General features: G+C 38.2%; 1 protein-coding gene across 2 annotated transcripts; it reads right to left on the bottom strand.

Annotated features, from left to right (window-relative positions):
- Positions 1-21985: 21985 nt before the first annotated feature.
- Positions 21986-46570, bottom strand: VSTM2A (V-set and transmembrane domain containing 2A). Of its 2 annotated transcripts, none has more exons than XM_033862712.2 (5): positions 46237-46570; positions 44261-44427; positions 43147-43197; positions 40037-40373; positions 21986-24488 (listed from the first exon to the last, which is right to left on the bottom strand). In XM_033862712.2, exons 1-5 carry the CDS (start codon positions 46310-46312, stop codon positions 24412-24414), a joined length of 708 nt encoding a protein of 235 aa, XP_033718603.1. In that variant the 5' UTR covers positions 46313-46570; the 3' UTR covers positions 21986-24411. The 2 variants fall into 2 exon arrangements, with proteins under 2 accessions (XP_033718603.1, XP_033718602.1); XM_033862711.2 differs by having other exon boundaries at positions 21986-24366.
- Positions 46571-72089: the final 25519 nt, after the last annotated feature.

The raw sequence follows: 72089 nt of genomic DNA, 5'->3' as shown, positions 1-72089 counted from the left end.
ATAAATAGCTAGTGGGAAGCAGCTGCATAGCATAGGGAGATCAGCTCGGTGCTTTGTGACCACCTAGAAGGATGGGATAGGGAGGGTGGAAGGGAGACGCAAGAGAGAGGGGATATGGGGATATATGTATACATATAGCTTATTCACTATGTTATACAGCAGAAACTAACACAGCATTGTAAAGCAATTATACTCCAATAAAGATGTTAATGTTGATCAAAAAAAAAAGAAAAAAAAAAGACTACAATACTGAATGTTAGCAAGGATGGCGAGCAATGGGAATTCTCAGCCATGCTGCTCTGGATGTACAGCCACTTTATGAAGTAAATTGGACTTTTCTTGTAAAATAAAATATATACCTTCCAAAAAAATAAAGTTAATCCCCCACCTCAAGGTGTTTTTGCCAATGTAGAATCTCTTCAAGAAAAATTCTTTAGAAGTCGGGTACCTCTAGGGAATTGTTAAGGAGATGCCATTTTTCATAAATAAAAATTACCTTTATTTATGTAAATGGAGGAGATGAGTAGGCATCGGTTCCTTCTCTGCCTATAAAATTTGTTTACTCCCATTTGACTACTTATCTCAGGAAAAAGCCATTTCATGGTCAGCAAAGTTGTCTCTTGTTTGATCAATGCAATTTCATTTTTGTTGTTTTGTTTAATAAGAATTTAAATCACACAGTAGGATGCAGATGGCGGTTTCTAATTGGATTGCTCAGAAGGAGGTGTCCTTACAGTGTGACTAGCTTTAGGTGGACAGAGTGGGGTCTCTGATGGCAGTCATCTGGCCCTACTATTTATTTACACATTACCACATACGAGATGTATGGCACCTTCAGAGGAAACTAAAATCAAAGTAAATAATAAACGTTAAAACTGGAAGTGACAAAAAGAAAATAAACCGAACATGAAAACATAAAATAGTGCCAAGAATGAGGCAAAATTGAATGAACTGGGTCAGCCATAAGCTTTTCAGCAGACAAAGCAAAAGGAAAATCTGTTAATTACATAATTCAGTTTCCTGAAAGTTAACTAAATTTTCAAAAGATGTACAACGAGTGTTGTATGAGTTCTGATGAGGACGTCCCCGTAGGGATAATCACTGCATGCAGTTAAAATTATCCTTGACAGAATCATTTATATAAGCTCTATTAATATGTTTATAGCTTCTTTATTTTTCATACTGACACGCATTAAATGTATATGCTATTGCGCTAAAGTGAATTAGAATGAGCAAGAAATCTTGTGGCAGGTGTGACACAGTCCAAATATGCAGCTCCCAGATTTTCTCTGACTTAGAGATGGAGGGAAAATATCTTCAGAGGAAGTTGGCAGTCCTTCCCCTGAATTGTGGATAATCTCAACAAAGCTTCTGATAAGTACTGGGTAGCCACCAGCTCAAGGTTGTTTGCCCATGATGTGTAGTATGGGTGGACCTAATCCATGTTTCCTAATGGGTTCCAGTCCTCATGATGCCGCAGATAATGGCTTGTGGATAAAGTTGATATTCTCTTTGAAACTTTGAGATTTACAAGGCATCTGCCTGGATGAAAATATGCTTTCATCCATTTCAGTGAGACTGTCTCTTAGAGGTAAACGAAGTGATCAGGAAACCAGAATAACAGCAAAGAGGCTGGCTAATGAGTAAGAGCAGATAAATACAGTTGTGTTAGGAAGCAGGGCTTCAGTCAAGGAGTTTAACACTGGCTTGATTGTCCACACAGGACAGTCGACCCATAGATAAGTTAAATATTTGCTAGGGAAGTGCAAGATTCTAGTATTATTTTGGTGATTGAAGATGTTTTGGGGAGTTCTAAATGGCTCCAAGTTAAAATTGGGTGTCTTTTCTATTCATGCGTTTAAAAATGTCCCAATGTTTCCATCACCTCAGGCTCCATTTCTGGTTTCAGATACATGTTCAAGAGTTGTTGCTGATGCATATTTATAATGTTGGAGTCTTCTAGATCGTGTTCAATTAAACAAATCACCAGTGCATGACAAACTGCTTCCAATCACATAAAATCACTCCTGCCTTGTTAAAATCTCATTTGTTATTGGAACTGTTAAAAACATAAGGTGCCTCTGAGGAAAAATTATTACTACTCATATTGCAACAGGAAATTATGCTCTCCATAAATCAATACCGGCAGTGATGTTCTTATTACAAAGGGATCCACAGGTCAATTGCTAATTTCCAGTTGACAGGATAATTTAGTAAGTCACACTGTGCCCTTATGGTGGCTAGTGATCATTTTCGTCTGTATGTGTCCTTAGGTCTCAAGTGGGTCTCTTGTAGACAGCATATATAGTGGTCTTGTTTTTGTATCCATTCAGCCAGTCTATGTCTTTCCGTTGGAGCATTTAATCTCTTTACATTTAAGGTAATTATCGATATGAATGTTTTTATTGCCATTTTGTTCATTGTTTTGGATTTGTTTCTGAAGTTCATTTTTCTTCCCTTCCTCTTTTGTTCTCCTCTGTTGTGATTTGATGTCTACCTTTAGTGGTGTGTTTGGATTGCTTTTTCTTTTTTGTGTGTGTATCTATTGTAGAGTTTTGGTTTGTGGTTCCCATGAGGTTTTGATATAGCAGACTATATATAAACAAGATTGTTTTAAGTTGCTGCTCTTTTAATTTGAAATGCCTTTCCAATATCCTGCATTTGTACTCTCCTCTTGTCGTGATTGTTGGTGTTGATATCGTATTTGTGTGTGGATGATTTCCGTCCTTTATGTTTGCCTTTATTGGTGAGCTTCCCCATTTGTGTCTGTCTTGATTCTATTTGTGACCTTTCCTTTTCCACCTAGAGATGTTCCTTTAGCATTTGTTGTAAACCTGGTGTGGTGGCGCTGCATTCTCTAGCTTTTGTTTGTCTGTAATGCTTTTGATTTCTCTGTCAAATCTGAATGAGAACCTTGCTGGGTAGAGTATTCTTGGTTGTAGTTTTTTCCCTTTTATCTAAATATATTATGCCACTCCCTTCTGGCCTGCAGAGTTTCTGCTGAAAAATCAGCTGATAATCTTATGGGGATTCCCTTGTATGTTATTTGTTGCTGTTCCCGTGTTGCTTTTAATATTTATTTCTTTAATTTTTTGTCAGTCTGATTATTATTTGTCTCAGCATATTCCTCCTTGGGTTTATATTGTATGGGACTCCATGAACTTTCTGGACTTTAGTGAGAGTTTTCTTTCTCATGTTATGGATTTTTTTTGGCTATAATCTCCTCAAATATTTCCTCAGGCCCTTTCTCTCTCTTTTCTACTTCTGGGACCCCTGTAATGTGAACGTTGGTGTGTTTGATGTTGTTCCAGAGCTCTCGGAGACTGTCCTCATTCCTTTTCATTCTTTTTTCTTTATTCTGTTCCTTGGCAGTGATTTCCACCATTATGTCTTCCATCTCACTTATTCGTTCTTCTGTTTCAGTGATTCTGCTATTGATTCCTTGTGTATTTTTCATTCCAGTATTGCATTGTTCATCTCTTTTTGTTTGTTCTTTAAATCTTCTAGCTCTTTGTTAAACGTCTCTTGTAACTTCTCAATCTGTGCCTCCATTCTTTTTCTGAGATCTTGGAACACCTTTACAATCATTACTCTAAATTCTTTTTCAGGTAGATTGCCTATCTCCTCTTCATTTAGTTGTTCTTCTGGGTTTTTGTCTTATTCCTTCATCTGAAACCTATTTCTCTGTTGTCTCATTTTGTCTAACTTTCTGTGTTTGTGGTCTCTTTTCTCCTGGCTGGAGGATTGTAGCTCCTCTTGCTTATGGTGTCTGTCCTCTGGTGGGTGAGGTTGATTCTGAGGCTTGCACAGGGTTCCTGGTGGGAGGGACTGGTGCTTGCCCACTGGTGGGTGGATCTGGGTGTTGTCCCTCTGGTGGGCGGATCTGGGTCTTGTCCCTCTGGTGGGCAGGGCAGTGTCAAGGGACACGTTTATGGGTGGCTGTGATCTCAGGATGGCTTTAGGCACCCTGTCTGCTGATGGGTGGGTCCATGTTCCTATATTGTTGATTCTTTGGCTGGGGGTATTCCAGCACTGGAGCCTGTAGGTTGTTGGGTAGGGCTGGGTCTTGATGCCAAACTGGCGACCTCTGGTGAAGCTCACACTGATCAATATTCTCTGGGGCCTCTGACACCAGTGTCCTTGCCCCCACCCCCAGTGAGCCACATCCAACCCTCACCTCCCCAGGAGACCCTCCAAGACTCATAGGTAGGTCCAGCCCTGGCCCCTATGGAGTTACTGCTTTGTACAGGGTTCCAGTGTACATGACACCTTGTATGTGCCCTCTAGGATTGGAGTCTCTTGTTTCCCCCAGTCCTTCCTGTGGAACTCCTGCCCTCAAACCCCATTGTCCTTCAAAGCCAAATGCTTTTGGGATTCCTCCTCTCAATGTCAGACCCTCAGGCTGGGGAGCCTGACGTGGAGCTCAGGACTCTTACTTTGTGGGAGAACCTCTGCAATGTGATTATTTTTCAGTTTGTGGATCTCCCATCTGGTGGGTGTGGGATTTGATTGTTGCAAAACACCCTTCCTGCCATCTTGTTGTGGCTTCTTCTTTGTCTTTGAATGTAAAATATCTTTTTTGGTAGGTTCTAGTCTTTTTTTTATTGATGGTTGCTCAGCAGTTATTTGTGATTTTGGTGTTTTCATGAGAGGAGATGAGCGTAAGTCCTTCTACTCTGTTCTCTTTTCTGGAGTCAAGGGACTGCTTTTAGTTTGGGTGCTTGCTGTCTCTTTTCTCAGTGTGTGCTGACTGTTATCCACTTGATATGGGGCATGCAGTTACAGCAACCATTGCCCACTCCTCAGGCAGTGGGGGCAGGTCCTGGAATTTCTAGTGGCTGGAGCTGTCTGTGCCCTTCCGGGTCAGTGAGTGAGGGCAGAGCCTGACATCTGCCCATGGGTCTGGAAGAGGCTTCCAGTGCCTCCCTCTGGAGCCCAAGATGGCAGTGGAGACTCATGCCTGCCCCTTAAGTTCCTGTAGGCAGGGCCCTGTTGCCTGGGAGTGCTCATAGGGAAAGAAGTTCTTATGGTGGTCCTGCCCCTCTCCTCATGTGCCCCCTAGTAATGGTGCCTTGCCCCTCTGGTGGTCCCAGGCTTCTTCCTAGTATACCCTCAGTTACCAAGGCCTGACCTCTTCAGGCTGTTTCCTCACCTAACCCTGGTCCTCTCCCTGGGACTGAGCTTCAGAGTATAAGCTTCAGCAGCTGACCCCCATCCTCACTGACAGAGGAGTATCTCAGGTTGGGGAGCACAGGGTGGAGGTGCTGACCCTTTGTGCATGTTCCTCTCCATTTTTCCTTCCACAAACTGGTTGCTACTCTCCCCTCTCAGGCTCCCAAACTCCCCCTCCATCCAGTCTAATCTCTCTGCTGGTAAGGAGCCTTCCCAAGGTGCGGGAAGGTTTTCTCCTTCACAGCTCCCTCCCTGGGGTGCAGGCCCCACCCAGATTGCTTCTTTTTCCTTTTCCTTTTTTCCTACCCAGTTATGTGGAGGTTTACTTGTCTTTTTGGAAGTCTGAGGTCTTCTGTCAGTGCTCAGTAGCTGTTCTGGGTGAATCGTTCCACCTGTAGATGTATTTTCAATGTTTTTGTTGGTGAAGGTGAACCCCACGTCCTACTCCTTCGCCATCTTGATCCACTGGTCCTTTTGTTTCTTAATCTTTGTATACATGACTTTTCTCCTTTTGCAAAATTTGAACTGAGCTCTGTCAAGGCCTAGGATTTGCTCTCAGTTTACCGGGATTGGTCCCAGCCCTTCTGACATCCACCCTGGTCCTTCGTGAATTCCCATCTCCAGTCTGCAGCTGCTGGACAAGCAAAGACTTTATGTAAATGTCCAGGGATTGATCTAATGTGGTTCTGCTACATTGAGATGATATCATCCTTCACTGCCACCTGGCTTGCTTATTGACACTGAAGAGATGGTGGCAGAGATGAAAACCCATAGTTCCCAGATTGCTAGTGTTAACCTTAAAAAGAAAACAGCCAGTTATTTATAAACAGCAAAATGGGTTTATTTGGGAATAGCAGAGAATTGCAATTTGGGACCTGCAAGCCAAAGGCAAGTCCGAAGAGACAAAGTGAATGGCAAGCTTTTATTAAGTTTTAGGGGGAACCTAGGGAGGGTTGCTTTGAATAAAGTTCACTGGAGGAGAACAAGTGTTCAAGGTTGTGGCAGTTTCTTCTTGGCTTCAGGGGTGGTGAGTGCATTGTTGCTGAGCCAGGGAGGGCCCTTCCTTCCTTTCCTTAAAAGCAGGAGATGAAATTCCCATGTGAAAAATGTTCTCCTTATAGCAGAAGAAAAGTAACATTCTTATCAACACAGACAAGAAGTTGAGATGAGAATTTTACACAAAGGATACTATACACACAGTCCTTCTTATCTTTGTTCTTTCTGTTGGTTTTGCCTGTGTGAGAGCCCCTCTCCAGGGCCTCCTGGCTCCATTGTAAATGAGGTTTTCCCTTATTTATTTTCACTAGGACATCAGAACTCTGTGCATCTTCTCCTGACAGGGTCCTCTGCCTTGGGGAGCAGAGTTCCCCAGCCACCGCATAGCAGCCACTGGTCAGCAGAGGACCTGGCTCATCTGCTCACAACCCAGCTGTTGTATCTAGGAGGGAGGGTGGAACGTTGGAGGGTTGGTCTGTGAGTGCGGCGGACCTTTGAGGGCAATTCTAAATCCAGCTTTGCTGATGTTTTAGTTAATATGAAATCCTCACTAATTCTGGCACTACACGAACTGCCAATCTCAGTCTTTGAAAGTGGAACTTGTTTTCACTCCTCTTCATAGGCCCTATTTGGGAACTTTCTATTGAGACTGCAGTTTAATGTAGGCACAGTTGGTTTTCTTACTCAAAATCCTAAGGCATTGTGCTCTTGAAAAAATGTTTCTAAGAATTCATAAATGCTCAATCTTTTGCAAGTTTGGTACTTCTTTTGATATTTTAAAGGCTATTGGAAATTGGGAAAACGTGAATCAGACATCAGTTTAATCCAAACCTTGATTCAGTCCCTAGTGGGGACCTGTGTGATCATTTAGCTCATCATTTTTTGTGTCATAGTTGGAAAAAGCATTAGGTCCAAACAGCTTTCTTTCTTTTTTTTTTTTTTTTTTGCGGTATGAGGGCCTCTCACTGTTGTGGCCTCTCCCGTTGTGGAGCACAGGCTCCGGACGTGCAGGCTCAGCGGCCATGGCTCACAGGCCCAGCCGTTCAGCGGCATGTGGGATCTTCCCAGACCGGGGCACGAACCCGTGTCCCCTGCATCGGCAGGCAGACTCTCAACCACTGTGCCATCAGGGAAGCCCCAGCTTTCATTTTTTGTCATGGGTAACACAGGTAGTAAGTGGTTAATTCTGGTATTTTGAATCCCAGTGCTCTTCAGCTGTCTTCCATGTGAAGATAATAAAATGACACTTTTAATTTTTTATTAGCACTTCAGAAACTCCTTCACATACGTTATCTTATTTGCTTCTTGCAGCCGCCATGTGAAATAGGCAGGGCAGAACTCATAATTCCCACTGACAGATGAGGAAATTGGAGACCAGGGAGGTTAAGTGGCTCATCACGGTCGTGCTGCTTCTCTGGTGAAAGGCATCATTTTCGTTGAAAGGAGCGTGTACAGGAGAAAAGACACCAGTTTGGGAAGCAGAGTGTCTTAGAGTCCTGTCTTTTCCCAGCTGCACAGTCATAGCCTCGTAATTTAAGTTCCCTGAAGTCTGTGTGTATAAAAGAGAAACCTAAAATGGAATACACCAAATAACGATAACACCTTACATACAAACAAGCTTAAGATAATAAGTAAGATGAGCAGAGAGTGGGGAAGGCAGGCCAACAAACAGGGAAAAGTGACAAGATGTGGGATGAAATTGCTGAAAATGGAGTGAAAAGGCGATTTTATTATGAGTGTTTGTATTTATTTACTTTGTCGCAACACTTCTCTGGGCATGCAATTTATCACAGACCTACAGCATTTTTAGTTGTGAGGAACATGTGAACATTATAGTCCTGGATATTGTAACATGTTCCCAAAGCACCTTCCACTTCTGGAAAAGAATAGGATGGGCAGGTGTCATTTGGGGAGAATACTTTAGAAATAGGTTGAGAAGTGTACCCCTGAGGCTTGAGTGATGTGTTTGTGGATTGCAGTGTATTGGGGTGTGGTGAGTATGATTTTGGCTGGACCAGAGGCTATCTGGGAAGAAGCATTGTGGGGTGGGACTGAGATGGTAGGCTGAATCCAGGTCTCAGAGACTTCCAACTACCTTTTTACATAATTTATGCTCCGCTAGCAAATTAGAGATATTGAAAAGTTTTGAACAAAGTCATACTGTGCATTCATTGGATGCATTCACTGGTTTCCAACTGGATTTAACAAAGTAAGTGACTTTTTAAAATTCCAAACTATGCACGCTATATCATTTGTATATAATTATAATTGTGGGCATGTTCCTTAATTTATTAGATGTTTACAATAAGTATGTAGACATTATAAAAAACATATAAGCTAATGCCTTGTAGCAACAGTGCATGAAGCTATTCAGTCTTTACATTCTCTCCTGTAGATTGTGGAGAGAGCAGCACAGGACCTAGAATGAACAGTAGAATATCAGTATCTATTTCAGAGTCTAATTTTGCTGAAAGTTTAGTGCTGGCATCAGTAATGCTCTCTCTCCTTGTTCTCATACTATGAATGTCATTAATAGTTTGCTTTTAGAGATTTTTGATTGAATTTCTTCCTATAAAGATTGGTCTCCCAAGGCTATCTTTGTTGTTGTCCAATGCCAACAGCATATTCTTATCTTTGCAATTTTATTTCTGTAAATTTATTTCTGAGTGCCCAAACACACATTATTCTCAAGTTCATGAAATTTCTCTTTCCCCCCTCTTACTCCCTGAAAGAGTAAGAGAAGGATGATCAAATTAACATGTAACAGAAAAATGTGTCACTCACATCTACAAGCATATCTAATATCTCTACAGTTAGGTGTAATTTTAGAAGCTGGTACAAATCACTCTCATTCACTACCCCTAAACCATAGGTAATAAAATGCAAGCATGCATCAAACAAACATTTAAATAATGTGCCAATGCTGACCATCCAACCATGCTAGGAACAGGTATGTGTCCAGGCTGAAGAATATGAGAAAATGTACTGTTCTTGCCAATTTAAAAATGAAACGGTGCTCTCATGGAAAAAAAAAAAAAAAGACATTCCTGTCTTAGTATATTAAAATATTTTAGATATGTCAGCCTTATTCATAACTGTAATTGAAGCGATACATACAGAAAACAAATGCTTTAAGAAAAATCTGCATGAGATAGAGGTGGAAATGAGCTCAGTTCCAAGGCAACCAATGGTGTCCCTAACACTTTCTGCATAGTCTCAGAAAGTTGAAGTATAAATTAAATACAGAAGAATCTGACTTATCATTATGATTCCCCAAGGTTCCTGGGCTGTCAAAAGGCTGGTGTTAAAACACTCAGAGCCCCATCAAGCTTAGAGAATGAATTCAGGCATTTGCATTAACGACCTCATCAATTCATCTTCATTTTTTTATCTTTCTTGTCTTTCTTTTCTCCCTCCCTTTTCTCTCTGCTTACATGCAAGCATTGCATTTTTACTCTAGGCAAGAGGATACAGCTATTAATGATACAGATATACAACTCATGGGGGCTTATGACATGTATTACTAGCTTCTGCCTGAAGATCTAAGATTCACATTTTCAAACGTTTGAATTTGAGATGCAGGCAGAATAAAATTTTATAGCAAAGGAATTCCTAACTGCATGCTGTGGAAATACATACAACGTTGTGCTTTAAGGGCTCATTGCTTGCATTATAGTTTTCTTTGCTTAATTATCTTCACCATAAAAGTTTTAGTAGTGTAAGGTTTTAATATATATTTTGCATCTTGGTGTGTGAAGATTTAATTGTTGTTTAGCTTGATTTTTAGTTGAAGATACTGACCTCGTGACTTAGGAACATTGGCATGCAGTTTTAAAGACATACAAATAATTGTGGAATGATTGTTACAATCCTATCACAATCTTTGACCTCAATGAGTATCTTGATTTTTTTTTTTTTGGAAAGACAATAAAATGTGTTGACATATTTTGAAACATCTGAGTCAACTTTTTCTTTTAAATTAAAAGATTGTATTTTTTAGAAAAAAATTTAGGTTTACAGAAAATTCAGCTGGTGGTACAGAGAGATAAGATACACTTTCTCTTTCTCCCACTGTTTCCCATATCATTAACATCTTCCATTAGTGTGGTATATTTATAACAATCGGTGAACTAATACTGATATATTAGTATTAACAGAAGTTTATAGTTTAATAGTAGAGATCACTTTTGCATTGGACAATTAGTTCTGTGGATTTCGACGAATGCACAATGCCATTTAACCAGCACTACGGTATAATACAGAATAGTTTCACTGCAGTAAAAGTCCCCTGTACTTCCATCTCTCCTTCCTCCTGCTAAGTCCCTGGCAACCACTGATCTTTTACTGTCTTCATAGTTTTGCCTTTCTGGAAGGTCACAGAGTTGGAATCATACAGTATGCAGCCTTTTTTGCACTTAGCAATATGCATCTAAGTTTCCTCTACATCTTTCCATGGCTTGATTACAAATTTCTTTCTATCACTGAATTACAGTCCATTCCCTGGATATACAATTCTTTACCCACTCACTTTTTAAAGGACATCTTGGTCACTTCCAGTTTTTGACAGTTATAAACAAAGCTGCTGTAAACATTTATGTGCAGGGTTTTATGGGGACATATGTTTTCAACTCATCTGGGTAATTGCTAGGAGTGCCATTGCTGAATTATGTAGTAAGACTATATTTAGCTATGCAAGAAACTGTCAAACTGTCTTCCAAAATGGCTGAAACCATTTTGTATTCCCACCATCAATGAATGAGAGCTTCTGTTTCTCCCTAACCTCACTAGCATTTGGTATAGTCAGTATTTTGAATTTTATCTGTTCAGTAGGTATGTAATGGTATCTCATTGTTTTAATTTGGAATTCCTCAATGACTTGTGATGTTGAGCACCTTTTCATATGCTTAGTTTCCATCAATATATTTTTCTTTGGTGAGGTGTCTACTCAGATCTTTTGTATATTTTAAGATGGGTTACTTGTTTTCTTATTATTGTTTTAAGAGTCTATTGTTATTTTGGATACAAGTCCTTTGTCAGAAATGTGTTTTACCAGTATTTTCTCCTAGTCTATGACTTATCTTTTTTTTTATATAATTTTATTTATTTTTGGCTGTGTCAGGTCTTTGTTGCTGCATGCAGGCTTTCTCTAGTTGTGGCGAGGTGGGGCTACTCTTCGTATGTGGGCTTCTCATTGCAGTGGCTTCTCTTGTTGCGGAGCACAGGCTCCAGGTGCGTGGGATTCAGTAGTTGCAGCACACGGGACCTAGAGTGCATGGGCTTCAGTAGTTATGGCGTACGGGCTCAGTAGTTGTGGCTTGTAGGCTCTAGAGTGCAGGCTCAGTAGTTATGGTGCACAGGCTCAGTTTCTCCATGGCATGTGGGATCTTCCTGGACCAGGGATCAAACGCATGTCCCCTGAATTGGCAGGCGGATTCTTAACCACTGCACCATCAGGGAAGTCCCTACGACTTATCTTTCCAGTCTTTTGTAAAAAATATCTTTCATAAAAGTTTTTAATTTTAGTAAAATTTGACATCAATTTTTCTTTCAGGTAGTATGCTTTTGGTGTTCTATCTAAAAGTTCTTCACCAAATCTATGGTCATCTATTTTCTTTTTTTTTTTTCTACGAGTTTTATAGTTTTGTGCTTCACATTTAGCTCTTATATTTAGAAACATTTTGAGTTAATTTTTGTGAAAGGTGTAACACCAGTTCCTGTATTTATTGTTTTTCAGGTGTCTGTCCAGTTGTTCCAGTACCATTTATTGAAAAGACTAACTTTTATCCATTAAATTTCCATTGCTTTTTTGTCAAAGATCATTGACTATATTTGTGTGGATCTATTTCTAGGTCCTATATTCTGCTCCATTGATCTATTTGTCTATTCTTTTGCCAGTACCACACTGTCTTGATTATTGTAGCTCTATAGTAAGTCTTGAAGTCAGGCAGTGTCAGTCCTCCAACTTTGTTCTTCTTTAGTATTGCGTTGACTTGAGTCATCCTTTTTATCATTTGTATTGTGCTTTCCTAGATGTAGATTGACCTCCTTATCAGAAAATAAACCTTAGGTTGACACAACAGAAACGGAAATCTGAACCATTCCCTGAAGTGACCTCGTCATCAGAAGTAACAATAGAAGGATATATTTATTTTTCATGTACTGTGTGCCAGGACCTGGGCAAATCACTTTTGTAAACTTTTGTGAAAACAGGTAAGAGGACTGTCTACAAACTGTTTGTTGTCAGACAAGTGCCTTATAGTTTGGCAGTATGGTTATATATTTTCCTGCACACTTTGGGGTCTGTTATGAGCTCAGATTTAAAGCTAAAGGCAGTTTTTCTGACCAAAAGATTGCAAAACTTATATCTTCCAGCAACAAAAATGATGATATTTGAATTACGGTTGAAGAAATAATTTAGGTGAGAAAGAAATATCTTCACAACAAATTCAACATTAAGGATTTTTGTTTTTAAAGTCCTAAAAGCTTCTGGGGAAAAAGCAGTTGACCAATCCGGAGATAAAATTTGGTCTGGCTTTGGACATCCCACAATACCAGATGCCAAAAATCATCTGAGAAATATATACAGAATACTGAGTGGATGGAAAGAGTATGTAATATTTCTTCCATGGTTGCATAGCTTTAAAAAATGTCTTCTCTTGTAATTTCAATTTCCTCCATATCAGTTGTTTTATCCCTTAGAGAAAGACAAATACTGTGTGGTATCTCTTATATGTGGAATCTAAAAAACGGTACAAACGAACTTATTTACAAAACAAAAATAGAGTCACAGATGTAGAAAACAAACTTATGGTTACCAAGGGGGAAAGTGGGGGGGTGGATAAATTGGGAGATGGGAATTGACATATTCACACTACTATATATAAAATAGACAATAAGAACTTACTGTATAGCATAGGTAATGCTACTCAATACTCTGTAATAACCTATATGGGAAAAGAATCTAAAAAAAAGAGTGGAGGTATACATATATATAGTACAACTGATTCATTTTGCTGCATAGCAGAAACTAACATAATATTGTAAATCAACTATACTCCAATAAAAATTAATTTTAATATTTTTTTTCTTTTGTCTAATAGCTATTTGTGTCTTTAGCCAATTTTCCAACAGGGGTGTTACTGCCTTCCTTCCATATTTACGATCTCCTTAAATATTAAGGATATAATCTACTCATCTGCTTCTTTTTTGCCTGTTGTTCTTTCCAAGTTGTTAACTTTTCAAAAGTTATATTACAGAAATGTTATATTTCTATATATTTTATCTATTGATTACTTGACTGTATAATTGTTTTTTCTAATCTTTTATGCTTACATTTTTTTACCAATTATTTCCTTTTTTCCATTTAATTGTCTAATCAACAATTTAATTGTCTAATGTTCATGAATTCAATCATAACTGCTGATTGAATAATTCAACTTTCCCAGCTGCTTGTTCATATCGCCTTTATCATGTATTATTTTTTATATACACTTGAGTACTTTCTGGAACATTCATTGTGTTCCATTTATCTTCCTGTCAATATTTGGACCCAAACCACATTATTTTAATTATCGTGCTTTCATTACCTGGGAGGTTAACTCTGCATTCATTACTCTTGAAATATTTTCTTTGGCTATTTTCCTTCCTTTCTTCTCCAAGATTAAGTTTAAAATAATTTGGCAAAATTCCAATCCCCCCACCTGAAGAAAAACCCCCACCCAAACCCTAGCTAGGATATGTTTGGAAATGCATAGCTTTGGGAAAGATTGTCATCCTTATAAAGAATCATTCTGGAACATGGTATGCTTTCCAGTGATTAATTTTCTTTTGTGCCTTCAGTTTTGTTTTGTTTTTTTTTTCAAGTTTTCTTCATTTAGGATTGGCATCTTTCTTGATATCATTATTCTTATTTAATTCATTATTCTTATTTGTGTATGTTCTCAATGTGAATGCATTTCTTTTCCATTAGGCTTTTCTAACTGGCATAGAGGAAAGTACATGCTGTTTTAGCATACTAACATTTACCTGTTATCGTATTATGGTCAATTACTAGCCCTAAAATATGTCACTTTACCCTCTTATGCTTTTTCAGCAGATAATTATTTACTGCCAATTTATACAGTCTTCTTTCCAGATTTTGTTTCTTATTTTTATATTATCAGAAATAATACAAAATTAGCTGTTCAAGTTTACAAAGTTTTTTAAAAAGAATTTTGAACTTTATCAAATATCATTTATTAACTGTAGAGGTGATTATTATTTTCTAGCCATATTACAATCTTTATTATATTACCCTATTTCATCTTATATTAACACATATGCTTGGCCTCAGTGGCTGCGGTTCCCCACACAAAGTCTGTTCTGGCCAAGTACCTGACTAACTAACTTGCCCATAGTGGAAACCAGTGCTGAGCCCCTGATATGTCACCACTCCCAGGAAGACCTGTTTGGTAGTTGGTTGATTACATTGGATTCTTTCCATCACAGAGAGGATACCACTTGTTCTGTGTGGAATATACAAACATTCTGCACAGGGGTTTTCTTCTTTTGGCACTATCATCCCAATATTACCTTTGATCAAGGAATTATTCCTCAGTAGTGTGCTAGAGGATGCATGCCCATAGAGTTCACCAATGTCACTACACACCTCATCACCCAGAAGCAGCAGCAGTAGACACCGACATGGTCTACTGAGACTCAGTTATACCCTAATTGGTATCAACACCCAGAAAGATAATATATGGTTTGAATCAGCATCTGATACGTGGTACTGATGTTCCCAAAGTCAGCATACATGGGTGCAGGAACCAAGGCTGGGAGTGAAATTGTCTCCTCATACTATTATGCATAATTATCCACTCACAGGAGTTTTGCTTTCCGTCCCTTTCCACCTCTGCTCATTTGGCGAGTTTGGTTCTGGAGGGAGGCATGCCTCCATTAGGTGACAGACCGTGGCTTCCTTGAATTGGAAGTTGAGGTTACCAGTTGTCATTGGAAGCTTTTTATGCCACTGAACCTACTATGGATTACTGTGGACATATATGTTGTATTCTTGGGTAATGTTTAGTGTCTCATCTTTTGTTGTAAGTCTTAACCTTTTATTTTCTTCCACATTTGTTGACTCTATCACCCAGAATTTTGCCTATTTTACTACTTGTTCAAACAAGGTTCTCTTACATCTACTCTTTTAAGGTTTTTCTATTATACTGTTCGTTATTTTTGTGTTTATTATTTCTTCCAATCCTCTGGTTCACTCAAATGGTAATTTTTACCTTCTTGGGCTGAAGATATAATTTATACAATTTCTTACTTGTTTTATAATAAAACATTAAAAAATATCCATTTTTCTCAAAGTCAGATTTATGTTTACAAAGTATTGCTCTTATTATCGCTTTCTTTTATTTTTAGTGACATTGAATATTTTCATGTATATTGGCTATTTATAGTTCTTCTCTTGAAAATTTTCGGTTATCTGCTTTCTAAAAAACTGATTTGTTTTTCTTTTGCTTACTGATTTAAGATTAAAAATTATGGAAAGGATATTGATTTGGGCATATCATATATGTTGAAGTCTTTTTTCCCTTAGTTCTTCTTTTGATTTTGAATTTTTACTGACATAAATTTTGTTTCATACTGCCCTTTAATTTATTCTTTCCTCACTTTATTTTGCTTGAGTTTTTTCCCCAAAGAGTTAAACAATTATTCCAAGATTGCTTACAGAACTCTCTTCTCAGTTGATTAGGAATGTTGTCTTTATCATATACTATCTGATATACTCATATGTAAAACAAGCATATATACAATTTTGATTGTCAAGGATCTGAGTTGGATATTTCACATCAAATTTTGTATGTTCTCTAGATATCTTAAACGAAGAGAATTTTCTGGTTTCAAAATTATCCATAAGTCGAATTTAAACTTCTTCCTTATGGAGAACTAATTCATCATGACACTATAATGTGGGTTGATAGAGGACTGATGGAATAGGGAAACTAAGGGCGTGACATTTTTATGCAATTACTTGTATTTTTCAGGACCTTCTTAGATACTTTCTTCTACTTGATGGTGCTATTGTGGTATCCCGGACTTTATAGATATTGCTAAATCCTGAGAGGTTGCTTAATTGCCTGGTGTACCATCTTTATTTAATCTCTACCAGGGAACAGTGGTAAATGGTTTCCTAAAAGGAAATGAGTGACTTGTCAGAGAAGGCATGGCTTTCTTACAAAAGTCTGTTGATGTTCATAATGATTCTCCTAGAAAGATTTTCAGTAGGCCCCAAAGAGAGTCCTGAAACTAACGAGACACTTTGAACATGGTGGGACCTATAGGGTTATAAGGGTCAATGGGCAAAGCTACTTCCATCATGGCCTGGACCAGGTAAAAGTTCTACTCTTCCTTTGGTTTACACTCAAACTTGGAAAACTTTCAGGTCACTCAGTAAATTAATCAGAGCAGCACACAAAGCTGTAAAATGTGTTGTTTTCAAAATCCATGAAACATGGGACTCTTTCTTAGTGTTAGGAAGGACAAGGTGTGACAAATATTGCCATTCTGGAGAGATTTTTCCAGCACACTTCAGACACTGATTCAATCTTACTTATTCTTGAATTTTGTATGAATGGAATACCACTGTATGTATCCCCTTATGTCTTTAATCAATTAACTATCAATTACGGCTTTAAGATTCACCCATAATGTTTTAAATAGCCTTGGTTGATTTATTTTCTTTGCTGTCCTGTATATCCTTTTAAGAACATGACATTTATTTATATAATCTGCCATTAATGGTTATTTGTGTTCTTCCCAATTATGGATCATTAAAATGCTTCTAAGATCATTCTTATCTGGTAGATACATGTGGGATCGTGGGCTTTCCATTTCCAACTATAAAGGGAAAGTATTCAGTGTCATAATAGAGCATGGTGTTTGCTACAAAAGTTTTGAAAATACCCGTTTCCAGGGTAAGCAAGGACCTTTCTATTCTTAGTGTTCTGAGAGTTTTAAATCATGAACGGATGTTGAGTTTCATCAGATGCCTTTCTTTCATCTACTGAGATAAATGCATCGTTTCTCTTTTGTTTCGTTAATGTGGCAGCAGAAGCTGCTGTGGTCCACATCCAATGAGCCTCAGCACTTCACTGTATTCGAGCTCATTTCTCACTGCCAACACCTGCAGTCCTTTTCTTGAAAATTGCCTCCGAAGGTGCAGACGGCTGTTCTGTCTGTGAGCAAAGCAGGCTTGAAGGGCCTGGAAATGAACCCCCCTACCGTCTTCCTCCCCCACGGACAGCCACCCTCAACTGATTGCTGGCAGGGCTGGTATTTAACTACTCCACCTCTTCTGCGCAGGAGGGTAACTCTGAGGTGCGTCTTACACCGCTTGATTAGTTTCCGCAGTGGTAGCTGGCTTGACACACAGCCTGCCTTCTCTCGTCTTACCTTCTCCTTTACTCGTGGTCCATGAATCCCCAGACAAACCAACTAGACCTGAATCCGTTTCAGGTCTCAGCATCTGCTTCTGGGGACAACAATCCAAGACCACTGTTGGTTTTTCCAACTTTGCATTCCTGAAATAAACCATGTTTATTCCATATGATGTATTATATATTGAATTCATTTTTGTTCTGTGGATGACTTTTGCAGCTACCTTCATGAGTTAGCATCTGTAACGGCCCTTTCTCTCACTGCCATTGTTGGGTTTTCTTGCAAAGTAACGCTTGTCTCATAAAATGAATTGAGAGCAACCCTTATTTTTCCATTTACTGGAATACTTTGTGAAAGACTGAGATTATGACTTCCTTGAATGTTTAAAGGTATGCTCGAAGCTATCATGGCCTTAAATTTTTTATAGAGTTTATCTTCCATCCTGTGGAGTGTATGTATATTATTAAGGCCTCCAGGGTGCTGTTTCTTCCTGACCTCCAGATCTCACCATCATGCTGTCATCACTGTAACAGAGCAACAGGATGTCTGAGGGGCTGGTGAGGATTACTAGTGGATTCTCCAGTCCTGGAGAATCAATGTAACTTTGAGGCAAGACGGTAAAGGAGTATTTTCATCCCTGCCAGGTAAAAAAAAAAAAATCCCTTTAATTTATTCTAATTGCAATAAAGTAGAAAATTACCAAATTATTAACTGGAGCTCTGCTAATTTGTTCTAGTAAGTGCTCAAATTTGGACCAGCAGCTACAATTGCACTCAGCACCTAATTATGCTTATGATAACCCAAACTAAAGACTCAGCTATCCTTTGTACACCAAACTAAAGGGGAAATGCTTCATCCATGACTTTAGTAGTGTAATTCATTACTGTCATTTAAAAAAATTGACTACTCTGTCATGTTTTTTTTATCGACTATTTTGGTAAAGAGGAGAAACTCCAGGGTCCTTTAAAAACTTATAGCCATCACCTTATGGGACAGATACCAATGCAGCGTTTTTCTTCACTGCTAAATGTATACATATCAACTGTGTTTTTAGAAGCTGGGGAAATAATTGCAGGTGGGTATAGTGGTCTCCATAGGCCAACACTGGATTATGATAAATATCCTATTAATCACTAGCCCCCTAAGTCTTGGACTAGTGCACCCCAGGGGCCCCAGGATATAGTATTAGGTCTGCCTGGTAACACAGGAAGGTCTGGATATTCCTCTTTCTTCGATGCACAGTTACTCTCCAAGCATCTTGGTTCCCTTTGGGGGAGGCTGAGAGAAATATTACCAGCGTACGTACAAAGGATTACCGTTGAGGCCAGTGATCGCTTCAGTGAATCTGACTCTGGTGATGGGTTTAGATGAGGATTGTGACTTCAGTGTCGTGGCTCAAAACTCTGTTTTCAAGAAATAAGGATTTTTCTTATAAGGTTTCACACAAATCAAGTGTGACTTCAAGAAGGCTGCCCTTCTAGTTCCTCCTGGAGATCCCACAATTAACTGACTATTCCAAACGGGGTCAGATGTTTCTTATTACCTTTTTGGGGTTGCTTCTTATTATGGTCACCACACATGCCTTTCCTCTAGTGGTTAAATATCACTGCCTCGATGTCCTCCACCACTTCCCTGGTCTCTGGGGACAACCATGGGAGTAGATTTCCATATGCTGGCATGCCACTCTCCAATGTACTTCTCAGCTTTGAAGAAGGAAAAGTCTTCTGGAGGACCTCATCAGCTGTAACTAGGGGCTGGGGATATCTCAAACAGGAAGGGGGTTCAGATAATGATAAACCAGCAAAGAAAAAGATAGGAACCTAAAACAGAACAGGAAGGGCACAGACACATACAACAGCCCTGTTACTCTCCTGCCCCCAACACAAGTCATGCCACTTTAGGAGAGACAAAGAATGCATTATTTTCTCCCTTGGATGGTCTCTAACTGCCTGTTTTTTTGAAGAGCATAGTAAGAGTTCAGAACTCAAATTATTGTTTCATATTATATACTGTCATTTAATTATGCTTGCCATTTGTACCAAATTTTGGAATAAAATACACCTGTGATATGTTTTTTTCTCCAAATTTTGCATTGTAAAATCAATTTAATGTTTTGTGACAAGTGTCAACAAAATAAACGGAACAAAATAGAAAATACTAGAGTGCATTTCATTGCATGCACAAAATAAGGGTAAATATTGTTTTGTGAAACTTTTGTTTCATTCATATACAGTGAAATACAATAAAATATTCAATGATTCTTTGGATTTAACACTTTCAAAGCTCATATGGTAGACAGTTTATACTATGCCTATTTATTTTTAACATCACATTTGATTCCTATCTTGGTTGGAGCATTCAAGAGTACATACATGCTATTTTTCTATGAGCCTTGCCTACCTCAGAATAATTTTATTTCTTTAACAATGAAAATATAACTTAACTAGGTATAAAACTATCTTATTACAGTATTTTCCCCATTATACTCTTTAATCCATTGTCTTCTGGGATTTGTATTATAGAGAAGTCTAAGCTCCTATTTTCACATTATTGGATCACGTTTTTTCTTTTTTCTGGGTACATGTAGATTTCCCCCCCTCCTTCTACTGTTTTAATCACAATGTTTACCAACAAGCGTCTAGAGGCAAGTCTGCTTTCTTTCAATCTGTCTGCACTTTCAATTTATATACTCATGTTTATAGTTCAAATGACGTTTGTAATTATTGTAACTAGCTCAGTGCTACACAAAAAGCAGTCCTGGTAATCTTTCAGTTTTTCCTTTTCCTCCTCAAAATTATCAATTTCAAATTAGCATTAAAATGTTGAGTTCAATTCCCTCATGCTTAATATAGCCCTGCAGCTTCTATGCAAAAGTATAACTTGACTACTTCCCAAGGAAATCTTGCTTACAAGCTAAACTCTACCCAATAAGAAGTGGGCTCCAGGGAGAGCCTGTGTCCTGATGGCAGAACAACAGCTCACACTGGAATTTTCACAGCACTGTTCTGCTCCCCTGCCTTATCTGGCTTTCCCTTGGCTGCTCTGACCCTCACTTCCCACACCCCTGCCCTCCCTCCAGCCCAGGAGCCTGGATGCACTCACACTAGGAGCTTTGCACAAGTAGTTCCCTCTCTCTGGAGCCTCTTTTCCCAGATCCTCTCCTGACTGTCTTCTCATCATTCAACTTTCGCTCAGAGGTTAGCTCCTCAGAGCAGCCTCGCTTGACCACTCCTAGTCAAACTCCTTTATGTCATCTTACTGCGTTTTCTTGGAATTTACCGCCACCTTATATTTTCTTATTTTTGAATGTTTACTGTCTGTCTCTCCCTAGATACAGGAAACAATCTTATCTATTCCATCCCTGAAACCATGAGGTCTATAACACCTCCTGAATAATAGACTTCTCCCCTTACTAATGAAAAGTTCTAAAATTAAAATTATTTGACTGTAATACATATTTTGTAGCTTCATAGTCTTAATTCCAAGATGCAATCATCAGAGTTTATGTATTATCTGAGACAGATTACATTTGCCCTTTCTAATTATTTTTTATCATAGAATTTACCACTAAGTTAAATTAAGTATTTTGTCTTATATATATGATCAATACCAGGACTATTAATTTGAATTGTACCTGTGTATATTTTGTAAAATCATATTTTAAACTCTTAACATTCATTCTAAAAATTCAATGAACGTCATCCCATATCTGTTATTCCATGCTATACATGAGAAATTTAATAATTTCCTGTACTTAAAAATGTATGTTTTCTTTGCCTATATATATATATATATATATATATATATATATAATATTTCCCTAAATATGTCTTTCTCCAAGAACTTTATTATAATTTTGCTCTCCAAGAACAAAATTATAATAAGTAGGACCTTTTAGGTGCTCAGAAGCATCTAAGCATTCTTCTTTTAGGTCAGTAAGTCATAATTTAGTCACTTTCAGAATCAATGAATGTGAAGGACCATCTCCATAAAACAAATACACATATGCAAAAATATGCATATAGTTTCAGTGGGTTTATGAAGTCCACTGAGTTTATTTACTAACTCAGATTAAGAGCTCTTGCCTTAGATAAGTTTTGTTATTTTATCTTCAAGTGATTTCATTTGCATTGTTTCATTTGTAAGCAGTTCGTAAGTCTTTAAGAAATAACTCAAGAATTTGACTTGAATTCATGTAAGCAATTTGAACTTTTTGTGACTCCCTCTTTTAGAAATATTTATCATTTAACCTTGGAAATCAAGGTTGAGAAAGTCAAATAATTTATTTTTCGAGCTTATTTGTTTCTATAGTTACGGTTACACACCAAGTAATAGTCCCAGAGGGACAATATATGGTGAAAAGAACTAGATGTCTCTTTAAGTTGTTATAGCTTCTGTTCCAATATTTAAGATTCCACATTAAATTTTCTAGTTTGGAGAAACAGATTGTATGCCGTGTTCTTTCTCAAAGAAGTTAGCGAGTCAGACTCTTGGTAGCACACTGACAAAGAAATCTCTGTTATTCTGTACCCTGACACAATGAGTGTAATGAGAGTTCTTCCCAATCAACATAATGTCCTTTATTACAAGCGAGCATGGTGGACATCACTGATACACAGATACATGTCCATCTTGCTTTAGAACTGACCAATCTCATGACCTGAACTTTGGGTAAAAGTAAATTACATGGTGGATTTTCCCAGACTGACTGAATTTGCATCAGTATACTTATTTATACGTGAATGTATGCAATCTTTAGAGTCCAGATAGACTTAAGTAATATTTGTCTTATTATTTTATGCAGTTTAGGCATTAAACTTTGAAAGAAAATAATTTTTCTAGGTTAATAAAATAGTGCAATCAAATCTTTTATTTATTTTTCTCATTAGACTGAAATAATAAACCAAAGGAACAAGAAAAATGTCAATAAAATATTTAGCATGAAACATTTTCTCAGAAGATAATGTCAAGGATATTATGAAAATATCACATTGCTTGTAATTGAACTGCAGAAAATCAATGCATTTACCTTTGAAAAGCAGAGGTATTCATTGCCTTCAAGCTTCAGTCTAGGACCTTAGCCTTGGTGCTGACGGTCCTATAGAGATGAACTTCTGGTTTGTTATGAAAGAAAATGGAAGAATCTCTCTGGAAGGAAAACTTAGGTCATTTCCATCTCAACCATATCTACTCCACAGTGTATTCGGAACACATTGCTAGTCCTGCCTATAGTTCTTTGCCAGAGTAGAAAACAGGTTCTAAATTAAGTAGTCTGAATTATCATAAAGCCAAAAATAAGAATGTAATATTTAAAGTTATAATTCACTTAACTAGTGAACACTGAACACATTATCTTCTTTAGTCGGGGATCTGCAGTCATCTTTTGCATATTATATTTAGCCAACAACCAAATTTTAATTTTTAATTAGGAGACATTAAACTATAATTAGCAGCAAATAACAGAATGACAAAGCTACAAAAATTCATAAAGGTCAAAGGAAGCAGCATTTTTTTAGCCACAGGAAGAAGTGTTCTTCTATGAATTTAGGGATTCACGATGACCACTTCACCTACCCCATATTCACTTCCAAGGCAAATTTTCTAGATGCGACATTGCTTTTTGACAATAATGATGATGATAATACAGGAATGGCTGTCAAAACCAGAGAGCTTACATTCTTCAGAGTCAAAAGATCCTCAAACCTCAATAAACACCACATATAAAGGAACATAGCAAATTTCAACACAGCATACACACAGCAAAATTAATTCATTTATCAGAGACCGATACGATTTTGAATATGCATTTTCCAGAAGGAAGCAGAGGGCAACAGAAACCATCTGCAACTGTCAAACCTGTGGAAGTGAAACAATGCATTACAAAATGCCCACAATGTAGGAATAAGTGAAAAACATATGTTTTATCCAAAAAAAAATTGGTTGATGACCCAACATATAGATACTTATTTGTATATATTTATACAGAGAATGGTAAAAATCAGCTTGCATGAGGCTCATAGTCTATCTACTTTGAAGTTATATCGCACATACTATAAGCAATTTACAGAATTTATCATTTGCATATACAAGAATTGCAAAATGAATTAAAATGCACTGAAATATAGAACACTCAAAATGTTTTTATATAAACCTCCCAGGATTGACAGGGATTGGCCATAATCAGCACTTGCCATATTGAACAAGAACTACAATCAAGAAAAAGGAGAAAAACCCAAGAAAAGGGGAAAAATTCAAAAAGAAATTATCTTTTATTATTTCTTATTTAAAACAACGTTTTCATTGTTGACTCGCAGTGTTGAAAATTTTGTTCTTGCCCCCAGACAGGAGTTTTCTTTGATGATAGTTTATGTTCTGTAGCCTTTTGATCTCTGCTTACTTCCTGCAGATAATGGGTCTTTTAGTAGGAAATCAGTGGTATCTGTAGTAAATATTCACTATACCGATGACGGTCAGGCCAACCCCTGAGCAGTCAGTGAGATGATGCTTTGAGTAGCCGAAAGAAAAGGAAAAAAAAATAGATCTTGCTATTAGAAAATGTTCTATCACTTCACATTAATTCTCTTGAAATAAAAGATCAGTGATTTGCCCAAGAAAATGTGATGAACAAAGTGAGATAGCCTCTTCGTTTGTTTCCGAAAGCAGGTGCTCCTTGTGTAGGTAATTAGAGTACAGTGGGTGCAGAGTGGTGCTTGGAGTTTAGGGTCAACTTTGCTGTCCGCTCCGTAGATTTTACAGGCGATTTGCTCTTTGCTTTAAGAAGAGAAAGTGATATTGGAAAAAAGTCAGCACTTTAGACTAAAGCAAAGCACCCTTCACAAAGCCACAGACAAGAAGCAGGACAGAAAGTCCATGGCTTGTAGCTATCCTCGCACCTGCGGAAGAAGTTATAAGATATTCGCTCATCTCGAAGATTTCCAATGCTCCTTATTAGGCTGTTTTAAACACATACATATATATATTTAATTAGCTCGCCAGCTTGGCTCTGGTGCCCATGAATGTCTTGGCATGCACTGCAAATAACAACACATACAAAGTATTTCAGTCCCAGGAAGTGGTCTTGTTTGCTTTGTCTGTTTTCAAGCCATGCCATCCCACAGTTGGGAACACTTAGAGGAACAAATGCAGATACTTTTCCCTCAAGTAATGCTTTGAGGATGATTCCCTATAGTCACTTGGTTGTTCCTATATGGGTGTCTAAAACAAATCCCCTGTTTTACTACTGCAAGCGTAAAACCACAGGAGATAAAACCCAAACCGAGAGCAGCAGCCTTCTCAAGGGCCTGCAGAACGGGTTCTGGAGTGGGTGTGTTGGGGTATCTGCTTTTAGAGGAAGATCTTTCTCAACTTTTTATCCTTAAAATCTGAAGAAAAGTTAGTGCTATCAAGAATTGGAAATTTTTGAAAGCGCTCTGAGACTACATAAGGGAGAGAATGAAATAGTCTTTTTGCATTTTTCTTCACATATTTTATCCAGTAAGCTACAAATGAGGTATTTAATACCTTTATTAGTAAGAAAACAAAAATGTGATGGACCTCAAAGCATTTCTTTTCTTTCTTTTTTTTTTTAATTTAAGAGAGGTTAAAAATGTTTGAAGGGGTGAGGGTAGGAAAATTCAATCTTTTGAATATTTCATCTAAATCATGTTCAGGTCCACATTGGCAATGATAGAAATTGTGGTGAAAACACATGCTCTCAAAAAATCTCTGCAAAGTAAATATTTGGGCTTCTAAAGGGGCTGTTTAGCAGACTCATATTCCTGTTTTCAGTTAGGTTACTTTAGTGTCATCATCGATTTGCCTTCGTTCAGGAGGTGAGTCATGTATTTAACACAGAAACGTAATGACTGAGGACCCAGAGGTTAGTGGTGGGTCTCTGGAGAGTGTTGCTTCACTCAAGCTGGGTGACAAGGTTCAAACTGCAAAAGTACAGTACAGTCCACATGCGGCTCTAAGTACAAAGATCATGCAAGGAAAACATATAAAATCTATGTAGAACCACTAGCATCAGAGCTTTCCAAAATTAAATATATGCCCTTGTTATCTTTTGAAGAGAGACTCTTTGACAGGGATTCAGTCAATTAAAAAAAAAAAGAAAGAAAATGATTACATGGCTCCTTAAATTGCTAACCGCACTTGACACAAAGTATGTCTGGTGTTGAATAAAGGTTTTAAGAATGCTAAAAACAATAAAACCAAGGAAAATGATTTGCTCTTCAAAAACAATATTTTGTGAAATAATGGTTTCCTTTTCAGCATGAACATTGCAGATGGGCTCAAACTTGCTGAAACTGTGAATTATGCAGCTCATTTCTCGACTAATCAACCCTTCACAGGAGATGCCCATCATTCCCGTGAGATTCGAAGGGAACAGCTATGTCATTCTAACCCAACATTTCCTATCACACTGTGTCCAGTATGTGCAAGTTAAAACAAAAGTTACATGAGCAGTATAATTGGAAACAAACCCAATGATATACTGTGAAGAGTAAAGTTAAAAATTTGAATAGCCATCAGATAGGCAATAAACCATTGCAACACACCACTTTTTTTTCCAGATTGTAATCATTCACCCACTCTAGGCACCTGCATTTCCTAGCATATTTTTCATTAAATGAAATTTATTTCTGTCAAGCCAAATATATATATTTTTCCTGCACAGTAAATTCTAAAGCAAATCTGTTTTGTCATCAAATCACTGTTTTGCTCTTCTTTCTAGGTTTTATTTATGTCTGGAATGAAGGGGTATGTGCTCCTTTATCTTTGTAATCCCAAAGACTTTGACAGTGAAATCTGAGAATCTAAAATGCTATAATTTATCCTGTGTAATTTTAACAAATAATCATCATAGTCAATTTCATTCAGATGTACACCATTCTGAATATAATATTACTATTTGTCAAACATGTTATGGTCTGTTCTAGAGAAAATTAAGCAAATGTTTTTTGTAAAATGCAAACTTTGGCCATGCGTCATACTCTAGTCTCATTTTTACAAATAGAAACATTTTACTGTTTTGAAACAAAGAGATTCAGGATTGCAATCAGAAGCCCTGAGTTCCAGTTTCCTCTGTAGCCACTCACTTCTGAAATCCCAAATAAGATATTTATTTCTTTGATGTTTTCTAAAATGAGCATAATAATTGTTTGCATATTATTGTTTTATATATATGTTTTCATGAGTATGCCAGACACTGTGTTTGGTTATCTGTTTTGCCTTATTTGGTTTCCTTTTGCTCTATGCCCAAGCCAAGCAGGATAACCTGTTATCCCCTAAGACGATCATGCATTTAAGCAACTCTTGCCCTCAGATAGCTGCGTTCCGTTGTGTCTGTTCCCACCAACTAGCTGTAAGTTCTCTCTCCTCTGAACTTCCTCTGTATTCTGGTTTTCCCTCTCTTGTGGCCTTAACATGGCTCACATTGACTTGTAATTCATTATATTCGTATCTTACCTCACTGATTACACTATAAGCTCATCAAAGGCAAGGATGCGATTTTAGCAATTTTTTATTATTCTCAAAGTTTAAAACAATGCCTTGAGTTTTTAAACTTTTGTCCCCAACACAAAATACCCTGTGAAGAAGAAAGGGAAATGCTATTATCTAAATTATGGGAAGAAAATGTGTAGATAACATGCCTCGATGAAGAGTAGCCTAATACAACCTAGAGATTTCTCTCTGACTCAGAGTGTGATTTCACGATGTCCTTTGACGTCAACTTAATAATGATGCCTTTCATTTGTTTTTATGCTTAAAGGTTTCCTCGGTGCTCTCTCAGGTGTAATTTCTCATGCCTTTGTAAGGTATGGGGAGGGAGGATTTGCTCCATTTTGCAAATGGAAAAGTCTAAGAAGTCTTCTTAGAAGTTTAATGAGTATAGACACTTAGCTTCCATTTTTCAGCCCTTTTTATACTTCATGCGATAGCGCATCACATCGCCCTCACTGGGATGTGGACATCAGGCATGGCCCAAGACAGTGTCTGTGACAAATGAGTTTGGCCAAGGAGAAATAGGAAAAAAAAAGCCTCAAATATTTTATCTTCAGTATGTATAATTATTATTTCAGAGAATAACAGAAAATTCCATCTATTTATTAAAAGAAAAACAAAACAAAACAAAATAACAACGAATCACAACCACACAGAGTTGAGATCTTGGCATCCTCAGAGATCAGGTAGAGGAGGAGAAGTTTATCACTATTTGCTCAGAGTCACTGCATCCGCCTGCCTTGTTTAACTCAGCACAGCCTTCCAGCCGGGAAAGCCTGCCTGGCCCTCATCTGTCATGCCTGATGGAAGAACTTGGCTCCTTTTTGCACCTTCTATCTACATTGCTATGTCTTTCCTGCATCTACAGCCATGAGGCTGGAAGACACTGGGCATACTGAACAAAGCTGCACCCTCTTCTCCTTCACATCAATCTGCAAAATGGCTACAGTGGACTGGGTACCTGCTATGTCAGGGAATATGCATACATGTTACATGCATACACTGTCTTAGTTCATCCTCTCATCAGCCCAGTATAGTAAACATACATGTTGGGAAAATGTAACTCAGTAGCATGGAATAACTCACCCTAGGTTACACGGTTAATAGGTAGTAAAGCAAAGGTACAGAAATGAAGAAAGAGCAATGCAGTCAGATCGACTCAGAGTCTGGATGTGCTTCTTTCTGAAACTCCCTGAGGTAAGCAACCTTGCTTCACTGTCTCCACACCTGTTAGATCAAGATGTGAAGCTATTATTTAAGTGTACATTTATCTTTTCAGCGAAAATGCACTGGCTATAACACACTTAAGAGAAAAATTAGAAAACTTCTTTTCCCCAAGTCTGAACTGATAAATATTGAATATGAAAACACTATCAGCTTCTCTGTTTTCCTAAACATTAATAAGTAAAGTTTGTTTTCCTCCATATAGTGTGCCAAATGTCTGATGATATAATATTTTGAACTTTTCATATTGTAGTCTTTTAAATCTTGAAGGTTCCTCCAAATTCATTTAAATATTTGAATGAGAGGTGGTTCCACCACTGTTCTTGCATGCCCTCTTCTTTCTATGAACTTCTCTTTTCTAAACTTTTAATGCAAATTTTATAGTCTGGGACCAGGAAAGGTTAAGTTGATGTTCAAAGTGCAACCATTAGCGACAGGAGAGAAAGACAACCAGAGCTCTTGGCCACCAGAAAAGATACGGGATATGGGTATTTAATTCAAAGAAGTAAGTAGAACGTTAAGACAACTAACTAGACAATTTATCCCATCTATATCTTGCCAGCTCTTCAAATATCCTCTTTCTCTTGGCTGGGATTATTTTGTGATGGGTTAATTTCCTCCGTGAGCACAACTCTTGGTTTCGATATACGGAAGAGTCGTAATTCAGGGCACCTGTCTACAGATTTAAGTACAATTCTCATAGGTTTTTCTCTTTTCTTGTTTGAGTATCAGGCAGGGTCAAAAGGAGCAAGAAAAGAAAAAGAACACAATTTCTCTCCTGCTGTGGCTCCCTGGTCTGACTCCAGCATCTTTAGTTTGTAGAAGTGAATATTCGTGATGCTTATCATATGAACAAACCTAAGAATGGAAATTTTCCAATAATAAAAGAAGCAACACTCAAATAATTGTTTTGCCTGTGAAGAGGCTAAGCTTATAAAGAATGGAGTGTCCGCTACAGCTCTAGGGATGGACAGGCCTTTGACTTACCTCTCTTTCATTACACATGCCAGCTTTAAGATATGAAAAGAGCTGTGTGAGAAAATTTGAGCTAGCTTTTAATGCAATTTTTATTCAGGTTTGCACACACTAAATCATGACTTAAGGGGAAAGGTCAAATAATAGGATGATTTTATTCTATAATTTTTTGAAAAGAATATCTTTTTATTAGATTCTTATGGGTCCAAGGCCGATTTCTTCCAGAACCCATTTTTTTAAGAAGAAACAGGCTTCATTTTGACCTGATACATAAATCGCCTGTTTTACTTTGCCCAGGCATGTCGGCAGCAGCTGTTTACATTTCCTTTCCTGCTTTCCTTTAGTCAGCAAATTTACACATCTATTCAGTTCTGAGGCCTCTTACTGTAGCTGAGGGAGCCAAGTGCAGCTGTCCACATACACAGGGTCTAGGTGACAAGGTGCATGGGTGATACCCCATTCACCACAGAATGTCCTAGACTTTCTTGCTTACAGCTAATCCCTGCAGGCTTTCAGGGCTCCTACCTTCTACAGCGACTCAAGAATGGGCAAAAAAATGATGCTGCCTCCTGCCTGCTAAGGCCACAGTGCATCTGTCAAAACAGCACATTTTCATTGTAATTTGACTTATTCAAGTAGGAACTGATCTTGGTGCAGACAGGGTGATGATTAGGACAGCAGCAGCTAATATTTACCTCTGACCATGGTCCCGGCAGGCTGCTATATGATCGTTTTGCTGATTAAGGACGTGAAACTGAGAAGGATTATATAACACACTAAGTTTGCTCGGTGAGTACATGGCGGCCGCTGAGACTCAGAACCAGTTCTGTCTGACACTATAAACTGATTTGCTTCATAATCTCAGCTGGAGAGTCTTCATTCCAGAAAACTCTAAATTTTCTCAATTCTGCCTATTAGAAATATATGGAAATATGAGTGGTTTTGACAAAATGGGAGAACAATGTAAATTCATGGAAAAACAAATAAATTGTTTTCCAAGAATTAAGTTTAATGCTACATATATTTAATCACTGCTTTAACGCATAAATAAGAATGATTCGTTGAGGGCACTCCATTTTACTGGTGTATAAATAAATGCTGCTAAAGTGCTTGAAACTATTTACTCACAGTTTAAATATGCCTTCTGTGGGTATGTTTTCATTATTAATGATCAATCTCTTTATTCATAATGAGAAGGTAGATATTCGTCCACACCTTGTTGGAATGATCACAAATCCACATTAGGGATTGCACACGTGTGTAGCCTTGTTGCGCTGACACTGTTGTTGAAGTATCGAGTTTGTCTGAGGGCTTAAAGAAGCACATTCAACTCAAGAATACCTATGAGGATAAGTGGTGCCAATGTGGGATGGCTTTGCTGAGGGGCTGTGATCCAGAGCACTTATCCCATCACAGGTGAGGACACTGTCCTAAGGAAGCCGATAAGAGGTGCTCTTAGCTTTTACAATTTGCTTTAATTCAAGCCTTGAGAGTGTAACCTATATTTCTATGCAGATAGGATTCTGAATTCATGAAGAAATGCTCTCTCAGACTTTTTCAAAGCAGTCATATGAAATAAAACGTAATAATCATTTATAAATCTCCCAGTGTATTGATTTATAAATGATGGTGCAGTCATCATCTCCCAATGACCGCACCACTGCTCACCACTTTGATCTCCCTCCAAACTGGGGGCTCAGTGAGTCACACAATGGAGAGGAAAATGATTGCATGACATTTTATTTATGAAAGTTATACGTGCTTGCTTTATTTTATCAATATATTTATCAAGATCACACCCATTAAGTTTAGAAAAACAAAAAGAATAATTTGATGGTCAGATTCTCCACCCAGCTCCCAGGAAATAAGATATAACGTTCTTAATTTCAATGCTACTAGCAATTTCTGAGGACATCACTTTCACAGTAGTGCTTTCAATTTTCATATGCACATGTGTACCTGCATGTATGTATATTTTTGTCATGAGCTTCACAATCACACAACACCTTTATTTTACTTTGCCTTTCTTTGGTTATTTGTTGAATATATTTTGTTTGTTAGTTTGTTTTCTCAGGAGCTGTCTGTCATTGGCCTCTTTTTAAATTTGGGAAATTTAAAATAATATTATTTTTTTCTTATAACAAAAGTAATGAATTATCAATGTACAGATGTTATCAATACAAACAAAATAATCAAATAATTAAAAATTGTAAGATATCTTGACTTTTGATGGACATTTTCATATATTTCTTGTCATTTTTATACACACATATCTGAGATTGATTTAAAATTTAGTATTCTTTATTTTTTCACTTTAAAGTTTTGTATCCTATATTTTTTCACATTATATTATATAGTCTTATTTTTTCACTTTAAAGTTTTGTATCCTATATTTTTTGTGTCCTATATTTTTTCACATTATATATTGGTTGTTTTCTAATTTCATTAAACATTTTTGAAAACATGATTCTAGAAGGTGCTTAATACTCATTGTATGATTTCGTCACATTCACTGCGACACTTCTCTACTACTCTTGGCCCTTTGAGTACTTCCGGCTGTGGGCAGACCTCTGTGATACGCATCCCTGTTCTTGGGTCTGGGTCTGCCTCTCTCCTGAGCTCCTTGGAATTTCCTCCTGGGAGCATCATCTCAGGGACAATCTCAAGCCCTGTGACTTATCTTTCCTGCCAATTTTCCTCCAGAAGGGAAGTACCATTCACCTTGCAAGTAATGATACAACAGAATGCCTGAGTCACTGTAAGCTTGACACATGTTGATTTTTAAAACCTTTGCCAAGATTATACGTGTCAGTTTTTTTTAAATGACTAGGGATTTGACTGGGACTGCAGTAAGTCTACAAATACTTTTGAAAAACCTGACATATTTATAATGGTGAGCTTGTTCATCCAAAAACACCATATTTACTCATTTATTCAAACCTAAACTCTTAACAAAGTGTTCTAATGATTTTCATCTTTATACTACTTATTTGCTACTGCCTTAAAAAATAAGATATTTCATACCTTTTTCTTGTTGCTACTGTTGAGGATTATATATTATGCCACAAATATTTTCTGTTTGGTTATTGCTGTCATATGGAGAATTAATTTAATTTTATCTTTACCTTGATTTTATCAATATTATTTGATCACATCTGATATCTCTAAGTCATTTGGAGTGGATCATATAACCACTGCATCTGTAAAATGGACATTTTCCCTTCTTTTCCTGAATATTAGACACAAATATTTCCTTGTCTGTTATATCACTTATTAGTTACACTTGATTTAATCAAACAAATGTTTTAAATTATTTATAGTAAAATATTATTTTCACTTGTATATTTTGTAACTTTAAATCTTCAAAGTCTCAGACCTCTAATTTCATGCTGATCTTCCTATGTCGAATATTTCTTTTCTGCTCAGCTCTTTAATTAATTGACGTTCATTTGGATATGTATCATAAATTGTAATAATATGTTTCTATTTATTAATTGAATAAATCCTCCCTTAGTTATTACATTTTTAATTCATCAGATATTATTTTATCTTACCAATTTTAGAGCTTCCACACTTCTTATTTTCTTTCATCTCTATTCATATTTCTGTTCCTTTATGGCCCTCTTAACTCATGGTTATTTGCTAATATACGTTAATATCTGGTAGGTAAAGGGGAAGAGAACTAATAAGGGCCAAGCTCACTCACGTGCCAGGTTTACTCTGCTAGACATTTAAAATACATCATGTCACTTAATGCTAACACGACCCTTGGGGCACATGTATTACTGCCTCAGTTTTACATAGAAAGAGTCTGAGATTCTGTGTGCAGCTCACTGAACAAATGAGCTGGTAGAGAGTGAATCTAGGAGTCAAATCTGTATCTATCTACCACCACAAACTATGCCATTCTTAGTATAAGGTTCTAAATCCATTTTGTTTTTCTCTCTTTTTAAAGCTTTTAATAATATTCTCACATGTTTATATTTTCAGTTACATTATCTATAACTATTTTGTGATTTAAGAAATTCCAAGGGTCTTTTTGGAAAGCTTGCATTCAATTATGGTAGCAGCCAGTGTGTATAACTTCAGCTTCCTAAGACACATTCTTTATTCAGGTCACACAGTTCAAAGTCCTAAAAATCCTTTGGAATTTTATTATTTTTTACCAATAAAGTTAACCATCTAGTTACAGCCTTAGGCAATACAGCTGGTGGCTAGTATGATATGTAGTTATGTTATGTAGGGGACAATTTATCATCAATTAACATCATTGTGATAGAAGGAAAAGAGGAAGCTCTGAAATTATGAACAATAAAACATAAGTCAGGAATGAAGACCCAGTCTCCTTTCTTTAACTCGGTCACCTACACACAGCCAACCAGGAAAATATTCGCCACAGTAGAGCCAGGTGGTGGAGACCATTTACTCTCATCATTTCATTGCTGCTGCTAATAATAATAGTATGTAAGCACATGCAATAATAGTTGTTAATAGAGCAGCTAGTTGTCACTTATTGGGAGTTGATCGGTGTCATGCTCTCTATGTATGTAATTTCATTTAATCCTCAAAACTCTGTGAGAATCATACTACAGTTTCCATTTAATAAACAAGGACTTGGAAGTACACGCAGCTCTGTGTGATGGCCATGAGGTGTGAACAGTCTCTCTCCTTAACAATTGTGCCCACCCCCTCTACTGGTGAGATGCCCCTGCAGGTCTAAGGAGCATCTTCCAGTGGATTTCTGCTCCTTTGCAGCTGAAATGAATGCACCTGTGTCAGGCTATAGGTGGCAGCAGTGTTCCCTGGGAGAAGGAGACTTTGCCTTTCTTTTCTCTTGGAGGGCTCTTGTTATTTTAACCAACAGAGTGAGGTCTTTCCAGCAACTTCTCAACCCGCTGGTCATCTACCCAGAAAACTGCTCCTCTGGAAGCTTCCTGAAATCTCAAGGATCATGAAATCATTCAAGACAAGACCTTAAAACATTGGCAAATTCTGCTTCATGGCTCCTCGATCACAGAGCTCCTAGTAATCACAAATGACCCTGAAGGAACCCTAAGGTGGCCACGCACTGAAAAACCCCTCCGGCACACAGCGGAGCCTTACTTTTACAGACCCAGCCAGTTACTGAATTTCAATGAGTTAAGTTAAATACAGCTTGCAGGAGAATTTAGCAAGTATAGACTCCTAATCTGCGTAATTCCGGTTCAAACATAGCTCTAGCAGATTCCTTAGCCTGTATTATCCAAAGCATTGCCTCAAATCTATTTTTCACCTTATTCATAGATGCTTGATTTACATAGCAGCCATTTAACTGATAGAATTACAATGATCAAATTAATTTAGCCTGTTTAAACAGCCAAGTTGGATTATTTAAACCAAAATCAACATTGAGGTCTGGATTATACAAGCGGACACTTCTCTCTACCTGGATGCCGTGCACCTGGATGCCGTGCACCATTTCCTCATATTTTAAATCAGGAACATAATTTCCTGCATGACACTCAGCCCCTTATCTCCCTCCCCTCAGTAGCTCTGAAATCTGTTGTAAGACCTTTCTTGCTAACTTCGGCCACTTTTGGAAAGCTGCCATGTTTGTCAGCCACAGAGGAGCTTCCGGAGCCCTTGGCTTCAGCAGCTGTAGCAGCAGCTGCCTCTGAATGCTCAGGTTCACATCATGTTGAAAACACAATCATCATATTTCTGAGTTCAGAGAATCAGTATTCCTGCTGAGCGACTACACGTGGAAACATAACTACACCTTAACCATGGCCAGTTTTCTTATGAGTGCCAGCTGTTGATCACAGGAGTAAAGAAAAGTTTCACAAAAGTCCATCACATTACTGGAAAAAATAATAGCAAAAGACCAGTTTCTAAAAGTGTACTTTGTAGCATCACACACATGCACACACATCTCATAGTAAATAATAAAAAGAAATTTTCTCTCACCCATAAGAACTGTTTAGAGATAATGATTCTCATAATTTACTGCACATAAAAATGCATATTTCTGCTTCTAGACTCAGAAATTTGTCCTGGGATACGAATTTTTAACAAGCTCTCTGGTAAGTCTGGCACAGGACATCTGCACTTTGAGAAACGCTGTTTAGGAGTCTTGATCGTTTTTGCAATAGTGGCAATATTATCTATTTATGCAAATATAATTATAAGAGAAAGAAGATAAAAGCAGAGACATACTGGCCCTCTCTCTCTTTTCCTTTTCTTGCCACACATGAGCACCACGTGTTCTAGGCACTTAGAGGAATGCAAAAGGAAGTGGTGATCTTTGTAGCCAAGAAGCTATCTTTAGGGTGATCACCTACCCTGTTTTGCCTGAGGGTCAGGCCTCCCAGAAAGTGGGACTTCCAGCATAAAAAGGAGAAAAACCCCAGGGAAAAATTACTATAATATAAGACACAGCAGAGGGCTTCAGAGTAAGTGTAAACAAACTGCTGTGGGGACCTGAATGAGGAAACAGGCAATTCTAAGACAATAGGAGGAAGAACATTTCTTTTTTGACAGCTAAGATGATAAATTTGATTTTGAATATTTGAGTTTAGGGGACTGACCTGAATATTGCCGTGAAACAAGCCACCCTAAAACCTAGTGCCTTAAATCAACAATTTATTATTCTCTCTCAGCAGTCTTGGGGGGCAGTCAGCTGGGGCTGAAGTCAAAGGCTGGCTTCAGTCAGCAACGTGTCTCAAGGCAGCTGCACTTCCTACTCGGTGGCTGGCTTTAAGCGGCCACAGCAGAGGCTGGCTGTCCCCTTGCAGGGTACGTCTGGAATTGGTTGGGGTGGCATTACTCCTTCCCATCTCACTGTCACAGTGGTCACAGGCCAGCCCAGCCTGGGGGGGGGGGGCGGAGGACAAGAGGCACCACACGTCAACGGCTGGTGTCAACAACATGCAGGGGCTCTGCTCTGCACGGTGCTCGTGGGACAGACATGGGGAGCATGACGGGGACAGCGGGGTGCTCTCGTCCGGCTCTCCAGAGGGAAATCAGAATCGGAATATCAACTGCTAAGTTTTCTAAGGAAACATTAGCGGTCGAAACCACAGAAACGGATGAGATGAGGGCGTTGAGAACGGGAAAAGAACTACATTTAAGAGAGGAATTTAGGAGGAGAAGCCCACAAAGAGAGGGGAACACTAACAGCCAACAAGCAGGGGCCAGAGGGGAGTTTAGGAGACCAGCGACGGGAGAGCTTCCCCCCTGCCCGCCAGGACTCGGGACACGGGAAGGGGAGACGGGAGGTCCAGGGGTGCGGAGGGAGGGCGGAGCTGTGACCTTCGGGGGGCGGGGCTGGGCTGTAGTCACAGTTTTGTTGGCCTGTTGGCCAGGGTTGGGGGAGAGGACCCACAGAAGGGAACGTAGATGGGGGGAACAAAGGGAGGGAAGTGGGGTGGTGGTGAATGGAGGGGATGTTTGGCTTCTGTAAGGAGTAGATGTTCTCCATGAGACAAGAAGAAACACGTAGAGAACGGTGTAGTTTCTTGAGGTATTTGGGGATCTGTTCTCCGTGCAGGTGGAACTAAACCACTTCATGCTAGAATCAGGAACTGTTACCCTCAGAGCACCTACAGGATACTCTTCAATGTCAGTTATGGGTACAGACAAAGCTGGAGAAAAGAAACAACTAAGGGATGGCAAAAGCCAAGCTCTACCTATTTGCTTTATCGTTTTTCTTCATCGTTTTGGTTCTAATTGTGGATTATCAACTGGAGGTAGAATTAAAAGAACTTAAAGAGAGATATCATAAAGATACAGCCCAATGGGATAGTCACATGCTCACTAGCTTTTGGAAAAATATCTGGGAAAAGTAGCTATATTGAACGATAGTTAAACCTTTTCTTTATCTTGTGATATGTAGATGGTAATAGATTAGTTTTCCATCTTTTTTTCATGTAAATTTCTGCTTTAGGAAAACTAGGTAATTCTATGACAATTTGAACATTATATATGTGTATACATACAGCGTTATTTTCAGCTAATACTTTTCCTTCAGAGAGACACAGAACTTCTCTGACAGAAAAAAGTATGAATTAAGAGTTGAGTATTCAATCTAAATAGTTCAGTCAACTAAGTCAAAAACTATGGTGAAACTAAAAGGCTGACAGACCAGCCTTTGGTAACGGGTTGTATTACAGTGTCATATATACCACAGATGACGCATGCCTCCCTGTATGAAGTGAGAATAACAAAAGGCTAGTATAGCTTTTAGCCTGTAAAGGCAAGATTTTAATTTTTGTGTCTTCATCATGTCTTGCCTTTAACAGAATAAGAAAAGAAAGATGCATGGTTAATGGAATCTACAAATACTTTGTTTCTCACAAATGAAAATATTAAAAAAAATAAACCCTTTGAAGAATGGAAGTATGTCTTCCATTTCTGTGTCATTGTGCCTGGCATATAAGCTCTTGAAAGGATGGAGAGTGAATAAATGAGTGAATAAATGAAGCGTGGGTATTGAAATCAGCTTTATTTGAATATAACCTGAAGAATTATAAAGTGAAATTATAAATCAGGACGTGGGTGTTACAGGAAATATAATATTACATAAATATCCATCCCCAATATGGTATTTTATGCAATAATTGTGCAAGCACAGAAACTTACACATGAATAAAATGGGTGTGGCTGAGCCACCCGAGCTTCTGCACTAGAAGTTAGAAAATGTTAAATGTACCTAAAATATTTTCCAGTATTCACTGGTAGGAAAATATAGAAATGAAAAACGTTGATGTATTTCCGATTAATCTTTGCTAGAGCAGATAATTTTTAGTGGAAATTACTTTGAATGGATACGGGCTTCCATGAGTCAGCATCCCCTGTCTCCTTTCACTCTTCCTCTAGGACAAGCAATGAATGAGGCTGGTAATGGGGTGGAAAATGAGCAGTGATTTTTATTTGAAAATTGTTAGAAGATGTGTAGAGTTTACCACTTAGCACCAATCACAATACTAAGAAAGAGACTAAAGTAAAATGGATCTTCTTAGAGTATGTTATTCAATCCAAAACGTAAAGAGTTTAGAAATAGAACATTTCATTCTATGCTTAGAATCCTTCACTTGGGACAGGTAATCTGTCTGTTTAATTCCACAGAATGGGTTTATGATTTCTGGCTTGGAATAGTCTATGTAGGCTAATAATTTCAATTCCATGATTTGGAGTCCTCACCAATTAGGTTGTAAACTGTCGGCTGGGGGTACTCTGTAATTTTGCATATAGTGTCTAGCTTCTTCTTTTGATGGTATGAAAGGGAGGAGGGCAATGTCTCCAAAGATATAAAATCTTTACCAAATAATGGCTACAAAAATTATAACCATTAGGTGTGTGTGTGTGTGTGTGTCTATGTGTGTGTGTGTGTGTGTGTATATATATATATATATATATATAGGTGTGTATATATATGTGTGTGTGTGAATATATATACACACATTCTAGCTATGGTTTTTTTCTTTACTGTGGGATATAAAAGAGATGATAAAGAGGAAAATAAGGCAAAGTCACACAAATTTGGCTTCAGAGAGGCTAAGCTGTCTATTCATCAGACTGACATAAGTTGCCATGACCAAGGCATGCTGGGATAGCTGCTCAACTACATTTAAAGGCAGGACAAACTCACAGAGACCCTGAGTTGAGCTCAGGACAAATCATCTCCATTAGCACATGAAGCCTAAGGAGGAACCTAGAGCGGCACACATTATTTTAAAAGTGTTGTTTACAAATAAGGATTTAAAGATATATATACATATTTCTCCATATAAATGTAAATATATAAAGATTTAAATATATATTTATATATATATAAATATCACCCTGATAAAATGATGAGATTTTTTAAATGTAATGGCTAAAAAGAATTTGAATGGTAGCAACAGAATTTTCTATTACCAACAGTAGTGTCAATAATTCTTCAATGATAAACTATAAAGGGAAAAGCTTAAAAATGAGAAATGATAGATTTTATGCTCCCTTCATCCTATAATATTACGTCAAGTGTGTTATCAAAATACAGAACAGTCTGGGGTGGTGTTAAGTACTGCCTACCCCAAGGTTAAAACTTCAATGAGTTTCCACGGGCTGAATGAGCGCATAAATTAATGCTATTCAGAGCGGCTTTCACTTGCACAGCTGACTTAGGAAGCGTGTGACTAAGCTTGACTAAGCTTCTAAATTGGCATCGGAGCCACACTGACAGGAGCTGCCTTATCTCTGCACCACTTTCTGCCTTTCGCCCCACCCCCCTCATTTCCTCCCATTATCATCATCACTTTCATCACAGGCAGCTGAAGTTTCTCCTTCAAAATCAGAAGCCCTTGGAGAGTGGTCCTGCTTAAGGCTACGGGTCCCTGAAAATGTGGTGTGTCTCTTTCATTTACATGTTGATTAAGTGAAAGTCTCTTAATTTGGGCTATTATCGATACATAAATCTGCAGAGAAAATAAACATGCATTTATAATGCAACCAAACATTACATGATTTATTGTGCTTATAATGTGTAAACACAGAAGGAAAAGAAGTCCAGCTCTCAGATCCCCTGGACATGAAGCACTGCCAGCGACTAATGGGCAATTCACATCCTCTGGGAAGGCCAGCCTCCCTGGCTCTCATAGCTCATCCTCATTTCAAGTGAACTAGGTCTCCAATTTTAAAACCGTCATATATAAATCTGTCTACTCTGACCATCTTCCTGCGGAGGGTTTGTGAGGGGTAAAATGGGTTTCCATACCTGATTGTGGACTTTGTTTGGGGATTTTGGCTACTGCTTGAGGGCTGGAAGTGGAGAGCACTCGCTGGTTGGCAGAGCTGTGCATGCTGCCGGGAGCGGCCGCTGAGACGTTCTTCCGGGGCTTCACATCCTGCAGCCACATGGGCGAGGCCTCGAAGGCCTGCATCCTCCGAGCATGGCTGTTGGCGTTGACTTTTAGGTAGGCCTGGGCTTTGTGTTCCTGAAGCTCTCCATAATTGGCGTCGGTCACCCTGCATTCATATAAGCCTTCATCCTTTTTCCTCACTTTGGAAATCTGAAGCTTGTGAGAGATGTCATTGCCTTGGACTTTCACTGTCTGAAAAATTGCAAGTAAAAAAATAAAGTGCTACATCAAGAGACTGGGTTCCAGTACCTTGTCCCGAGCTTGCTAACGCTGGAAAATTAAAGGGTCTCATTGGTCTCACAGCCATAGGCTGAAAGCTTTTTATTTTCTCAGCAGTCAAATTGGAAGACCTTATTTATCCTATTTCACTAACACCTGGCTTCACAAGATCATGGAGACATTAGTTCAATCCAGCTGGGCCAGATTCCATTAGCCATGTGGTTCCCATTTCCCAGGCTGTGGGACCAGCCCTGCCATGTTCCCATCATGGGACTGGCCTCTGCCTGGTGAGCTCAGCTGAATGAAGCAGGACCTCATGAGGCTGAGTGTATAGTTTACACAGCCTCTCTCACTTCCTCCCTGCTGACGACTGCTCTTGAGAGATCAAAAAGACACGTTGTTGGTCACGACTGAGTTGAAGTGAGAATGTGCTTTTATCCCCACTTTGGGATGATTACTAAAGGGACTGACAAAATAGACTTGGACAGTAATGTTTTTTTCTCAAATTGTTGGTGCAGTCTGACCTATAGTCATGGGGTGGCATGATTTAGGGAGCAGATTAATGTCACCAGAAATCCTATGGCTCAGAGTACATACCTCCTGCTACCATAGGGTCTGTGTGCTACTGGAACTTGAGATGCCATCAGTTAAACACTGCTTTGATTTTCAAAATAGAAACTGACTCTCGTTTCTACCAACAATTTATAGGCCAGATTAACAGCAAGATTATATAGAAGGTTATGTATAATATATAAAATTCTATAATATTTAATAGATATATATATCTATAAGCATCTTTATCAGAACTAGATTTGATAAACATCATATATAATCCATGATTGACAGAATGATGGACTTCATAAGACATTCAAGATTTAAGGGTTTGGATAATCTCAAAAGATAAGAAGCGAGGAAGGCATAAAGTTATTTCTCTACTGGCCCTTACACTCTCAAATAGCCATAAGTAATTAAGAAAATTTGGGAAGTGTTCATCTGGTTTTTACATACAGAGTTGTATATACAAATAGTTTCCAACATCTGAACCATAAGTATGCATTTATGTGTATGAAAAATTACATATGAATATTACTAATACTGTAAAAATAAAGGGAATCGATAGTTTCAAATATATTTTCAGCTGGGTCTCCGATTAAGGTTGGGGTAGTCAGAGTGCTTATATTATTATTATCCCACTTTACAGTATAGTAAACTGAGGCTTAGGGGGTTTGGGTCAGTGATTTTCAACACTGACTGCCCACTAGAATCATCTGAGGAGGTTTAGAAAATGCTCTCATTTGGATTAATGCAGAAACACTGTGTGCATCTCTGGGGGACAAAGGTCATATCAGTATTTTGTGAAAGCTCTCCTGAGAATTCAAATTAACTGCTGGTTTAGGACATATGTTCAAGGTCACACACCGGGTAAACTGGGAACACACCACTTTCTATCTCAGTTTGTGTCTAGAACTCTTTCCAGTTTACTAGATTATATGAACTCTGGCCATAGCAGTTAGCAGTTGTGTGCCTGGCTGTGCATCTGATTGCATGCTTCCCTAGGTCAAGATGTGTGAGGCTGCTTCACCACTGGTCTTTGGAGGGTTGGGGTATGGGTGAAGGATGAAAGACGAATAGGAAATAAACAATCTATCTAACTGTATGTGTATGTGAAAAATGAAATATTTTAAAAAAAATCATTAATAATGGATCTTACCAATAAAGCTTTTCTAGCACTGTCAGAAAACAAGAGTTTCTGTGATATAAGAATAATTGAATTGAAAGATTCTAAAAAGTCCATGAGTTTATGAATAGAAACTGGAGTTTCTGGTTTCTATCTTATTTTTGTTTGATATTTTCTTCCATGTTGAGATTATACATTTAGATTAGAGAATCTGATTTTATTAGTATAATACATTTTTACACTCTTAGTTATAATAGCCTCAGAATAAATTTCTTTTTAAAATGTGGGTCATTGGATTTTTAGATTCTTTATACATATATTATTTCTAGTAATGGTAACTTGTTTACTAATTATCAACAAGCTGAGCAGTGGTACAGTATAAAATGATTCTAGGTGGCTTCATCTGAGGTGTAGTAAAAAAAAGATTTTCTTTCTAATTTCACTCGCAAGTATGAAAAGTAATAACCAGCAGAGTAGAAATACATCTCTGTATTATCAACAGGTTAACCTCCTCCAATAATGTTTTTATATTGGCTTTTGGTTTTATATTTACATTTATATGATTTTGAACATTGGAATTAGAAATACGTTGCACGCATTATGAATGACGTTGAAGTTGAGCTGTTTTCATTACAACTTCAACACTCTGTTGGATGCTCTAATTTTTTTCAGCCTGGGAAGATTTTCGTACCGTTAGTGTTTTACTTGCTATTGAAGAATAATTACTGGTATAATTTTGAACGGATATTATTAGCATTGCAGCCCTTTAACAGTTATGTAACTGTTAATAAGAGCAAGAATAAAGTCTCACACACTTCTTTGGGTGGCAAAATGATTGCCTAGTAACTGTTCAAATATCTACGTCATTAAGATAAATAATTTTATTGTATGAACTCTGCTTCAGTGTGTATGTATCCAGTGAGGTAAGACACGACACAGACAGCGGGCTCTCGCCCTGCGCATGCAAGTTGCCTGTTTCAGGGGCAGTAAGTTAATAGGCTTTTGAAAACCTGAAATTCCCAAACTGGTGCCCCCGGGCCCGAGGGCAGCCGTCGCGGTGACACTCACGCTGATCTTGGTCCCGTCGCCGTCCGGGTCCCGGTATGGCAGCAGCTCCGTCTGCGGTGGGGAAGGGGGGGTGGACACCGACGCTCAGACCGGGCCCGACCTGAGCCCTCGGCCATGCAAACCTAGCGGGGTCGCGCTGCCCTGGGCCGCCCCGGGGCCGGGCTCGGGGACTCAGGAGCGGGGGTTAGGGGTTCCGGAGGGTGGGGACTGGGGGGCAGGGGCTCGGGGAGCGGGAGAATTAGGGACTCCCGAGAGTGGGGATTCCGGGGCGGGGGACCGCGGAGGCTGGGATTCCGGAGGGTGGGGAATAAGGGGTACCCGGGAACTCGGGGGGATCTGCGTTCGGGTCAGGCCCCCGGGGCGCGCCAGTCTGTGGGACGGCACCCTGCGTCGTCCCCGGCCCGCGTCCCCTGCCTGCGGTCCCTTCTAAAGGCTTTCTCTCGCCCCCGCACGGCCGCCGCCTCTTCTGCAGAACTGTCTGCCCCTCAGTTCAGACCCTCGTTTCCCCGCCCCTCCGCTCCTGCTCAGTTCTCCTCCCCTCCCCGCCCCCTCTCCACTTGGGTCGCCTCGGGTCCCTCCGTCAGTCCCCATCCCCTTCTCCCCTGTCACCCTTTCCTCCCTCTCTCCCCGTCCTCCATCTCCCCCCACCTCCCTCTCTCCCCCTCCACTTCCCCTCCTCTCTCTCTCTCCCCCCTCCCCCCTCTGATTACGGCGGAGGTGAGAGAAACCGACGGGGGTGGAGGGCCGGGGTGATGGAAACATCGACATAATTCCTGTCCTCACACCACCGTCCCGAAGGGGACATTGAGTGTCCGGAGATGTATCAACACGGCAGTGCCATCACGGACAGCTCACAATGACCCGTACGAAAAGGAGGAGGCTATTCCCAATCTTTAACCGGGAAAGACTGGACAACATGCCTTCCCTTGGTTTTAACGTGGTGTCACCAGGGCACGCGGCTCACTCCCTGGCATCCCTGGGCGTCCTCCTTGCCGAGAGAGCCAGGGGGCTCCCCATGGGCGCCCAGGCATCATCTTGGGCCCGACCCCGACTGGACACTCAGAGGTCTAAGTCAGTGGGTGGGACGGACGCGAAGGCGACGGGACTCCGCTACCTGTGCCCCGGCCACTTCAGCCCCAGGGTCCAGGTCCTCCGGCCCCCGCAGGAACCACCACTGGATCTCCAGGTACACCGAGGAGGAGCCGCTCTGGAAAGCGCAGGACATCTCCACATTCTGCCCCTCGGTTGCCGTCACGTTCCGTGGAAACTCGGTAAATTTTGCTGCAAAACAGAAACGCACCCTTTTGGAATATACACACCACTCTTGACAGCGTCTCTTGAGAGCTCACTACATTTTCCTTCGACTTAAAAATAAATAAATAAAAACCGCAACAAAAAGCCCTCTGTGACATCCCAGAGGCTCCCCAACCCCCTTTCCTTTGCCTCTTTCTTGTCTTACTTTTGGTATGGTGCCTAAGTCATTTTGTTTTTGATCAAGTCCAGATAATGGAAAGGTTAACAAGCTTGCCAATAACTCCCCTCTGTTAGCCAAGATGCCCACAGTTAGATACAAATACCCTTTGTCAAACTGCAGTATTCCCCAAAACTTACTGAGGGTTTCAGTGAAGTATATTTTACTTATATTTATATTTAAGTATATCTGACAAATCTGTCAAGCTGATACAAGAGGAGAGCCTCCTGCCTCCAAGTTTCTAAACAATCTATGACTAACTGGACGTTTCATGTTAATAGAGAAGGGATCGTGATTATCTGTCAAAAGATACATTCCTGATATATCATGACACTTATTAGCAATTGTGATTCAAAGCCTACAGCAGTGAAACAAGTTGCACACTTTCTAAGCTGTGGATATTTCTTTCCAAATTAACCTTCATCAAGCAACTGTATTGTAAACTGTCATACATCGTGGGATGTAAGAATCACACACCTGGGCTTGGTTCAGATTAAAGATTGTTCTGAAGTCACTAGAGACATTTTTTCCCAGCCTTTTCATTACCAATCTTGACACTGCTAGTTTGCAAGGTTCATGGAGTCATGGTGAAACTCACAAAAATATGTTTCCTCTCTCCCAAAGGCACTTCTCCAACATGGAATGCTTTGGATGGTTGTTCTTATCTTGTCTAAGAAATATTTTGCAAAGAGCTGACGATTCCCTAAAAGTCTTGGAGAGATTTGTGGCTGAAGGAAGTGCACAGCTACAATGAGAACTCATGGGGAGGAGGGCTGAGGGGGCTGCAGGGCCGATTCAGGGTGGATGCACTTTGCCCCCACTTTTCAATGCGAGGCACCATCAGTGTCCCTTTCCAAAATTTTTTTTTATAAAATCCCAACATGATCTCTATTGAAATTGAACTGTATTTATACTTAGAGGAAATGGGAGATGTTAAGAGGACATTCTGATCTGAAAAGGATTCTTCCGTTCAAGCTGGAAGGGAGAGTGTGGCATTTCTGTTTGCAGAAGCGATGCAGTCCTCTGACAGCAGAGGTGTGATCTGTTCATGGTGCTGAAATGATCACTGCAGCCTGCGAAGTCCTAACAACTGGATTTAGCAGGCTACTGCTGCTGCTGCTGCTTGTAATGCAAGTTGTACCTTTTTATGGGTCCTCAGAGGAGTCTGTCCTTTGATAAACACACAGGCAAACGAAGTCACACGGACCCAGAAAAAGGAGACTATAAGCTCATACTGCCTACATCGAGGAGGAGAGCTGGCCATGGAGAGTCCCCAATCCCCAGCTCTGTTTGCGATGATTATGTATGCACGAGTGGTCACCCTGTGCATGCACACAGATAGAAGGGACACACACACACACACACATACTTATAACCCTGTGTTTGTGCTCACCAAGGAACCCATCTCGTTGTCGGGCACCAACTAGATCTGCTCTCAAATCTAGCAGGGCTACTATTTAATAAACTTTAAAGAAAAATGCCAAACAGAACACTATTCCTCTGTTACTTGCTAAGAACCTCACCACAGCTGCCTGGCCATTCTTTGAACACAGAGAAGGCACACAAACACACACTCACAGTGCAAGCAAATGTATATTTGTCAGTGAGCACAGACTTACCTTGAGAAGAAAGCCCTTGCTGTACATATAAAACGGAAAAGAAAACAAATCCAACATACGCCAGAAAGATCCCCATCGTTCCAAAAAAAAAAAAAAAAATGGGGGGTGGGGGTCGTCACATCAGTGTAGCCAACAGCCAAAAAGCCCTAAAAGAAAGGAATGCCACTGTCTCGCGGGCTCGGTCTCAGCGCCCGGGGCGCGGCGCCGCTAACATCCTGCTGCTTGCCGGCGCGGAATGGCTCTGTGGACGCGGACCGGGGAGCCGGCGGCGCAGTGGCGGGCTGGGCACCGGGCTGGGCTCCGGCGGGCTGGGCTCCGGCGGGCTGCGCGTGCACACCCGGATCGCGGCGCGGGGCAGTGCCTGACCACTCGACCGCCCGCCTTCCGCTTCCTGCGGCGGGTCCGGCGTCAGCCCGCGGCGTGGGGCGCGTGGCGCGGGGACTGGCGAGGGGCGGGGACCTCGCGGGCTCGCGCCGGCTCCCCTCTCAGCGCCGCGGCGCCTTTAACTCCGTGCGCGCCGGACCGCGCTCCGTCTATGCTCGCCTTCCGGAGAGCGGCGGCATAGTTCCTTCGTAAAGTGCTTCTTCCTCGCCGGCTGAACCTCTCTCGCCACGGCGGAGGCTCGGAGGGCGGACCGCGGTGGAGGGGGAGGTTGGGGCTTTGCTGAAGACGGGAGGGATGGGACGGGGCGAAAGACACTGCTCTGGGGCGATGAAAACAGCCATTGGAGGGAAATGTCTGTTAACCAGTTATTAACTGCTAACTAGAATGAGCGCAGGCTATTATTTCACACGAATTTATTGCTGGGCAGCCTCTAGTGGAAGAGAAGCAGCTCATGCAGGGACCGTACCACTGTCGCTGGTGAATGGAAGAGACGTAAAGTACAAAAAGTCACGTCTTGAGAGAATTTTCCAGAAAGAAAACCCAGAGCACGTTTACTTTTATTTTTATTTTAAAATTCTTTTGGCTAATTCGTATACCGCTCCGCAATCCCAGCCTCCATCTCACGTGTATTTTGTATTGTGGAGTGGAGGAGGGGTTTCAAACACCATTAAGGTCTTTATTGCAAGGTATATTTTTGTTTTATTTGCTCTTTTTTTTTTTTTTGCCTGACACAGTAATGATTTAATGTTCCCTAAGATTGTATTAATAAGGAATATTGTTTTAGGATGAAAAAGCCCAGTAAGGTTTAGGATTTGGAACACATCTAGCTATCTTCCCTGGAGAAGACCTGAGATGTATATTCTATTTCTTATTAAGAATCTAAAAACAGTATCTGTCGCCTTAAAGACTCTATTTGTGCATATGAAGTCTAAACGTTAGTGCATTTAAATCTTTTTAACAAAATTAAAATCATTTGCCATCTAAGCACAGTACCAGATATTTCATTCCCACGCTTACTTCTATGCAACTCTGCCACAGATCTTCGGTATTATTTAGAAATATAACTCAGTGTTAAAAATGCTGTCAGGAAACCAGGGCAGTATATGCATTTTCATCTTGTTGCTATAAAATTTGTAGTTGGCTAATTCCTTCACTGACCAGAAAAAAAAAATTACTGTCGGATTATTAAACTGCTTATCCTTCTGCAGAATACAGCAGTAACTTAAATGATCAGAAAATTAAGGCACAGTAGCTTCATAACAATATTATTTTCTGAAGATATATTTATTTTTCACTGTGGTGTGTGGCAGCATATAAGATGTGGAGAAAGTCGTGAAGGACATTTTGTATCTGTTCATGTTTAGGCCAGCAAGACTCCACATTCTTCTATTGAGCAAAGGATTCTGAAGGATGTCATTTCAAGAAAATAAATCTTTTTATACCCAAACACTCTCTCATGGGGAATGTGTTCACAATATAGGAAAAAAAAAATCCAAGTTAATCCACCTACCCCATATTAAACATTATCTGAAAAGTAAACAAAACTTTGCAGGTATTAGATCCTCAGAGGCTAGTCACCTCCAGCTTTCAATTGTATGCCTAACAAGATGTGTTTAGTGTTTACCACAAGGTTTTAGCTTTCTTTGAACATTTGACATAAACATGAGATTAATATGTCATGAATATGACCTGACTTGAAGGTTATCTGCTTTTAGAACAGTGTCCAATATAAAGAAAAGGGCATCCATTTTAAGCAAGGGAAGTTCTGAATTAATTTAGCAAAGCACTTCAGCTCCTTTTAAGGGGAACTTGGTCACTGTAACTGCAGAAGTACAATAAAAATAAGTCGAAAAAGGTGAAAAGTAAAGTGTGAGAAAATTTTTATAGGACAGATAAACCATCAGGCTACTTTAAATAGAAAATTATAAGCATTTAAGCAATGAAAGGAAGAAAAGGAATGATGGAAAGGAGCAAAGGAAAAAGTAAGAAATTAAGAAAGAAGGAAGATAAAATTAGGAAAGGATTTATGCTCTTTTCCTTACGAAAAGTGCCGATACATATTTTATTTTCAGTTCTGCCAATGTAGACCAAAAAAAATTTTTTTTACATCTTTATTGGAGTATAATTGCTTTACAATGGTGTGTTAGTTTCTGCTTTATAACAAAGTGAATCAGTTATACATATACATATGTTTCCATATCTCTTCCCTCTTGCGTCTCCCTCCCTCCCTATCCCACCCCTCTAGGTGGTCACAAAGCACCGAGCTGATCTCCCTGTGCTATGGGCTGCTTCCCACTAGCTAGCTATTTTACCTTTGGTAGTGTATATATGTCCATGCCACTTTCTCGCTTTGTCACAGCTTCCCCTTCCCCCACCCCATATCCTCAAGTCCATTCTCTAGTAGGTCTGTGTCTTTATTCCTGTCTTAACCCTAGGTTCTTTATGACATTTTTTTTCTTAAATTCCATATATATGTGTTAGCATATGGTATTTGTCTTTCTCCTTCTGACTTACTTCACTCTGTATGACAGACTCTAGGTCCATCCACCTCATTACAAATAGCTCAGTTTCATTTCTTTTTATGGCTGAGTAATATTCCATTGTATATATTGCCACATCTTTATCCATTCATCCGATGATGGACACTTAGGTTGTTTCCATCTCTGGGCTATTGTAAATAGAGCTGCAATGAACATTTTGGTACATGACTCTTTTTGAATTATGGTTTTCTCAGGGTATATGCCCAGTAGTGGGATTGATGGGTCATATGGTAGTTCTATTTGTAGTTTCTTAAGGAACCTCCATACTGTTCTCCATAGTGGCTGTACCAATTCACATTCCCACTAGCAGTGCAAGAGTGTTCCCTTTTCTACACACCCTCTCCAGCATTTATTGTTTCTAGATTTTTTGATGATGGCCATTCTGACTGGTGTGAGATGATATCTCATTGTAGTTTTGATTTGCATTTCTCTAATGATTAATGATGTTGAGCATTCTTTCATGTGTTTGTTGGCAGTCTGTATATCTTCTTTGGAGAAATGTCTATTTAGGTCTTCTGCCCATTTTTGGATTGGGTTGTTTGTTTTTTTGTTATTGAGCTGCATGAGCTACTTGTAAATTTTGGAGATTAATCCTTTGTCGGTTGCTTCATTTCCAAATATTTTCTCCCATTCTGAGGGTTTTCTTTTGGTCTTCTTTATGGTTTCCTTTGCTGTGCAAAAGCTTTGAAGTTTCATTAGGTCCCATTTGTTTATTTTTGTTTTTATTTCCATTTCTCTAGGAGGTGGGTCAAAAAGGATCTTGGTGTGATTTATGTCATAGAGTGTTCTGCCTATGTTTTCCTCTAAGAGTTTGATAGTTTCTGGCCTTACATTTAGGTCTTTAATCCATTTTGAGCTTATTTTTGTGTATGGTGTTAGGGAGTGATCTAATCTCATACTTTTACATGTACCTGTCCAGTTTTCCCAGCACCACTTATTGAAGAGGCTGTCTTTTCTCCACTGTACAATTCCTGCCTCCTTTATCAAAGATAAGGTGACCATATGTGCGTGGGTTTATCTCTGGGCTTTCTATCCTGTTCCATTGATCTATCTTTCTGTTTTTGTGCCAGTACCATACTGTCTTGATTATTGTAGCTTTGTAGTATAGTCTGAAGTCAGCAAGCCTGATTTCTTCAGCTCTGTTTTTCGTTCTCAAGATTGCTTTGGCTATTCGGGGTCTTTTGTGTTTCCATACAAATTGTGAAATTTTTTGTTCTAGTTCTGTGAAAAATGCCACTGGTAGTTTGATAGGGATTGCATTGAATCTGTAGATTGCTTTGGGTAGTAGAGTCATTTTCCCAATGTTGATTCTTCCAATCCAAGAACATGGTATATCTCTCCATGTATTTGTATCATCTTTAATTTCTTTCATCAGTATCTTATAATTTTCTGCATACAGGTCTTTTGTCTCCTTAGGTAGGTCTATTGCTAGATATTTTATTCTTTTTGTTGCAATGGTAAATGGAAGTGTTTTCTTGATTTCACTTTCATATTTTTCATTATTAGTGTATAGGAATGCCAGAGATTTCTGTGCATTAATTTTGTATCCTGCTACTTTACCAAATTCATTGATTAGCTCTAGTAGTTTCCTGGTAGCATCTGTAGGATTCTCTATTTATAGTATCATGTCATCTGCAAACAGTGACAGATTTACTTTTACTTTTCTGATTTGGATTCCTTTTATTTCCTTTTCTTCTCTGATTGCTGTGGCTAAAATTTCCAAAACTATGTTGAATAAGAGTAGTGAGAGTGGGCACCCTTGTCTTGTTCCTGATCTCAGTGGAAACACTTTTAGTTTTTCACCATTGAGGATGATGTTGGCTGTGGGTTTGTCATATATGGCCTTTATTATGTTGAGGAAAGTTCCCTCTATGCCTACTTTCTGCATGGCTTTTATCATAAATGGGTGCTGAATTTTGTCGAAAGCTTTCTCTGCATCTATTGAGATGATCATATGTTTTTTCTCCTTCAATTTGTTAATATGGTGTATCACGTTGATTGATTTGTGTATATTGAAGAATCCTTGCATTCCTGGAAGAAACCCCACTTGATCATGGTGTATGATCCTTTCAATGTGCTGTTGGATTCTGTTTGCTAGTATTTTGTTGAGGATTTTTGCATCTATGTTCATCAGTGATATTGGCCTGTAGTTTTCTTTCTTTGTGACATCCTTGTCTGGTTTTGGTATCAGGGTGATGGTGGCCTCGTAGAATGAGTTAGGGAGTGTTCCTCCCTCTGCTATATTTTGGAAGAGTTTGAGAAGGATAGGTGTTAGCTCTTCTCTAAATGTTTGATAGAATTCGCCTGTGAAGCCATCTGGTCCTGGGCTTTTTTGGTTGGAAGATTTTTAATCACAGTTTCAATTTCAGTGCTTGTGATTGGTCTATTCATGTTTTCTATTTCTTCCTGATTCAGTCTTGGCAGGTTGTGCATTTCTAAGAATTTGTCCATTTCTTCCAGGTTGTCCATTTTATTGGCATAGAGTTGCTTGTAGTAATCTCTCATGATCTTTTGTATTTCTGCAGTGTCAGTTGTTACTTTACTTTTTCATTTCTATTTCTATTGATTTGAGTCTTCTCCCTTTTTTTCTTGATGAGTCTGGCTAATGGTTTATTAATTTTGTTTATCTTCTCAAAGAACCAGCTTTTAGTTTTATGGATCTTTGCTATCGTTTCCTTCATTTCTTTTTCATTTATTTCTGATCTGATTTTTATGATTTCTTTCCTTCTGCTAACTTTGGGGTTTTTTGTTCTTCTTTCTCTAATTGCTTTAGGTGCAAGGTTAGATTGTTTATTCAAGATGTTTCCTGTTGCTTAAGGTAGGATTGTATTGCTATAAACTTCCCTCTTAGAACTGCTTTTGCTGCATCCCATAGGTTTTGGTTCGTCTTGTCTCCATTGTCATTTGTTTCGAGGTATTTTTTGATTTCCTCTTTGATTTCTTCAGTGGCCTCTTGGTTATGAAGTAGTGTATTGTTTAACCTCCATGTGTTTGTATATTTTACAGATCTTTTCCTGTAATTGATATCTAGTATTATAGCGTTGTGGTCGGAAAAGATACTTGATACAATTTCAATTTTCTTAAATTTACCAAGGCTTGATTTGTGACCCAAGATATGATCTATCCTGGAGAATGTTCCATGAGCACTTGAGAAAAATGTGTATTCTGTTTTTTTTGGATGGAACGTCCTATAAATATCAATTAAGTCCATCTTGTTTAATGTATCATTTAAAGCTTGTGTTTCCTTATTTATTTTCATTTTGGATGACCTGTCCATTGGTGAAAGTGGGGTGTTAAAGTCCCCTACTATGAATGTGTTACTGTTGATTTCCCCTTTTATGGCTGTTAGTATTTGCCTTATGTATTGAGGTGCTCCTATGTTGGGTGCATAAATATTTACAATTGTTATATCTTCTTCTTGGATCGATCCCTTGATCATTATGTAGTGCCCTTCTTTGTCTCTTCTAATAGTCTTTATTTTAAAGTCTATTTTGTCTGATATGAGAATTGCTACTCCAGCTTTCTTTTGGCTTCCATTTGCATGGATTATCTTTTTCCATCCCCTCACCTTCAGTCTGTGTGTCTCTAGGTCTGAAGTGGGACTCTTGTAGACAGCATATATATGGGTCTTGTTTTTGTATCCATTCAGCCAATCTGTGTCTTTTGGTGGGAGCATTTAGTCCATTTACATTCAAGGTAATTATGGATATGTATGTTCCTATTCCCATTTTCTTAATTGTTTTGGGTTCGTTATTGTAGGTCTTTTCCTTCTGCTGTGTTTCTTGCCAAGAGAAGTTCCTTTAGCATTTGTTGTAAAGCTGGTTTGGTGGTGCTGAACTCTCTCAGCTTTTGCTTGTCTGTAAAGGTTTTAATTTCTCCATCAAATCTGAATGAGATCCTTGTTGGGTAGAGTAATCTTGGTTGTAGGTTCTTCTCCTTCATCACTTTAAATATATCCTGCCAGTCCCTTCTGGCTTGTAGTTTCTGCTGAAAGATCAGCTATTAACCTTATGGGGATTCCCTTGTGTGTTGTTTGTTGTTTTTCCCTTGCTGCTTTTAATATGTGTTCTTTGTATTTAATTTTTGCCAGTTTGATTAATAGGTGTCTTGGCGTATTTCTCCTTGGATTTATCCTGTATGGGACTCTCTGTGCTTCCTGGACTTGATTAACTATTTCCTTTCCCATATTAGGGAAGTTTTCAACTACAAATATTTTCTCAGTCCCTTTCTTTTTCTCTTCTTCTTCTGGAACCCCTATAATTCAAATGTTGGTGTGTTTAATGTTGTCCCAGAGGTCTCTGAGACTCTCCTCAGTTCTTTTCATTCTTCTTTCTTTATTCTGCTCTGCAGTAGTTATTTCTACTATTTTATCTTCCAGGTCACTTATCTGTTCTTCTGCCTCAGTTATTCTGCTATTGATCCCATCTAGAGTATTTTTAACTTCATTTATTATGTTGTTCATCATTGTTTGTTTGCTCTTAATTCTTCTAGGTCCTTATTAAATGTTTCTTATATTTTCTCCATTGTATCTTCAAGATCTTGGATCATCTTTGCTATCATTATTCTGAATTCTTTTTCAAGTAGACTGCCTATTTCCTCTTCATTTGTTAGGCCTGTTGGGTCTTTATCTTGCTACTTCATCTGCTGTGTGTTTTTCTATATTCTCATTTTGCTTATCTTACTGTGTTTGGAGTCTCCTTTTTGCAGGCTGCAGGTTTGTAGTTCCCGTTGTTTTTGGTGTCTGTCCCCAGTGGCTAAAGTTGGTTCAGTAGGTTGTGTAGGCTTCCTGGTCGAGGGGACTAGTGCCTGTGTTCTGGTGGATGAGGCTGGATCTTGTATTTCTGGTGGGCAGGTCCACGTCTGGTCGTGTGTTTTGGGGTGTCTGTGGACTTATTATGATTTTAGGCAGCCTCTCTGCTAATGGGTGGAGTTGTGTTCCTGTCTTGTTAGTTGTTTGGCATAGGGTGTCCAGCTCTGTAGCTTGCTGGTCGTTCAGTGAAGCTGGGTGCTGGTGTTGAGATGGAGATCTCTGGGAGATTTTCGCCATTTGATATTATGTGGAGCTGGGCGGTCTCTTGTGGACCAGTGTCCTGAAGTTGGCTCTCCCACCTAAGAGGCACAGCACTGACTCCTGGATGCAGCACCAAGAGCCTTTCATCCACACGGCTCAGAATAAAAGGGAGAAAAAGTAGAAAGAAAGGAAGAAAGAAAGAAAGAGAGAGAGAAAGAAAGAAAGAAAGAAAGAATAAGAAAGAAAAAAGAAAGAAAGGAAGAAAGGAGGGGAAGGGAGGTAGGGAGGGAGGGAGGAAGGAAGGAAGGAGGGAAGGAAGGAAGGAGGGAAGGAAGGAAAGAAAGAAAGAAAGAAGATAAAATAAAGAAAGATAAAATAAAGTTATTAAAATAAAAAATAATTATTAAGAACAAAATTTTTTTTTTAAGAAAAAGAAAAACAACAACAAAAAACGGATGGATAGAACCCTAGGACAAATGGTGGAAGCAAAGCTATACAGACAAACTCTTACACAGAAGCATACACATACACACTCTCAAAAAGAGGAAAAGGGGAAAAAATCATAAATCTTGCTCTCAAAGTCCACCTCCTCAATTTGGGTTGATTCGTTGTCTATTCATGTATTCCACAGATGCAGGGTACATCAAGTTGATTGTGGAGCTTTAATCTGCTGCTCCTGAGGCTGGGAGAGATTTCCTTTTCTCTTCTTTGTTCTCTCAGCTCCCAGGGGCTCAGCTTTGGATTTGGACCCGCCTCTGTGTGTAGGTCGCCAGAGGGTGTCTGTTCTTCGCTCAGACAGGACGGGGTTAAAGGAGCAGCTGCTTCGGTGCGTCTGGCTCACTCAGGCCGGGGGGAGGGAGGGGCACAGAGTGCGGGGCGGGCCTGCGGCGGCAGAGGCCAGCTTGATGTTGCACCAGCCTGAGGCGCGCCATGCATTCTCCCGGGGAAGTTGTCCCTGGATCCCGGGACCCTGGCAGTGGCGGGCTGCACAGGCTCCCGGGAGGGGGGTGTGGATAGTGACCTGTGCTCGCACACAGGCTCCTTGGTGGTGGCAGCAGCAGCCTTAGCGTCTCATGCCCGTCTCTGGGGTCCGCGCTTTTAGCTGCGGCTCGCGCCCATCCCTGGAGCTCCTTTAAGCAGCGCTCTTAATCCCCTCTCCTCGTGCACCAGGAAACAAAGAGGGAAGAAAAAGTCTCTTGCCTCTTCGGCAGGTCTAGACTTTTCCCCAGACTCCCTCCCGGCTAGCCGTGGTGCACTAACCCCCTGCAGGCTGTGTTCAAGCCACCAACCCCACTCCTCTCCCTGCACTTCGACTGAAGCCCGAGCCTCAGCTCCCAGCCCCGCCCGCCCCGGTGGTGAGCAGACAAGCCTCTCGGACTGGTGAGTGCCGGTCGGCCCCAATCCTCTGTGTGGGAATCTCTCCGCTTTGCCCTCCGCACCCCTGTTGCTGTGCTCTCCTCCGTGGCCCCGAAGCTTTCCCCCTCTGCCACCCGCAGTCTCTGCCCGCGAAGGGGCTTCTAGTGTGTGGAAACCTTTCCTCCTTCACAGCTCCCTCCCACTGGTGCAGGTCCCGTCCCTATTCTTTTGTCTCCGTTTATTCTTTTTTCTTTTACCCTACCCAGGTACGTGGGGACTTCCTTGCCTTTTGGGAGGTCTGAGGTCTGCCAGCGTTCAGTAGGTGTTCTGTAGGAGTTGTTCCACATGTAGATGTATTTCTGGTGTATCTGTGGGGAGGAAGCTGATCTACGCGTCTTACTCTTCCACCATCTTCCCCTCGTCCTCCAAAAATTTTATCTTAATACCTGGTACATCATCTCAAGGACTGTAAATAGTGCTTCTAAACACATTTGTATTATCTCCTTTAGAACATTTGCCTTATTAAAGACAAAGCGTCTCTGTATAAACAGTTTGAAATAAGAAAATTGAATTAAAAACCAAATACATCCAGTATATCAAATGACACAGTTCTGAGACTAAGGCCCATTATTTTAAATAAGTCCTTGTAAAACACTATATTCGCGGCAAGATTGGAAGTAACTTTTGAGGAAAGACAACTGGTCTGCATCCAGATGTGGGAGAGATATTTCCTGCCCATTTCTGCCTACCCGAAATTATTGCTGATGCCTTATCCTATAAGAATGATTGCATATCTCTTCTTTAAAAATACTTATTTATGAAATAGATGCTCCAAAAATAAAATCCTATGATCTCATTTTTATTATTTTGTTCTTGCCCTTTAAATTAGCTTTTCGTTTCTTATTTTTCTTTTTAAACTTTAAATATATGTAGTGTCACAGCTACTTTTCCCCTAAAATTTATAATACAAATGTTTATATACTCCTTCCTCAGTTTGAGTTCATTCCATTGCCTTCCTTTGGTATCTTATTTTGATTGTGATTTATTCTTTGTGTGTGTGTGTATAAAAACTTGTTTAACTTTGTCTTTCAAATACTGCTCCCTTATGATATCTGTAGGCATTTACAAAGGCTTTCAGAGCCATTGATCCATCCAAGAGCTAACTGGAGAGGGGTCTCTTCAAGTTCTGTGATTATAGACTATATCATTTCTTTCTCCTAAGAAGACTTTGGGGCATTTTTGCATCTTGGACTTAAAGGGGAATCACCATATTTCACCTGCGTAGGCTCATGGTAGAATGATGTTTCATATTACATTTTCATCATCTCTCCTAAATTGGGACTTAAGTGCCCAATGTAAAAATTTTTCATTTTCTGAATAATTGGAAGACACAAAATTAGGTATTTTATTTAGAAATAACCTTTACAATAAAGCCAACTATGGAATAGGAAGATCACCCTTAGGGATTGGAGGCATAAGCTTCATTTCTTCACCTCTCTTGCAGGCATCTCACTGGGTTATGGAGCTGAGCACGCTTTTCCAGTCCTGCACCTAAAGTGCATCCCTCTGTGGTCTTGAACACATTCTTTGGAGAAGCTCAAAACTGAGTAAGGAGAGAATATTTCAGGGTATTGAGGAAATTTTTAATTTGTAACCTAATGCCTTTATTATTTCTTTCTCACTTGGGGAAATAAGAGGAATTATTACAGAGTCTTTAAATATGGAAGCAATATTAAAAATCCAAAGAAACTCTATTTCAACTGAAGAAAGTGTCCAGGAGAAAGCCACTAACTCATATCAACTAAAGATGACCTTTTAAAATTTGTTTTCCACTGAATTCTAGAAGCCTTGGTAATGCTGTGTTTACCAGTATCCTCCACATTGTTGAATTTCCAAAGATTGACAGTCAAGGACACACAATAATGACAGAAGAAACAGCATGTATAATCTTTTCAGACATGCACACAGCATTTCTTCACAAAATGAGTGAATTTCAGAACCGGAATGGAGCTCAGTAAGGAATTAATCCAAACCACTCATTCTCCATGTGAAGTACTAGGGCTGCTAGTATAGTCACTAGAGTCACAAAAATCAAATCAGGACCTTATTTCTTCAGGTTCTCAGCTCCAAAATACTTAGAGGGCAGAGGATTAAATATTTTAAGGCAAACAAACAAAAAACCCTTGTTGTTCATGCTCTAGGTTCTACTATTTATACTGAAAAAATGACAATTAAAAACAAAATTAATTGCACCCAAGCTCTTTCCTAGACACTAGTACACAGATCACTTGAATTTTCAGACTCTGAGAATAGTTTTTGAATCTCCTCTATACAACTTCTTGTTGTCTCGTATCTCGTGTCTTATAAAGTAAACAGAGAGGGAGGATACTGATGGTTGTTGGAAGTGATCAACCATTTCAAAGAGCCAGGTGGCCTATATGGACTCTAACTGTCCATCATATGACTCCTGTTCATTTTACACTTCTGCGTGGGATTTCTCCCTTTATCTTTTCCTTTTGCACATGACTAAAATGTAAATTACTTAGATCTAACTTATATTCTGTGGAGCTCTATGTAACTTTGGAACTGACATTCACGAAGTTAGAACTCATGTTATTCATGAGGTCATGTTATGTCATTTTAAAACTGTAATGTGTGGCCTAGAGGTGACCTCTGAAAAGAGCAAAGGTAAGCTTCACATTTTCTCTAAAAGTTAATATCATGATCCACTTAGATGCCCTCTACAAACCCATGGACACTTTTATTTTTATTATAATATAGTTGATGTACAATGTTATATAAATAACAGGTGTACAACAAAGTGATTCACAATTTTTAAAGGTTATACTCCATTTATAGTTATTCTAAACTATCGGCTATATTCCCTGTGTTGTACAATATATCCTTGTAACTTATTTATTTTATACATAATAGTTTGTACCTCTTAATCCCCTACCCCGATCTTGCCCCTCCCAAAACTCATGAACCCTTATATCCATTTTTTTTTCTCTTAGGAGAGTTTAAAATGGGCTAATAATCAAATATAAATTGTGTCTGTTCGGTTCTTCATTAGCAAAAAAATTAACATGAATGGTATGTGTCCATCTCATAGTAAAATATCTGTAACTAGAAGCCACGAGGTAAAGAAAGCTGAGGATCTTGTAACTGAATCTACTACCTCCAGATTGTTTCTTCTTGCTTCAAAGTTATGCTGCAGTAGAAACACAGCGTTTATGATGTTAATTTTAACGTATGCTTTTTATTCATTAAAAATTCTGTGGGTTTGATTAGACATGAATAACTACCTTCTACACCTATTTTTGTACAATGGATAATTATTTGGGGAAAGAAAACCAAAATACAAGAAAACCAGCAATTTTTAGTAGAGTCTATAATTTTCAAACTTGTCCATGGTTCTTTGCCTATATTTACAATTTGAAGGAAAGTTAATAATAACTTATAATAATGCTGTTGAAAAGCTTTCAAGAAACAAAAGCAATTTATAAACATTTAACTAGCCGTACATTTTTAAGTACACGTTTCCCAATTATTGAGTGTTATAGACTGAGTTCAAGGTTCCCCTCAGTATTTATTATCTCTAAATCCTTAAGCAAGTGAAGTGACTTGTCATCCCTAGATGTCACCCAGTTTCCCCATAAATAAGAGTTCCTGTTTTGTACCTTGTGAGGAAAATGCCATGTACACAGTAAAGGCTCAGCAAAAGCTAGCTATTATTTTATTGTCATTTATCCCATTTTTGACTCATGAGGCTTTTTATAAAATTCAGACTGAATGAAAAGGGAAGTCTTGTTAAACCTTACAATGAGTTTTTAAGAGGAAAGTATTGGAGTATTCTGGGCTCCTCCAAAGGCAAACAGTAATAAATTAAAATTGTGTTTCTGGGATAAAGAGCCTGATGTTTGAGAGAAACACTGGAGTTAGTTCAAAACATCAACACTAAATAAAAAATACACTAGCGCCTTGAGGCTGTATTCATGAGATGTGTATGAGGAGGTACCAAGGCAACAGTCCAGAATTCTATATTTGATGGAGCTATGTTCTATCTAACATAGTTACATCAGGGAAAGGGCTTGGCATGATTTCAGTGTGTACCCAGGTCCCATCTGTGATCTAACCTCTGTCTGGAAACTTAGAGGATTTTAAAAAAAAATTTTTGATAATGACCGAAGTCATGTTTCTGTTCATCAGACATAAAGGTTTTTTTTTTTTTTTCTCCCGAGTTGTACAGATTGAGTAATGCTCTGAAAGAGTAGTCATCTATTTTATTTCTAGTGCTCTCATGATCAATTGGCCACAACCAGAGATCCCTAGAGGTCAAAACCCTTTGACTACCATAGCATTCCTTTGGCTTATTATTGTATTTTTGTGGTTGAGTGCTGCCACCAGGTAATTATTCCCATCAGAAAAGGAGCTCATTACAATGATGCCCTACAGAACATTGACCCCATGGCACTGGTTTCATGGAAGCTGGTGACACTTCGCTAAGGTATTTGTCGAAGTCTTCATGAATGAGGTGTCTTCCTATCTTTCATAGGGAAGAGTGGGAAGGTTAATGTGTTTCATATAATAAATACATACAGCACTCCTATATTTCTAAACATTTAGCTATCCTCCTCCACATTATACTAAGGAAATTTATCATTTTTGACCTTGTTGAATGTAAGCTATCTTTAAATCCAAGTTTTAGTTACTGAGTCAAGTCAATTCTGAAGGTTACTTTTAACTTCTAATGCTACCACCTTAAATCTTGAATCTCATTTAGTGAACCATTTTGTTAAATTAATAAAAATATGATAAAATTAAATATCCATTTATGATTATTGTAAAAAATCCTTTAGTACACAAAGAATATAACGGAACTTCCTTAATCTTATAAGGAATATCTATTAGATATCAATATTAAGCATCATATTTAATCATAAAGTCTTAATGCATACTTCTGAGTTTGTGAATTAGACGAAGATTTCCACAATCTTTACTACCACCCATCATTGTACTTAAGGTACTTAATGCATTAAGTTAAGAAAAATAAATAAAATAGGTAAGGATAAAAAAGGTTGAAACTATTAATATTTTCAGTTGATATGATTATATATGTAGAAAATACAAAATATGCAGATAATTTGTCAGAATTTATGAGTAAGTCCTGAAAAAATTGTTGGACAAGAGGTCAATATATCAAATCAATTGCATTGCTATATTCTAGCAATAAAGATTAGGCTATTACAATTATAAAAAATATATAGAATTTACAATAGAATAAAATTGTCAAATACCCAGGGATAAATCTAATGAAAAATATCAAGTGTCTTTATAAAGAAAACTATAAACGTTTGGGGAGAAATAAGGGAAGACCTAAATAAAATGAATGTACTTCCAACTTTATTGATTGGAAGACAAATGGACATATGTATCTATGCAATTCCAATCAAGATCTCAAGAAGTTATTTTCATTAGTTGATAAACTAATTTGAAATTTCTTTTGTAAATTTTTGAGTATAAAAATAGGCAAGATTAGAAAAAAAGAGAAATGAAGACTTGGTCTACTAGATATATCAAGACAGTGTAAAGAATTTTTAAGATATTGTCACATTAGCATGATTACAAATGGACAAATGAAATGAAAACAGATCTATTCTACAGTAGATAGACATCTAGTTTATTTCCAGTTTTGAGTTATTAAAATTAGTGCTACTGTAAATATATTTGTACAAGTTTCTCTTGTATATATAGATATATACACATTCATATGGTATATATACATAGGAGGGGAATTACAGTTTGTAGTGTTAAGTACACCTTAGATTTAATAGATATATCAAACTCTGTTTAAAAATGGTACCACCAATTTGCCACTCCTCCTACTAAATAACATGAGTTTTCCTATATTGCTACACAGACAGGCCAACACTTGGGAATATCAATTTCTTAGTTTTAGCTATTCTGATATTAGAATAGGAATGTGTATATATGTATTCTAAGAGGCTTGTGCAAATATATTTACAGTAGCACTACTTTTTTTTTTTTTGTGGTACACGGGCCTCTCACTATTGTGGCCTCTCCCATTGCAGAGCACAGCTCCGGACGCGCAGGCTCAGCGGCCATGGTTCATGGGCCTAGCCTCACTGCAGCATGTGCGATCTTCCTGAACCGGGGCATGAACCCATGTCCCCTGCATCGGCAGGCGGACTCTCAACCACTGTGCCACCAGGGAAGCCCAGTAGCACTACTTTTAATAACTCAAAACTGGAAATAAACCAGAGGTCTATCTACAGTAGAATAAATAAATTGTGCCATATTCATATATCAGACATCAGAGAAAATTAACAAATACAGCTATAGACAACAAAATTGACACACCTCATACACATATTGAGCAAAAAATCAGACACAGAATATGTACTGTATTGTACTATTCAATACAATTACAAACCCCCCCAGATATCACTACACCACACAACTGGAAGTCAATATTGAAATTGTAGAAAGTGGCACGAAGGGGGCTGGTCATATCTGTTTTTTGACCTGGGAACTGGTTCTGTGGGTATCCTCAGTGTGATAATTTATTGATTTGAACATTTATGTTTTCTGCAGTTCCCTTTAATAAAAAGTTAACAAGAAATTCAAAATCATTACCATTAAATTGACATCTTTAAACATTCATTTTCACCAGTCTCAAACGGCCCTCAATGAAGCCTGTAACTATGTTATTTTCACTGCAGCAATAGCAAATCTATTATTTTCTTAGTTGGGTCACTCCACATTCTCCACAGTGACTATTTCAGACTTTTGCCGGCTTCTTCAACCTTCAGCCTCAGAGCTCCCCTTTTGTGATGCGCAGATACCCTCTGCTCTCACTCCAGATATTAAATAGAATCTCTCAATCAGAAGAAAAGCTCATCTAACTTTCTGTCACCAGACACACAAACTTACCTGCAGGATTGAAGTTAGTTATTTAAAGAGGACAGATTTATCAGTAAGAATTCAGTTCTGCTCAGAGTGATTAAAAAAAACCAAACAAACCCAAATAATAATAACCTTAAGCAAGACTGAACCTCATCTCTCAGTCCCGTAAACAACAGGGTCAGTGGAAGTCGGTGGTTCAGGACCCATCAGGCTTTCTACTCTTGGGAGCCTCAGAAGGGCAGAATGTGCCTTTGTCTTCATGGTTCAGCATGGCCACATGTGCGTTCCAGACAGCAGCATAGGAGAAAGGAAAGGACACAGGACAAACGTGAAGATGGGCGGGGGACTTGTGATGGACAATGCACATTCCTCTAGGTCTGCTTTTCTGTTTTACTGATTTTCTGTACTTCACTCCACACTCACTCTATTGGAATCACTTTATCCCTGACCATCCTCATGGGCCAAATTTAGAATCGTTCTAAACTGGCTCTCTCCCATTTGTAATACATTTTATCCATAAGAACTTCTATAAAGTGCAGCCAGCTCCAGTGCAAACAACCCATCCATTTGCACAAGTAAAAAAGGACGTAATATACTCACTCTCATTCATTACTTAATCCAGTGTAATTTAGATTTTGCCAAAAAAAAATTCCCTGAAATTGCTTCACCATGATGACTTAAATCTCTTTTGCAAAATAAAACCCATAGACATTGTTCACGTCTTACCTACTTTGATTTCTTAACATCATTTCATCCTGAAGGCTACCCCATTCTTCACCAACTGTCTTTTCCCTTGATTTCTGAACATCTTTCTCTTGACTTTTTACCTCCAATCAAAAGACCCAAACTCCCTGATGGCTTTCAGGGAACTGTTTATAAAGGCAACATTTGAGGCGAGGGCTGCAGGGTGCATGACTTTCTTCTGATTGTTTGGTAGTGAGATAACAGGAATCTTCACTGTCAACCTTCTGGTTCCAACCAGTCTGGGATCTATGGGCTTGTGCTCAGCATGTAATCACCATCCTCCACATGGGTAGGAGTCTTCTTAGTTTCTGCAGAACAACTCAAAGATATGCATCAGATTGTTATGTTTATCTCTTGAGGAAGAACTAGGACTCTGTTTTATCATTGACTATTGTTTAACCTCTCATTACTCTTCTGGTTGGATTGCTTTTCCTTTGTTTCTGCATTCCCTCACTTCCCTGATTAGTAACTACTTAAGTCTACTCTTTGGAACTAAGGGAAGGCCTAAGAGACTAACACCTTTTACTACAAATAAGAAACAGGGAACACCTGGGAGAGTCCTGCAGGATCCTGCTCAGTTTCACTCAGTATCTTTTTTTCAAGACCCTGTTTTCCACCCTCCACTAAATGTCAGTACTGCTAAGAACTCTCTTCCATGCCACCTTTTGTTTGTTCTTTATCTAATTCTTAACAGTTTCAGCTACTTCAATTTCATTACACTATTGGTAACTCCTGAACCTGCAATTTAATCTAAAATATCTTTCCTGAGATCTAGGACTATTGAAAATATCCAACTCTAATATCTCCCAGGCACACTAAACTCAGCATGTCCAGGACTTATCTTGTGGTCTTCTCTCCAAATCTGTACTTATGTTGCTTTCTAACTCAGGAATGGCCTTAGATTCTAAATCACTCTGCAGTTAAAAGAGTTGAGAGTCACCTTGCTTCCTTCGTTTTTTTTTTCTTTCCCGGTGTTCACTGAGCCAACAAGTGCTGCTGATTTTACCTGCTGTTATTACTCAAATTTCAATTCTTAGCTTCAACACCAGGTCACTAGAATCACTTACCTGAATCACACACAACTTTCGAATGTGATCATTTCCCTCCACTCTTCACTACCCATGTCTTTTCCACTCTGTAGGAATAAGGCTTTTCCAAAACTGCAAATCAGATATTGTCACTATCTCAACATGATCACTGGAATAATTGCTGCAAAGTCTTAGGGTTACTTCTATGACCAGATTCCTGCCTACCTCTTTAGCCGTATCTCTTGTCACTGACACATTTAAATGTTACATTGCTTCTCATACTTGGTGAAGAACTGTGCTTTGTCAGCACAAAAATCTTCTCTCTCTGAACAATACCTTCCCTACTCGCACTCCTGCCATTTCTAGTCCCCACCCCAACCCTATGACTCTAAATCAACATAAAAATAGTACACTCCCAATCCTTTCATACTAGAATACACTGTCCTATGATTCCTAATCATCCTGTATTTCTCTTGTGAAACTTGTTATACTGTTTGGTAATTGCTTATTTAATATTCTGTTTTTCCTGACAATTAGCTCTGTTGATGCAGAATCTGAGTTATTTTGCTCAATATCTTTTCTTCAGTTCCTAACTTGGTGTCTGTCAATAAAAAAGTTGTTCCTGGGAAGGAATAGCAAACACAACTCAATAAAACATTATATACCTAGAAACTGGATGTATTTTTTGTTCAATGCCTGGACCATTGCTGAGATAAATACTCGCTCATTAAATAATGAAACTAGTCTAAATCTATTATCCTTACTTCAAGAGATTTTGGAATATGTGCCCATGTCAGTGATTAAAAATACATTAAGAGACAAAGGCACAAAGATAACTCAATGTAGAAAAATAGTATTCAACAAATGGTGCTTTAATAATTGGACTTCTGTATGTAAAATAATGCACCTAGACATATACACTATACTTTTCACAAAATTTATCTGAAGAAAGAATAATAGACATAAATCTAAAATGGAAAATTATGTAACTTCTAGAAGGAAATGGGAGACAATCAATGTGACTTTGGGTTTTGTGATGATTTTGTAGATACAAAGCCAAAAGCATAATCCATGAAAAAATATAGTTAAGTTGGACTTTATTAAATTTAAAAATGTCTACCATGTGAAAGACAGTCTTAAGAGAATAAATAGACAAGCTGCAGACTTGGAGAAAATGTTTGAAAAATGTATTTGATAAGGAACTTAATAATATTTGATCTCAAACATACAAAGACTCTTAAATATCAACAATAAGAAAACAACAAAATTAAAATATAACAAAGGATTTGAACAGATACCTCACCAAGGAGATTAGGATACCCAAAGGGGATATCTGCAGACAAGACACACAGAGTGAAAACAAGCATGTGAAGAGACACTCAGCATCTTTTTCATCAGGGAGATGAAACTAAAATTATAATTATAACCCTATACATATTACAATGGTTAAAATCCAAAAAACTAACAATACCAATTGCTGATGAGGATGCAGAGCAATAAGAACTCTCATTCATTGCTTGTGGGAATGCAGTATGGTACAACCACTTTAGAAGACATGTTGGCAGCTTTTTACAGAGCTAATCATGGCCTTACTGTATGATGAGCAATAGTGCTTCTAGGTGTTTACCAAACTTATTTGAATACATATGTCCACACAAAAACCAGCATGCAAAATTGCCATATAAAACTTCATTCATAATGGCTAGAAGCAAGTAAGATATCTTACAATAGGTTAATTGATAAATAAACTATAAGACATCCATGTAATGGAATACTCTTAAGCAATGAAAAGGAATTAACTAACTAATCCATACAACAACATGGATGAATCTTAAATGTGAATTACTAAGTGAAAAAAAAATCAGTCTGAAAAGACTACATACAGTTTGATTCCAGTTATATGACATTCGGTAAATAGAACAGTGGTTGCCAGGGGATCAAAGAGGGTGACAATGTTGACTAGATGAACATTACATTTTTAGGGTGATGTAACTATCCTGTATGATATTGTGATGGTGGATATATAATATTATGTTTTTTTGAAAACTCATAGAACTTTACTGCATGAAGACTGAACCTTAGCACATGCATATTTAAAAAATCAAGTAGAAGTTTGAGGATTCTGGGATGGAATGCAGAATATAACAAAGGGATCTAACTCTATTACATGTGTGTGAAACAAATGTGCTGAGTGTAGTGGGGGAAAGGTGCTGACCTCAGTAACTTTGGAATGGAGTGGAGTCTGTAGGAAAGTCTAACGAGAAGAGGAAATACACACAAGCATTGTGCTCTAGTTGATAGAGCTGTTTTCTATGAGGGCATGAATTAACAATTCACAAGCCACTGCACGTTACATGAATTAATGTGAACAGGTGGTAGGTGGCTGGGAGCCATGTCACTGTTGGAGTGGGAAGTTACAGACAAGCAATGAGAGGAGGCTAGAAGGACCATGTGGTCATAGATTAGAGTTAGAGACATCAGTATGTACTCATGTCTAACGTAATTTAGATGCAGCTGGTTACCCACAGAAATAAATATATATGTGTGCACATATTGATATATGGTTAGTATCTACTTACATTTCCATTTCCATCAGCTGAGAAGACCTAGTTGCAGTAGCAATGAGCACACCTACCTCTCAGAAGTTGGTTTCTAACACCCTTCTCCAGTAAAAGTAACCAGAGATCCTTGTAGAAATGGCTGATTCTAGGACGGTGGCAGGATATACACAAAATGAGCCTGGAGTGTCTTGTAGTGCCGGAGAGTAAGGAAGTGCTATAGACAACAATGAACAGTGATGAGGACATTTCAAAGGGACACCGGGGCCAACAGAAAGAATTCTCAGAGGTCAAGACTGGAACAATTTGAACAAAACGTAAGTGAGGTAGTATTGTATTATAACCCAAAGTATAAAATAAATATATATGAATCTATACTTATATAGACCTTTGGTATGGTGTAATGAAAATGGCATTCAGGAGTCTACCTCCCCAAAACCCTAAGTCTAATCATGATAAAAGACATCAGATAAATATCAGTTGAGGGGCATTTTACAAAACATGTGACCAGCGCTCTTCAAAACTATCAAAAATAAGGAAAGTCTGAAAAACTGTCACAACCAAGAGGAACCTAAGGACAAATGATGGCTAAATGTATTGTGGTAACCTGAATGGAATCCTGGAACAGGAATATTAGGTAAAAACTAAGAAAATCTGAATAAACTATCAACTTTAGGTAATAATAATTTATCAGTATTTGTTTATTATTTGTAAAAAATGTACCATACAAATGTAAGATGCTAATAACTGGGGAACCTGGGTGTGGAGTGTACAATATAGGAATTATCTGTATGATATTTCAATCTTTCTATAAATCTAAATCTGTTCTAAAATAAAAGGTTTATTTAATAATACATGAAGATTTTACTTTTAAAAATTATATATCCATTGTAAAAATTCAGAGAATTATTAACAGACATAAAAAAGAATTTAACCACTAGTAATTTTTACTGTTTTCTTGTCTTGAATTTGATGGGCCATTCTATTCTACATCATTGTTTTTCTTCAACTAAATGTTTTTTTCATTTATAACTTTGATTATTAATTGAGATCCATTTGATTTGTTCCCTTTATACAGTTTATCACTATTCTTCTGTCTTCCCTATCTATTATCTCATCTTTCATTATATTCTATTCTATTTTTTCTGCTGGGTTTTTGAATAGCTTTTTTTTTCCTAATATATTTTAAAATTTTATTTATCTATTTATGACTGCGTTGGGTCTTCGTTGCTGCTCGTGGGCTTTCCCTAGCTGCGGCGAGCGGAGGCTACTCGGGGGCTACTCTTCGTTGCAGTGCGTGGGCTTCTCATTGTGGTGGCTTCTCTTGTTGCAGAGCACGGGCTCTAGGCACATGAGCTTCAGTAGTTGTGGCTCGTGGACTCTAGAGGGCAGGCTCAGTAGTTGTGGCACAGGGATGTAGTTGCTCCATGGCATGTGGGATCTTCCTGGACCAGGGATTGAACCTGTGTCCCCTGGATTGGCAGGCGGATTTTTAACCACTGTGCCACCAGGGAAGTCCCTGAATAGCTTTTTAAGATCCACTTACAATTGCTAACTCAGTTCTCCGAAATGCCTCCTAGGCTGTCTTCAGTTCCTAGTGCGATCTTCAGATCTGCTTTGACGTTACTGTGTTATCACAGCCTGCTCCCTCTTTCATCTTAGGCTACTGTCTTACAATCTAGTTTTTATATGTTACACACATTTTCTTTAATTTGAGTGCACAGAATGTAACTGTCTAAAAATTGCTTATTTCCTATGCTATATTTTTCAAGCTATATATTCTTTTATGAGCTAGAATTTGGCGGTTGTCTCCAAAGTTTTTAACCAAATTTCTCTATAGTTATTTCATTTTTTTCCTAGTTTATTTATTCAATTTGTTTGCATAGAAATCTATTCAGACACAGCTGTCCCACAAATGTATGATTGCTTTCTTTACAGACACTTGGGGCTGATTTGTGTAAGAGACTCAGCAGTCCAAGAATCCAGTTCAGACCTCTTGGTATAAGCACTCTGTCTCCTATGTATTTCCAGAGTATATCACAATGCCAGATAAGTAATTACTCATTTAGTTGATTTAATGTTTTTCTTTCATACTGGACTATAAGACCCAAGAGGGCATTGGCCACATCTCTCTTATTTACGATGGTGTTCACTGTACCTAACTCGATGGCTACAGTAGATTCTCAACATTATTTGTTGAATGAATGGAACTGAGGAGTGGGTGGGCAGCTAAGGCCATAGGAAATCCCAGAATAAACTATAGTGCACACGGAAAGAGTCAACTACTTTAGGTATCTCTTTGTTGGAAATATTTAAAGTGTATATTCTTTTGATTCATAAAATTAAATATTCTTGATGGTACTCTATTATAGATGAATTTATATAATAGTTATTAATGTAATAACTTACTTTGACTCTTCAACTTTTAGATTTATTTTCTTTAATTGGGTTGGAAGTAAGTCATATAAAATTTGGTTGTTTTGTGTGAAATAAAGTTGGTGAGGTTTTTCCGATTGTTTCTATGAGAGGGATGTATAACAGTTGTAGGATGATTTAAACATGTAAAAAAATTTAATATCTTGAAAGAAGTACTTCAATGGTCTTCACAGAGAGCTAACAACAAACTGGAAGATGCTATGTAATTTACTTTGTTTTCTGTCTTAGTTTTACTTGGAAAACTGTGATCTTGCCAATGGTGGTCTAGAAACACTTAATTTGTTGAAGAATACGTGAGTGTAATAAGAATATGATAGTGCAATTGGGATTTTTTTTTTTAAATAACAAAAATTTCCACTTGCATTTTACTATTTTTTTAATGAGTGAGTTTTTAGTGTGTTTACGGGCTTTCGGCTGACTTTTGTGCTCTGATTTTTTTTTTAATGTAGAAAATATTGTAACAAATGCTGAGGGTTACAAAAATTGTACAACTTGAACATTTACATTAGAATTCTCCATGAATTTGTCACATTTGGGACAGATTTTAGATTATGTAATTTTTTGATTTTTTAAAAATACGTTTGAGTAATTTGTAGTGTATTAAGCAACATGAAATATATGAATGTATAATAAAGAATCTAACAATGATATTAGGAAATAATCAATGTTTACTAAATGATCCAAAAGATGTAAGGTATTTGTTTAAATATTTGTTTAAATATATATATTTGTAATAGTAAGGATACTTTATGCCAAAACAGATGGAATTTTCTAAAGCTGTACTGAGAAAAAATTTTTCTCAACTTAAATGTTTTTCTTACTAACCAAGAAAATTAAAAATGAATAAATCAAACATTCAAATAAAGAAGTTATCAAAAGTAAAACTTCATGAAAGTGGGTGGAGGGATGGAATTTTAAGGGGAGAAATGGTTGCATTAGCAAGTAGAGAACACTGAATTGGTAAGTATGTTCAGTAACTAGCTCTTTTTTATTTGCTTAATACATTTTTAATGATAAAATATAGAAAAATCCAGAAAATAGTAATAAAAGCAGCAACATATTTGTCAGCCAGACAAAACATACTTTATCATACTTGCTTCAACTCTCTTTATTATCCAAGAAATGTTACAGAGAGTTAAAAAGCCCTGTATCCCCATCTCATTTCTATTTCTGCCTTTCATTAGTTAACTAGTATTTGAAGGCTATAATTTTTATTTATTTCCAGTATATTTTCCATATGTATGTGCCCAGAATACAATTTCATTATTATTTTGAATATTCTTAAATATTATTATATTGAATGTATCTTTTTACAACTTGCTTTTTCAATCCAAACCCATAATAATATAAAATAGAGCCAATACAAATATTAGCTCTTTTGAGATGAGTAGATTGAATGGATATTACTGGATTAATAAATCCCTAAAAGTTTAACAATGATTCTCTTTGGATGTTTAAGGTTAATAGTGATTTTTTGGTAATGTATTTCAAAATTTACTATGATAGAATTTAATGCTTTCACAATTAAAGTACATATGTAATATGTTTGAGGACAATATGTACAAACCATGTAAAAAGGAGAAAATACTAATAACATAGACAATTTTTTTTTTACAAAATTATGGATTATAAATTATGGATTAAAAATCAGTAACTACTCACTAGTTATACCCTTCTGCTTCTCTCTCACTCTACTCTTTGGCAATACCTCGCCATGTAGCTTTAGATCTGTTACTAAAGTACCAAGATTCAGAAAATTTCTATTGCAGAGAATAGAAAAAGCTGAAAAAGCATAAAAATCATTTTCAAAGCTAAACTAATCTTGTATCAATCTAATATGACAGTTACTATAAATAATGCTGCCACAAACATTGGGGTGCATATATCTTTTTGAATTAGTGTTTTTTTCTTTGGCTATATATCCAAGAGTAGAATTGCTGGGTCATTAGTTTTCTGAGAAACCTCCATACTGTTCTCCATAATGGCTGTACCAGTTTACATTTATATCCCACCAACAATGTAGGAGGGTTCCTTTTTCTCCACACCCTTTCCAGCACTTGTTATTTGTAGACTTTTTAATGATAGCCATTCTGACAGGAGTGAGGTGATATCTGCATATCTTCTTTGGAAAAATGTCTATTCAGGTTTTGTGTCTACTTTTTAATTGGGTTGTTTCTTTGATATTGAGTTGTTTGAGCTCTTTATATATTTTGGATATTAACCCCTATCAGACATGTCATTTATAAATATCTTCTCCCATTCAACAGGTTGTCTTTTCATTTTGTTGATGATTTCCTTCACTGTGAAAAAGCTTTTAAGTTTAATTAGGTTCCATTTGCTTATTTTTGTTTGTTTGTTTCCTTTCCCTTAAGAGACAGATCCAAAAAAAAAATATTGCTATAATTTATGTCAAAGAGTGTTCTTCTGTTTTCTTCTAGGAGTTTTATGGTTTCAGGTTTTATATTTAGGTCTTTAATCCATTTTGAGTTTTTTTTTCTTTCTTTATGGTATGAGAAAATGTTCTAATTTCATTCTTTATCATATAGCTGTCCAGTTTTCCCAACATGATTTATTGGAAAGACTGTCTTTTGTCCATTGTAAATTCTTAACTCCTTTGTCATAGATTAATTGACATTAAGTGTATGGATTTATTTCTATAAAGATTTTGAATTGCTATGTTGTACACTTGAAACTAATATAATATTGTAAATCAACTACACCTCAATTAAAAAAAACTTAAAAATCTAATCTAAGAATAAAATTACATTACAAATTATTCTAGTTTAATTACAGTAACTGCTCAATGTTAAACAACATTTTATAATTTACTTTGGCAACAAAGGTATGGTTTCAAGGAGCTCTTTAAGCT

The sequence above is a fragment of the Tursiops truncatus genome, chromosome 9 (assembly GCF_011762595.2).
Source record: "Tursiops truncatus isolate mTurTru1 chromosome 9, mTurTru1.mat.Y, whole genome shotgun sequence".
NCBI lineage: Eukaryota > Metazoa > Chordata > Mammalia > Artiodactyla > Delphinidae > Tursiops > Tursiops truncatus.
This window is presented reverse-complemented; position numbering and strand designations above follow the sequence as displayed.

Coding starts and splice junctions, on each gene's coding strand:
- VSTM2A (XM_033862711.2), bottom strand. CDS start 46,312: ATGGGGATCTTTCTGGCGTATGTTGGATTTGTTTTCTTTTCCGTTTTA. Junction 44,428..46,236: donor GCAAGGGCTTTCTTCTCAAG/GTAAGTCTGTGC, acceptor TCTGTTTTGCAG/CAAAATTTACCGAGTTTCCA. Junction 40,374..43,146: donor GCGACGGGACCAAGATCAGC/GTGAGTGTCACC, acceptor GCAATTTTTCAG/ACAGTGAAAGTCCAAGGCAA.